The following is a 72,089-nucleotide window of genomic DNA, read 5'->3' as shown; positions in this document are numbered from 1 at the left end:
ATTCCGGCCTGCTCAACCGTACAGCCGACGAGCTGTCTCGAGCAATGCTCCCAGGAGAATGGCAACTCCATCCCCTGATGGTCCAGCTGATTTGGAGACGGTTCGGAGCCACTCAGGTAGACCTGTTTGCTTCTCCAGAGACCGCTCACTGCCAGTTGTATTCTACTCCCTGACCAAGGGAACTCCTCGGCATGGACGCACTGGCACAGAGCTGGCCCGCAGGTCCTATGCAAATATGCGTTTCCTCCAGTAAGTCTTCTCGCACAGACACTGTGCAAAGTCCGGGAGGACGAGGAGCGAGTCTTTGCTAGTGGTGCCGTATTGGCCCACTCAGACCTGGTTTCCCGAACTAGTGCTCCTCCTCCTTTGGCCGATTCCTCTGAGGAAGGATCTACTGACTCGGAGACGGGGCCAAACCATTTGGCACCCATGTCCAGACCTTTGGAAACTCCATGTCTGGTCCCTGGACGGGCCGTGGAGGTTCTAGGTGACCTACCCCAGGAGGTAGTGAACACCATCACTTCAGCAAGAGCACCGTCTACCGAAAACACGCTTACGCCTTAAAGTGGAAACCTGTTCGTCAAGTGGTGTTCTTCTCGCCGAGAAGAAGTCGGTAGGTAAGCATGACCTCATCATCGGGTCCTTGGAGGTGCCAGGAGGTTAAATCCTTCCCGGCCCCCCTTATACCCTCTTGGGACCTGACTCTAGTGCTACAATCACTACAGCAGGGCCCATTCGACCCTTTGCATTCAGCTGAGCTAAAAGTTTCTTTCATTGAAAACTCTGCTCCTGATTGCACTGGCCTCCATCAAGCGGGTAGGGGAACCTGCACGCATTTTCGGTCGACGATTCGTGCCTAGAGTTTGGGCCGGCTGACTCCCAGGTATCCTGAGGCCCCGGCCCGGCTACGTGCCCAAGGTTCCCACTACACCCTTCAAAGACCAAGTGGTGAACCTGCAAGCGCTGCCCCTGGAGGAGGCAGACCCAGCCCTGGCTTTGCTCTGTACTGTCCGAGCATATAGATGCTATGTAGACCGGACACAAAGCTTCAGGATCTCAGATCAGCTCTTTGTCTGTTACAGAGGCCGGCAGAAGGGGAATGCCGTCTCTAACCAGAGGATGGCCCACTGGATTGTGGATGCCATCACCCTGGCTTATCAGGCACAGGATGTACCCTGCCCGTTCAGGTTGCGAGCTCACTCAAGTAGAAGTGTTGTATGCTCCTGGGCTCTAGACCAGGGTGCCTCGCTGACAGATATTTGTAGAGCTGCAGGCCGGGCGACCCCCAACACGTTTGCTGGGTTCTATATCTTCGTGTAGAGCCGGTATCCTCCTGTGTTCTCACCTCAAACGGGTAGTGGCACCGAGAGGACCCGGTTAGTGTCGGCTTGGTAAAACTGCTCCAGAGTGTCCGTACTGTAGACCCTGTTTGAGATCCTCTTTCACCCTAGAGAGCCGGACGGAGCGGCAGAACATCCGGCGCCTGGCCTTCATGATGAATCAGTGAGAACCATGGAAGGCTGGGTTCCATATTGAGTCCTAAGCGGTACTCTCGTATGCGTATAGTCCACGGTATAGCCCTTTGAGCCTGTGTTTACCCCGGCAGACTTCTGCCTTTCCAAGAGGGTTTGAATCACCTCAAATTTCTCCCATATACACCTAAAACGGATGCTATATGTGTTATTTGCTCCCGAGACCTCCTTCGGGAAGGATGGGGCTTCCGCAGCGAAAACCTGGCATGCATTGCACCTGCTGCCTTATTATACTCACGCTGTGGATCAGCGGCAGCTGGATGCAATAATTGCATGCCAATGTGCACTGGCTCGTTTAGTTTCACACTCAAAGAGATTGGTCTATCGAAGTGATATCCCATTTTCGTCGGTCACCGACGTGGCATCTCCGTTCCCTCCTTTTAGGGACGAGGGTTACCATACGTAACCGAGATGTTAGTTAGAATTAGTAACTTTTGTTAGAGCACAGCACATACAATTAATAATGCTGTCTACACTGGAGGCTGAGCCATTGTGACACTAAGCAAAATGACAAATCATTGACCCAGTCAATTTACTAACTCATTCCATTTCTGATGTTTTCCAAGCACTTACGCTACTTCCTGCAAATTGAAATGTTTATGTTTTGACAGCAGAGAGAAAGAGAGATGAATTTCAGTATTGTTTATGAAATTACAGTCGTCTGACAGAAAGATTTCAAATGATTGACCTGTGATGATTCATTTCACATATCGAAATGTGACTTCAAAACGAGGTAGGCCTACACATCTGAACAGTCATTTATTTGCACCGTTACACCCCTAAGTGTTCAGTGGTTTATTGTTTTATTTTAATTTGTAAATATTTAATAATCTATTTTTAATAACAGCTTTCTTTTTAAATATATTGTTAAAATTTAATTTATTCCTGTGATTTCAAAGCTGATTTTTTTAGCATCATTACTCGAGTTACATGATCCTTCAGAACTCATTCTAATATTCTGTTTTTCCACTCAAAAAAACATGTATTATTAGTATTATTATTATTATTATTATTATTGTTTGATTATTATTATTATTATTTTATCAAATAAATTACTTATGTGAGCAGAAGATAATTCATAAAAAAAAAAACATTACAATCTTACTGCTTTTCACAACCTTTTGACTGGTACACAACAGTGTAGATATTAGATAATGCAACATCTAAATGTAAGTCACAAAATACCTTTTAGTAGATGATGGCGATTTTGTCCCTGAAGTTCAGCATTTCACCTTGGTGACTCTTCACAGACTCAGAGCTGGACACATGAGAGCCTGATCTTACACTAATGACACAAAGAACAGAGAGAAAACCCCCCACTGATTATAATATTCATATATGCTGAACTTCATTTTCTTTCATGACTTTTCTTTTATTAAATGGTCAACTGCACTCAAATTGACATCAAAATGTGTGAAAATTTACTTGTTAAATGTTCCATGTTGATTATTAGTTAAGTGAATGAAAACTGTTTTAAGAAAATCAGATATGTATTGATGCGATCTGTCAGACTAATATACCTGCTGCTGCTCATGTTGACAATGTTAATCAAAACAACAACTTTAATAAGATCAATGTACTTTTAATTCAATACAATGAAGAGAGTACAGCATACTTGTTTTTATATTTAATTTTTTCAAATTTTCGTAGAGCTTGAAAGCTAGTTTCAGTGATCTACAGTAAAAGAAAAAGTTAATCTTCTGCTTTTTTTTTTAGCCACCAGGGAATTTAACACCAATCTTATCTCTTGTCACTTTTTACAATGTAAAATGCCATCTTGTCATCTGCGCAAGCAAATCGGGATAAAAGGCACACTAACCATTTCCTGCTTTCCTCTAATGGACTCTAGACAAGTGATTTTTCCCTCCTAACTAATTACTAACTTCACCTGCAATATCATCTCCAATATGGACTCAATTAAGTCTCTAGAGTTGTGATTTCCCCCCCTCTTAGCCCACATCATTGCACCAACTGTCTCTTTTTTGCTGATTCATGTGACGCTTTATGTTTATGGTGCAATGGTTTTTGTACAAGACTTCCATTCCACTGATCAGGCCACCTACATATTTACTACACTCCTCAAATCCTCTGTAAACCTCTAAACTTGTTACATGTACTGTAAATAAATAAACAAATATTTATGTAATTCTGAATCTATGCTTGCACAGCATTTGATTTGAGAAAAAAAGCGACAAAAATATTACTTGTTGATAAGATTGTTGTTCTTCACGGGTTGGGGGGGGGGGGGGACCTATTTAACACAGTTAAATAGGTTTTTTTAATCAATAAACGCTTATTTAATTTATAGCCTTATGCAACAATTACATATGTAAATTTGCAAAACTTTATAATTAGTGACATTACATATTTAAAATTTTCATGTGTGAGCGGAGGCAATTGCCACATAAGATATATAGAATATTTTGTAAATGCTCCCAACTACAGGGTTTCCAAATAAATGGAAAACAAGCAGAGATGTGTACAATCTTTATTTGACACTCAACGAGATGTAAAAATATAATTATACAAAAATTATTCTAGAAAAAAAACACACGTTACAAAAACAATAAATTTCATAAGCTACTGATGTCATACAGTGGCCACCTATAAACTGGATCTTAAACGGTCAATACCAATATCTCATGGGATAAATCAACACTTGGGAAAGAGAAGTAAACAAAAAAAAAATTCCAAATAAATTAATTCCCACAACCTCACTTCACACCTTCATTGCAAATGCAATATATAACCAAAAAAAAAAAGAATCACAATCCACACAATAAAACAAAACAACAACATAAATAAACAAAGTAAACCCTCCCAATCCCAACAGCTAATTCGCCCTGGTGGTTCTATAGGAATTGACAGTAGAAGAGCCCACCGTAATCAAAAAGACAATTAACAAGCCACAAAAAAAAGAAATATCAAATTAAAGAAAATACAATTGAATCAACTAATATAACAAAGAGAAATAATTCAATACCCAATCATCTCAACCCACACGCACCACACTTCCTACCACACACAAACGCGCGTTAACAATCACGAGCTCACTCAAACACACGCCCGCCTCAACACACACTCACATAAAAACTTGTTCACACAAAACGTGCTCACACAACCGTGCGCTTTTAAATCACGATAGTCCGTGGAACTTGAGCGCGCACCCTCTCCAGTCTCCACAGCACAGCACCACAGGTCGCAGTAACGAGCCGCCGCACAGCAGCAAAACAACAGCGGGCAGATTTCTATGAAATAATTAATCAATTTAATCATTAACCACACAAACACTATATCTAAAATTACATCTCTGGTTAGCAAACAACTTAAATACCACATAAAAGCGTACCTGAAGCACAATTAACTGACCTCACAGTAAGAACGGTGAACAAACCACCAACACTGCCTTGATTACACTCAAAATATGTTAATGCAGTTGAACATCTACAGGCCCACGGCAGAAGTTAAAGAAAAAGGGAATTCCAACTTATGCAGGTCTACGACACTTAATAAGCGATCAATGCTTAATGCATAATAGATTGCTCTTGCGACACAAAAGAATGCAGCCTGCATACCATGCCGGAGGAAAAACCGGAAGTAAAAGGAAATCTCTGCGTTTTTAAAGGGGCCATAAGCTTAACCCAGCTCCATCCACCCACACAGAAAGAAAACCCTAAGGGTCACCCCATTACACATGTAACAGCCGGGGGGTCTTTTTACGTCCCCCGTCCGCCGACGCGCAGAAAAAATGAAGCGCACAGGAAAAACTGCTGCGCAAGCTCAAACTAGACTTTGACGCGCAAAATAAAATCAGTGTGTGCAAATAATTGTATGATTATGACCCATGGAAAATTATGTATTGCAAAAACCTTGCTTTCGCGCGGTATCATTTAGTGTTTTGCAATTCTTTATTTTTGTTTGCAAAAAGCAAAATTATTTTCCTCCTAATACTTAATTTTTTTTGTTTGCAAAACTTTATTTTTTTGCGTATATATGTGATATTAACTATTGACTCCATAAATGCAAACTTTAAAAAATAATTTATTTATCATGAGCCCACATCAAGCACGGCAGAAAAACATTTACTCTACTTGAGGAAAGACGTCTTTCATTGTTTAGTTAATGCTGTTAAACAGAGAGGGGAAAAATGCCATTACAAAAATAAATAAATAAAATAATAAAATAAAATCCTTCTAGCGTACACTGTTAAAATCTAATAAGTTGGCCTTACTTAAAAAAAAGCATGCAAACCGATTGCCTTGAAAAAACAAAGTAAAGTGAAATAGGAATAGTTATGTTGTACTGACAAATGCTTAGTTGGTATAGTTTAACTTACCAAAAGAGTTCTAGTAACTAAAAAAGAACTGTAGGGGGTACTTGATCCTTTCATTTAGGTTTACTCATGACTTAGTATAGCTACTCACTGACTCCCCAGAATGCATTGCGCAGAATAAATTATGTAGTTGCTTTGTTTTACAGTTGTTGTTTTTATTTGCCAATTTTATTTGCTGTCTTCTGTCAGTAGTAGCACAACAAAAAGAGCAAATAAAATGGCTATTGTTACAATTAATGAAAATAAATTAAATTGTTACCATTGTTGTGATTCACGTGATGAATGTCTAAAGTCTGTGTGTGACTTCAGCATATTACCACACACTATTTAAAGATTATATAAAAAGCATATCAAGGTATTTATGAAAATAAAATCTCAAAAATGTAATATTAAACGCACACAAAAAATGCTTTAATTAAAAAAAATAGGTCACTTTTATAAAAGCAACCTATTTATTTACTTCTCTTGGAAATCTAATAACTCTGATTTCGTGATGCATTGCTCCATTAACAGAGAGAAAACTTTATAGTAACAAAGTTTCAAGTGCCCAACCAGAGGGAATGCTAATCACTAAATGGTGAGCTAAAAAAAAAAAAAAAAAAAAAGGCAATTTAGCAACATATTAGTGCACTGCTGCCTCTCACTGGTTTATTAATGTCATTTGGTTCCTTTGTGGCTAATTGAATATTTTAAGTAAGTGTCACTCAAAACAGTAAGTAAATTGTTTTATATTTGCCTTGATAGTAGCTGAAACTTAATAAAACCTAGTAAGTAACAACTAAGTAAAGATAACTAATTAAATCTAAGTAAGGTACACTATTGGATTTTACAGGCTATTCTTAAACTTGGACGTCATTATTTGAAGTACAAATCCAAGCAAGCGGTCCCACATCTCTAAGTTTCCTTTAATTGACAAAAAAAGTGCATTTTTCATTCATCCAAAGGCTAAAGTTGCAATAATATTTTAGTTCAAAAACTTTAGAAAAAAAAAAATGCATGATTGAATGACGTTTCATAACCTTGTTATGCTTTCAAATGGTAATGCCAGTTGTAATTTCACAGTATTTTTCACCACCTAAATTACACCTGTTAAGTCACAATTCTATTATGGTAACAATTTACTCAGGCTGATGACAATTTTTTGTATGACATGACAATTCTTTTTAGAATAATGTACATTAAATCGGTTAAGCAAAACAATTATGTTTCTATTTCGGATAACTTTGTAACTGCAGGCAGACTTAAGCCTACATTATTGTACAGTACAAATATTTGGAACGTGCCTTATTCTGTCCTTATTTTTTGAGCAGTACGGTCCCACATATGGGATTCTTATTTCTGTGCCCTGAGAGTATGGTCCCACATATGCGCTATACACTACCTGGAAGTCAGTTTATTTTATTTGTAGCTTTACTCTATTGTATTAATTGTGCTGTTGCTTGTAGTTAGAATATTCTTAATAATAGATGATAAATTATATATTTTTTGAAAGTATCGTTTTTCCATAAAACATACACATACACACGGTAGCGAAACAGTGACTCTAAAACTGTGAAAACAAACCTAACCGTGAAAAAGTTGAACTGTTCCACCCAACTATATTTACGTAATCATTTGGCAGACGGACGCTTTCATCCAAACAGAGAATTACAATAGATACAAACTATTCTAAATAAAAAATTACAAATATATATAATGATAGAAGTTTTAAAAGAGCATCTTTATGGACAAAAACTAGCACACTGTTTTACATATGGGGACACAGTATTTTTTAGTGCCAAATTTTGACCAGAAATTTAGATTTTCCCGATTTCTAGCCTACAATATGTAGTCTAGTCTACAATGTTTATTTATTTATTTTGAAGGGGGCGAAGGAAGACAACAGTAGCACTAGTGCTCCAAGTCCTCTCTGCTGTTAAACAAAAGTGGGTGGACAGTTCAGCTTTTGAGTCAGAGCAGGAACCTTCCGGTAAAGTTTAAGCTATAAGCAAAACTTAAACATGCTGGCTATACTCTTAGAACAATATGTGCTTTTATGATTTATAAGATCATCAGTAGTAGGACTGTGATCATGGGGACATACAATTGATGGCTGCACAATTAATATAGATTATTGAAAGTGCTTATTTCATATAGCAGCGAAACTAGATGGGAGAGAGTGAGAGAGAGAGAGAGGGATTCAGGGAAAGATGATATAAGATGGTGTATTCCTAGTATTCCGAGTTTTTGAGGGTTTATTTATTTATCCATTCATATTATGTATGGTAGTCTACCTGTTACATCAACTAACAGGGTTTAGCCTACAAGTTTAGCAGTCTGGTGGAACATATGAATTGGGTTGGTGGTGACTGCAGCAACAGAGGTGGCCCGGGGTGGAGTCAAATTCCCGCCCTGATTACTGTCCCAGTCCGCCACTGACTGCTCTTGTCATATTATCACAACAATGCAGTGTTCTTAACCCACATAATTCATATCTTAGGTTTCAGACATTTAAATACACATAAGTACTAGTAAAACAAATACATTTAGAGTTTGAAAAATACACGCATGTGTCTATGGAAGCAAACAATAACAATTCATTCAAATGTAATTTGCAGATCTGCTTTATTCATATCAGATACACATCGAAATAAGTAACTGTAAAGTTCACTCTATTATATCACCCAGTTCACCCGCCACTTATTACTTGTATTTCGGGAGAGATTGAATGAATTCACATGCTGTAAATCCGACTGACAGGATTCTCTGAACTGCAGCGCAAACAAACATGGCGGCGCCCATCTCACATTACAGATCCCGATCAAGATCATTTAGAAAGCTTTTTAAACGACAAAACACACTTATTTACACATATTTGTGAATCGGAATATCAGATTGTTTCATGACATGGTATGCAAGTTTGTGAATATTTTAAATAAAAAACGGAAAAACTAAATAAAAGCGATCCATCTGTCACAAAAAAAAAAAGACAGTACAAAAAAAAATCTAAATAACAAAGTGGGCCGGTCTATGAAACTCCAGGGCTGAAAATGAGTCCCACTCCGGCCCTGGCCACCACACACAGATGTGTCAAGGAATTTGGCAGTACAATACAGTTGTCATATTCCTCTTATTAAGCCACTCCTGAACCACAGACAACCTCAGAGGCGTCTTACCTGGGCTAAGGAGAAGAAGAACTGGACTGTTGCCCAGTGGTCCAAAGTCCTCTTTTCAGATAAGAGCAATGTTTTGTATTTCATTTGGAAACCAAGGTCCTAGAGTCTGGAGGAAGGGTGGAGAAGCTCATAGCCCAAGTTGCTTGAAGTCCAGTGTTAGTTTTCCAGAGTCTATGATGATTTGGGGTGCAATGTCAATCTGCTGGTGTTGGGTCCATTGTGTTTTTTTGAAAACCAAAAGTCACTGCACCCGTTTACCAAGAAATTTTTGGAGCACTGCATGCTTCCTTCTGCTGACCAGCTTTTTTGAAGATACTGATATCCTTTTCCAGCCAAAAACACCAAAGGTTGGTTAAATGACCATGGTGTTGATGTGCTTGACTGGCCAGCAATGAGGCAGTAATTACAGCAATAGGAGCCCCTACCAAGTATTGAGTACATGTGAGGCAGTAATTACAGCAAAAGGAGCCCCTACCAAGTATTGAGTACATGTACAGTAAATGAACATACTTTCCAGAAGGCCAACAATTCACTAAAAATGTTCAAGTATTCTAATTTGTTGAGAGTGAATTGGTGGGTTTTTGTTAAATGTGAGCCAAAATCATCACAAGTAGATTCTACAGCGTCTAATACTTCAGCTTCATTCATCCGCACCCAAAGATAAACTGCAGTGCTTTACAACTATAGGACAGGAAGAGCTAAATAAACTAATCACTGCATCTAAACCAACAACATGTTTATTAGATCCTGTACCCACTAAATTACTGAAAGAGTTGTTACCTGTAGCCGAAGAACCACTTCTCAATATTATTAACTCGTCGTTATTTTTAGGTCACGTCCCAAAACCATTCAAGCTGGCGGTTATTTGGCTTCTTAAGAAACCACAACTAGATCCTAGCGAACTGGCAAATTATAGGCCCATTTCAAATCTTCCATTTATGTCTAAAAATTTTAGAAAAAGTTGTGTCTGCTCAACTGTGCTCCTTCCTCAAAAAAATGATCTGTATGAATAATTTCATTCAGGTTTAAAGGCCCCACCATAACACAGAAGAAACTGCACTTGTTTAAAATTACAAATTACTTGCTTCTTGCGTCAGATCAAGGCTAGTTTTACTTGATCTTAGTGCTGCGTTCGACACCATAGATCAGGATCAGGTCAAGAAAATATGATCATATTACCCCAATTGTACAGTCTCTGCACTGGCTACCTATTAAGTTCAGTATCAGTTACAAGTTATTATTACCTACTGTACCTATAAGGCCCTTAATGGCTTATCTCCTGCGTACCTAACTAGCCTTATACCATGCTACAAGGTCACAAAACGCTGGACTTTTGATAGTACCTAGGATAGCAAAGTCCACCAAAGGAGGTAGAGCTTTTTCGTATTTGGCTCCCAAACTCTGGAAAAGCCTTCCTGATAATGTTCGGGGTTCAGAAACACTCTCTCTGTTTTAAATCTGGATTAAAAAACATCTCTTTGGCCAAGCATTCAAATAATGCGTCTCATAATTTGTTACTGCGCAGTTGAATCTGATCAAATGCACATTATTATTCTTTAGCTTGGATTAAACTAATTATTTTACTTTGTTGGAACAGCAGCTACTCTAATTATGTCTATTTGTTTTTTCTGTTTTGCACTAGGACTTACACAAGCTCCAGTCTGGATCCAGAACACCTGAGAAGAGATGATGCCAACTCCTCAGAGGACCTCAGATGATGCTGACCCTGAAAAAAAACATACAGAACTAACAAATATTGCTACAAGTGTGATTGCATCATATTATAATAGTCTGGTTGACTACGCGTTGTGTTAATTTTTTCTGAAAATTCCTGTCATATAGTAAAAGAGCTACACAAATAAACTTGAATTGAATTTTATGTTGTGAATATTGTGAAAATTCATCTGCATTGTTAATACTTTTGATCTTTTAATTACAAAAAATGTATCCTTTCATTGGATAATAAGAATTTAAAATGGGAGGAAATGTCATTATGAAATAAAGGTTTTTCTCAAATACTAATTGGACACAATTATTGACACCCCCAGAAATTCTTATGAGTAAAATATCTCTGAAGTGTTATTCCCATTCATATTCACAATTTTGAGCTCCAGCGTGATTATAAACATGAAATTATCAAGCCATGGCTTCCTGTTTCACAGAAATATAAAGAGGAGGGAAAACAAAGCCCAAATTCCCTTAATCATCCATCAAAATTTAGAAAAACCAAAAATATTTTTCTGATGTGCAGCAAAAGATATTGAGCACTGCTAGAGCAGTGAAAATTCCCATTTCCCACCATCAGGGCAATAATTAAGAATTTCCAATCAACATAAAATGTTACGGAACCTCCTGGAAGAGGATGTGACGGTGGAATGGAATTACAGGTCCTTCTCAAATAATTAGCATATTGTGAAAAAGTTCATTATTTTTCCATAATGTAATGATAAAAATTAAACTTTCATATATTTTTAGATTCATTGCACACCAACTGAAATATTTCAGGTCTTTTATTGTTTTAATACTGATGATTTTGACATACAGCTCATGAAAATCCAAAATTCCTATCTCAAAAAATTAGCATATTTCATCCGACCAATAAAAGAAAAGTGTTTTTTAATACAAAAAAAGTCAACCTTCAAATAATTATGTTCAGTTATGGCACTCAATACTTGGTCGGGAATCCTTTTGCAGAAATGACTGGCTTCAATGCGGCGTGGCATGGAGGCAATCAGCCTGTGGCACTGCTGAGGTGTTATGGAGGCCCAGGATGCTTCGATAGCGGCCTTAAGCTCATCCAGAGTGTTGGGTCTTTGCGTCTCTCAACTTTCTCTTCACAATATCCCACAGATTCTCTATGGGTTCAGGTCAGTAGAGTGGGCAGGCCAATTGAGCACAGTAATACCATGGTCAGTAAAAAAAAAAAAAAAAAAAAAACCTATGACCATTTGTATAACTACTTTCTTTAAAATGTACCTTTGTAAATTACCTTTGTATAAATTGAATTTTATAGTTAATGTTATGTATGCACTGCTGTACATTGCACATACTCTTTGAATAAAGACTACTGAATTATTTGCATGTTATATGTACTTTAACTCACCAGTGCTTTTAAGCCATCTGTAATAAAAGAATAATACTTTCATGCACAGTGAATTATTTACTGAATAACATTTATTTAGGGCTCCCAATTTACAAACAACAGTTATAAAATACTATTCTTAGGTAACCAATTATCAAAAAAATTAATCGGAAGAACATGTAACATGTAATTTAATAATAGATTAGTATTAATACAACAAGAAACATAGTAATACAATTAGAAAAAATATAAAAACTTGAATCAATATATATGTACAAATATTTTGAAATGGATTGAACTAATAAGAGTTACTGCCAGTAAGAAAAAGGGAGAAAAGGAAATTAACAGCACTCTATAAAGAAGTGTGACAGGCAATCAGAATCTAATTATTTAGGGAAGCAAAGAGGTAACAATAAAAATAAAAAAACATTTTTTAACTTTCATTGTTTTGGTGATTTCATTGTCTCTGGGAATCCTCTGAATAAACATGTCCTCCTGTGTGTAGACAACAAAGTCACACCAGGTCTAAACCAGAAATCAACATCTGGCCCTGGATTTGCCAAAAGTAGGAATGAGATTTCCTTAATGTGTGTGTGGCCCTCACTGATCTTAATATATGGACAGTCAACATAGCTTGCAACATTGGGGCATTTAATTTCAACAAGGCCAAACACTGTCTGCCCCTTTGGATCGTACACAATGCCATCAGGTGATGACCCCATCCAGGGTGCATCAGGGTGGATAAGAAAGCCGCAGGGATAGTGGTTAACCCTCCCTTACTCTGCAGTACTCCTCTACTGCTGCAGGTTCCATGTCAAGCCCCCTCCTCATGTCGGCAGTCTGATGGCTAGGTCTCAGAAGTCTTTTGGCAAGATTTTCAGCAGAGCTCTGTGCCCTGGTGTGACATTCCTCTCTGAACTTGGAGGAGGTGATGCGGGGCCCACCTCAGTTGGTGCCACTCGATGCAGGAACTCTGCTCTTTTGTGCTGTTGGCAATTTTGTGTGCGTTCTCTAATGTTGTTTCCAGGGACATCATGTAGTGCTGCTGATGTTCAGTGCAGACAAAGAGCAGGTAGAGGGGTCCCAGCCTGTAACCCTGAAGTGGCAGCTATGGGGGAGAAGGAGCATCTGTGTGGGGACAGGTTTTTGGAACTCTTTTTTGCTGGCATATGATAGGATAACACACTTCCTTCTTGCACTTTTCCAAATGCAGAGTCAACCAGAGGAACATTAATGTCCATAGCCATAGTTGTTATCAGTGGAGCCACATCACTTGGAACATCATGGTAGACTTCATCCACCCTGAGTGTGGAAAGTTCAGGCAGAGCTGAACTGGACACCCTTATACAAGTTGCCGATACAAAATATTTGTGTTTTTATGTGCGCAATAACCGATATGCAGAATCAATAACCATAAATTAAGTTACATATAAGTTGAACGAACAAAATAACAAAAAAAAAAAGCTTTATTTATTTAAACATACAATGTATCATATGATGAGAGATTACTACTTTATCTGAGGTCTCACTGATTACTACAGAAAATGCATTACTACTATATTTGCACTTGAGAGCACTTTGACTCGGCGCAGTAATATCCACAGAAATATCCTTTTAGGAGTGATGATATTACTGCGCCAAGTCAAAGTGCTCCCAAGTGCAAATATAGTAGTGTTTCCCAAGTGCTATTCTGCCATACATTATAGTTATCCATTATAGTTATCCAGAGCAATTAAAGTGCACGCACTGAGACGAGAGTCGTATGCATCAACTCATCTTAGTTAAGGGAATAACATAGTTTAATATGAAAAAACAGTGGAGTGTTCCTTTAATGATAATAAAAATAATACTAACCTAATGCCTTCCATCAGTTTTCGTTCCTTGGGTCTGGCTGAAAGAATCACCATGTCATTTACAAGACCAGGTTTAACACCCTGCATTTGAACAAAAAAGGTTTTCAATAAACACAAACATCCATAATAGAAAAGTAAGTAGAAAAAGTACCCTGTTAAAAAACATTAGTTACCATGGATCTTGGCTTATGCCACTTCTGTTCAGTCTCTGTGCAGCTGTGTGTTGGGGGAACAGAGGTGATGCTAAGCTGGCAATAATGTGCAGTCTGGTACAAACAGTGCTGCCCACATGATTACACACAGCTGTACCTGCCACACAGGTACACTGGCAGCTTTGTAGCTGCACAGGACGGGCATCCCCAAGCACAATCTGAAAATACACAAATCTGTTATAACAGAATAAAAAGTGCAGTTTTTTTAAAAAAGAGAATACAGGAGTACAGTGAGAATGTTTAACAAAACAAACAAATTTGAACCATCGACATATAAAGATGACGTGAAAAAAAAATTAATAACTACTAAACAATTTGTATGGAGCTAAAACTGTAGCCACAATATTATTTATATTATCATTTATCTCACTTTACTCATCATCACCAAACAGTGGACACAGAACGTGTGTCAATGCAGTGACAAAACAGAACTCAGTATCTGTGGAATCCCAGTGATTAGCGTACATATTTTAAATATCGATAAATATTCCAACACACAGTATTATTTATGGTATGGTAAATGAAATTTGTCTTTAAAATAACCTTTAGCATTATTAGATGCAATGAATTCACAGAAACTTTGATCTGCCAAACGTAACCTGTCTCATGAACCATGAACCAATCTGCGTTGAACCTGCAGTATAACTTTCTCTTACGCTTAAGCTGTGAGGCTTTTGGCTTTTCCTCATAGATCTGTAGCACTCATCCCTAATCGTTACCTCTCCTGCGCTTGAAATCCTTGTTTGAAACTGACATTGACAAAGGCGTTAGGAAAATTGGCTGTGATTGACACATAATAGTAAACATAGCCTACGCTGCACCTGCTGCGCTAGCACTAGATAGCATGCATGCTATGGGCATGTAAACACAGAACACGTCCAGATCTTACCTTCAAAATTGTGGATGTAGCTTGACACATACAATTTGAAGCCCTTCTCTTTCTTGGTTGTCGAAGTGTGACATAACTTTTGTATGATTCGACTCACGTCGTTGACCGTTACCTTTGGGACAGCTTGAAGGGACCGAGTGAAAAATGCCATAGTTTTATTGACGCTACGTGCGCCGTTGATGCCGGATGTACCTGGGTGGCCGACTTGGAATGCGGAAGTGAGTGTGCATATAGCCTATTTCGATGATCCGGACACTCTTTCACAGTGCAGCCAGCAGATACTTAGAGACACAGCAATCTCCCCGTCGAGCTTTGTCTTTTTCAGCAGCGTTATAATATAGAATCCATACAGTGTCGGTCTAACTCACGCACAGCCCAAATGCAACCGGGTAACCAGTAAACAAGCACCTCTTAGGAGTAGCCAGAGCAAATAGAAAATCCCAACAGGCCCCCACAACGCCGTTAGCAAAAATGGCTAGACAGCAACTCAGGCGTCTTCTCTTTTGCCCTCTCCCGCAGCTGTTCGAACTCATCCACTCAATGTTCACCCAATGATTCCTTCTTCTTCTTCTTCTTTCGTTTTTATTGGCAACCGCACTTAACAGTGCATTATTGCCATCATCCGGTAGCTTGGATCAGAAACATTCCTATCTCTTAACATTTCTAAGCAAACCCCCCCCCCCCCCCCCCCCCCCCACACCCCCTCAAACAAAAAAAAAAAAAAAAAATAATAAATAAATAAAAACCCCACTGGCACTGCGTGTTCAGCTCCTCCAGCTTCCACCCCACTTCCCTTTAACTCCCACTTCCCATCCGCAACCTTATTTACCTCCAGATTTACTTACACTGTCTCACACTATACTTCATCCGCATCTTCTACCTCTCTCTATAAGCCTATATACATATTAATCCCACATTCTCTTCATTAAACCAGTATTATTCAAAAACTGAAACAACACATTAACCATACTATTTCCTATATCTGAGTCTAATATATTCTTTAATGTTAACTCTTTTCCTTATTCTTCCATTCTTCCTATCTTAGTACTTCTCTTTCTTCATCATTTCTTCTCTTTCTTAACCCTTGCAATTAATAATTACATATTCTACAGTTTTACTCTGTCCACATTTCTCACACAATCCTGTTGGATGTTTAGATATTAAATGTAATGTTTTATTCAAACCTATATGTCCCATTCTTAGTCTCATTTTCCTCCCTCCTATTTCTCCCACTTTTTCTACCTTTTTCCACTTTTTGTATTGCATATAAATGTCTCCCTTTAGTCTCATTATCTCATTACTGTTGCCACTTTTTAATCACTTTCTCTTTTATTACTGATTTTATTTCACTATGTGGTAACTCAATTTCTACCCTCTCTTCATCTACTGCTTGTTTAGCTAATTTATCTGCTTCCTCATTGCCTTTAATTCCCACATGAGCTAGGACCCACATAAACTGTACTTCTATTTTAATTTGTTTCAACTCAAAGAGATTTTGAAGAATTTCCATGATTAAATCTGGCCTTGATTCTGATTTTTGATTATAGATACTAACTATTGCTGAATAAGAATCTGAACATATGACTGCATTTTTTATTTTTCCTTCCCTTAATTATTTGTACTCCTAGCAGAATAGCCATCAACTCACCTGTATATATTGACAACTGGTCACTAATTCTAGCTTTTTTCTTCACCATTAACTTTGGCACATTGACTGCCACTCCTATTCTCCTTCCTTTTTTGGAAGCATCTGTGTAAATCTGTATACTATCTCCATACGTTATTCTTAATACTCATTTGCTCTCATTGCTTTTATCTCATTATTTCCTTCACTCTGTCTTATCTCCAGTAATGTTAAATCTACTACTGGCTGAGGAATAATCCATATAGGAGTATGCGGATATATTACTCTTGGTACATATCTATAATTGTTTATCCCCATCTCCTTAATATCTCTTCTACCACCCACCCAAAACTCTTATGTTTCTTCATTCCTTGTTCCCAACATATTCCTAATATTTTCCTTGTTGGATGTACCTCATTCTGACTATTAAGATGTGTCCAATACACAGTCATTAACTGTTGTCTTCTAATATTAAGCGGCATTTCATTTATCTCTACTTGCATTGCTGCTATAGGTGTTGTTGGATATGCTCCACAGCAAATTCTCATCGCCTGAATTCTATCCAATTTCTCTAACTGTGATTTTGCCGCCAACCCATATGCTATACTTCCATAATCTAGTACAGATCTTATCATTGCTATATATACTGTTTGAAGTGCCCCTCTATCTACTCCCCACTCTTGTCCTGCCATACATTTCATTATATTAAACACTCTTTTACACCTATTCACTATCTTATCAATATGTTCATTCCATGTAAGTCTAGTATCTAGCCACATTCCCAAGAATCTAACTGATGTTAACTCGAGCCATTTCCCTGTCCTTAACTTCCATTCATTATCTACTTTCTTGTTGGAAAATATAATAACTTGTGACTTCTCCACAGATAACTTAAATCCCCACTTATATGACCATTTAACTACCTCATCCACACAGCCTTCTGCATTTTCCCCATAATGAACTTATTGTTTTCTCACTCTAAACCACACAGCTCCATCATCTGCAAACAGTGATCTACCAACACTCCTATCCACCTTACTAAATATATCATTTATCATTACTATAAAAAGTACTGGACTTATTACACTTCCCTGAGGAGTACCATTTTCTATTACTCCTTGAGATGATATAGCATCTCCTACTCTCACCCTTATTAATCTTTGCTTAAGAAAGTCATTTATCCAATTAAACATTCTTCCCCCTACCCCCATCTCTTCCAACTTAATCATCAGACCCTCCCTCCATAACATATCATATGCTTTTTCAATATCAAGAAACACAGCAACTACTGATTCTTTATTTGACAGAGCTTTCTTTATTTCTGCTTCCCAAACACATAACCGGATCCATAGTTCCTCTTCCTACCCTAAATCCAATTTGAAAAGGTGTTAATTTTCCTTCTTTTTCCAAAAAATATACTTATCTATCCGTTATCATTCTCTCCATCACTTTCCCTACATGAGATGTAAGGGCTATTGGCCTATAGCTAGCCGGCTTATTTGGATCCTTCCCTGGTTTCTTTATTGGCAATATCAATGCTTCTTTCCAACTATGCGGTAGCACCCCCATTTCCCACACTTTATTACAGAACTCTAACATTACTCTCAATTATTCCTCACTTAACTGCTTGATCATATAATAGCTGATTTCATCTTGCCCCGGAGTAGTTTCTCTCATTCTCCTCAGCGCGATCGTTTTAGTTCCGTCATTCCAAACGGGACATCCATTATATTATCTCTATCCTGTCTCTTTCCCAATAGATGAGGATGCTCTCGTAGTACTTCCTCCCCCTTTCCCTCTTAAACTCTTCAGTCAGATTTTCCATACTGTTTACTTTTATAAATGTATTACAAAACAGTTCTGCTTTATCACAGTTTTCTATTGCTATAACTTCCCCTTCATTTAAAAACAGGATATTCCATATCCTTCCTTATTCCATTCATCCTTCTGATCATACTCCATACTTCTCCTATTGATGTACTTCTCCCTATTCTATCACAGAAATCTCTCCAATGTTGTCTTTTTGCCCTTCTTACCACCTACTTTTGCTTGTTCTCTCTCTTATATTCAATTAAATCTGTATAATTATGCATTCTTCTTACCTTCTTGTATGCTGTCCTTTTCCTTCTAATAGCTTCATAACACTCTTATTCCACCATGGTATCATTTTTGCCTTTCTTCTTCCTTTACTCTTAGGAATATTACTTACTGCTGCATTTTTCATAACTCCTATAATTTTCTCATTTATAGCTTCTATGTCATCTACACTTCTTACTTCATTTATGTCAATACCCTCCTCCACCCTTTTCACATATTCAGTCCAGTTAGCTTTTTCATAATTCCATCTCCCTTCTCTTCTCTCACTTCTTTTTAACACAATTATTCACATTGACACACATTTCAATCAAAACAGGAAAGTGGTCACTACCTATAGTACATTTCCTTAATACCTTCCAGTTAATTTTACCCCCTAACCTACTTTTTACAAGGGTTAAATCCAACACCGCTTCTTGACCTATTCTCATGTCTACTCGTGTACCTCCCCTTATCATTCATACAGATCAAATTCATCTCATCCATCAATTCTTCAACCACCTTCCCATTTCTGTCAGTTACACTTCCTCCCCACATACTACTATGGGGATTGAAATCCCCACACCATATTCCCCTCTCTCTACTTTTGCCCTTCTATCTTCGACATATCTTCCAATGTCATTTGTCTACATGGATTATAAAAATTTATTATAACAACACTCTTATCATCCTTCCATACCTCCACCACTACATATTCCATTTCTCTTCCCTTCCCCCCCCATTCTATACTGCATTTCAGACTTAATGAAAGTAACACACCCACCACCCATTTCCCTCTTCCCGATCTCTTTTCACAGAAACATACCCTTTAATTACAAAATCTAATTTAGGTTTCAGCCAAGACTCTTGTACACATATCACATCTGGCTTTTCCTCCATCTTATTTAGATAACCCTTAAACTCCAATCCATTAGCCACCAAACTCCTAGCATTCCATTGTAAAATTACTAACATCAAGATTGTTGTCCATCCCATGATTCTTGACTAGGCTGTATTTCTAAAGTTAGACCATCTCTAACCATTTCCCATGTTAGCCCTTTGATATCCAGGAACCTATCTGCTGCTCTCACTATTATCTGTATCTTTTCTGTTCTTCTTTCAGTCTGCGCTGAACAATTTATTACCTCTGCCATGAATAACACAAAACTCTTTTTACTAACTATCATTGTGTCATCCGATTTTTTCTTTCCTTTTCTTCATTTCTGGTTCGATCTTTCCACAACTCCTTCTCCTCACTTTCTTTCTTTTTCCTTGAGTCCACCTTTTTAACTGCTTCCGCATATGACAGCTTATTTCCATCTCTTTCCTTCTGAATTTCTACTGCTCTCTTTCTCACTTCACACCCTCCATCTGCCACATTATGGGCTCCTCCACAATTACAACATTTTGCTTCCACACCTCTTCCACATTTTCCGTACTCATGTTCTTCCCCACAGTGTGCACATCTCTTTTTTGGCTCTGCATACACTCGCAATATGACCATATCTCTGGCAGTTATAGCATCTCATCGGAGCACGCACATTTTCTCTCACCCGAAAAAGCCAACATATCCAATCATCACTTTACTTGGTAGCACTCCACCACTTTCAAAACGCAACATTACAGAAAGACTTTCTTCCTTATTCCCTTCCCTATTCCTTTGCAGTCATTTTGCTTAAATTACATTTCCTCCTTTAATATTTCTCATCAACTCTATCATAGTGACCTCCAATGCTACCCCTGTAATTACTCCACATAACCATGATTTTCCACCTGTTTGATTACAACTTGAAATCACTTGTTTACACACAACCTTCATTTTCATCACCTTATCCCTCTGCTCCTCATTATCACAAATCACCAACAATGCTCCATCCTGAAGTACTCTTGCACCTCTAATCTCTCCTGATTGTTTCCTCAACTCATTTGTTAACTCAATTGGGTTTTGTCCTTTTACTCCGTGTCCCTCTTTAAATCTTACAATCATTTTTATTCATTCTCTCCTTTCACTTGTTACTTCCCTTTCGCTATCCTCATCTGTACCTACTGAATCCCCTTCATTATCTTTCTTCCTCTTATTATTTGCTTTTTCAACACTTTCTATTCTCCCTCCTTCCACTTGTGTCCAACCAATCTCATCATTTTCGTCTTCAATCTCTGATTCATCAATTCTAGATCTTGTTTCTGATCCAACCTCCTCTTTTTTCTTTTTCCTCGATTTCCCCATCGTATTCTTCTTATTTCAACAACTTTTATACTTAATAAAATACAGTATACGTTATTTCAAAAAACTCACGACGGTTTCCAGCACACGTTTTCGGCCCCCAGCTTCACCCTCTGATTGCTAAACTTCCCCCGCTTTAAGTAATTCGCTACATCCTTCCATCTCAAGTGCATTTTGGTCAATGTAGTTCCTTATTTTCGCCACACTCTCCTCCCCTTGACAAAACATCTCATAGTTCTCTATGAAGATTTACGAATATTAAAATTCGACACTCTAAAAAACGCTGGGTTGTTTTTTTCAACCCAAATGCTGGGTTGAGACCGCTGCGTAGGACATTGGGTTGTTTTTACCAAAGTTTAGGTTGAAAATTGGTCTTGATCATAACCCAGCGGCGCTGGGTTGGGAATGCAGACGTGAAGGAGAGCACGCACGTCACGTTAAAATCGTACGTCTCCAGTGCGAGAAGCTGCCATTTTCTCAGCGTGAAAGAAGCGAGTGAAAGACATTATGGTAAGTAAAGATTCAAAATGTAAAATTATCGTTTATTGTTTACCCGGTTTTAATGAAAGGTGGAAGGTTTTATGAAAGGCGGAAATAAAAGAGCTTAACATTATATAGAAAAATACGTGGTTTTCGCCTCAGAAACGGAGGTCTCCTTTAACGTTACTGAACGGAAGAGGTACTTTTAATATAACGTCCGTGAGTGTCTTATGTCATATTTACATAATATTTTACAATATCTTCACTTTTGTTATAAAGAGTAGCATAATTATTTTGAGGCTGTTGGTTACACTCATGTTAATTTGTTATCTTATTTTTCTCAGTTAAACTGAATGTACGTTAGTTTCCTAAAGGAAACGGCGTTATGTAATAAAGAGTAGCATAATTATTTTGAGGCTGTTGATGTGGTAATTGTTAAAAGTATGTTTTACACGTAATATTTCAGACTTGTTGAGCTTGTGTCTTCATTGTCCCCACGCCAGGAGTTAAGGACACAGAAGTCTGCTTATGTGAGGAGGAGGCGGTATTCTCAGCTTCTTCAGACAGAGAGGGACAGACAGTTTAAGGCAAGTGAACTTCATAATTTAATGTTATCAGTTATCAGCTGTTGTTTTTTTACTAAGAGTAAAAATAATGTTTGTTTTTTGTTTTTTTAAAGATGTTGAAAGCCAGAGACATAGGAGAACATCATTCTTTTGAGATGTAAGTTATTTTTAGCAAAATAAATGTTTCTGTTGTCTCCTGCCTGTTTACTTCACATTTTGGTGCAACAACAGTGTGATTACATGCTCATTTCATTAAAACCATTGATGTCTGTGTTTTTCATTGCAGAACTCAAACCAACTTTGGAGTTGTCTGATTTGGAGAGTCATCATTCTTGGTCTTCCCTCTTAAAGGAATAGTTCACACAAAAAATCATTTACTTGCCCCTATGTCATTCCAAAAGACATTTGTCTGTCTTTACAACAGAAATGAATATATTTTTAATTTTCTCAAATTTTTGTCAATCCATTTATAGTCTAGATCAGTGGTTTTCAAACCAGTCCTGCAAGCACCCCTAGCACCTCACATTTTGTATGTCTCCCTGTATCTGACACACCCACTTCAGGTCTTGTAGTCTCTATTAATGAGCTGATGAGTTGAATCAGGTGTAATAGGTAAGGGAGACACAAAAAAATGTGCAGTGCTGACCATTTTCATTTTTTTGGTAAACTAACCCTTTGAAGAGCAGCCCCCTCCATGTACATGAACATTTGTGATGTATGTGAATGTCATGTCTGTTTGAATGTTTCAGTAAAAGTAGCTTTCTGAAAGCAATATATTTATTCAAACAATATTACATGCCCTCACACTAGTGCTGCCATTATAGCATTCTAGAGCGCTTTGGTACACAGAGACATTAAACAACCACACAAATTGTTGAAACTTTAAAACAGATTATTTACCTCTCCTTACTGTGAATACACCTCTATCTGAAAATGGATAGTTTAAGTAAATATTTTCTTTTTTCAAATATTTTTCTCTTTTTAGGCCCACTGATGAAGAGCAGGCGGGTGACTGGGATGAATGGTGGTCAAAGAAGAGAATGTCCTTTCCCCTAAACTGATGCAGCAGTGGGTTTTAAAGGAGGACGCTGCCCTGGATGATGTAGATGTCACATGTGCTGATGGGGCCTCTGGCGCTAAATTCTTTCCATAAGTGCTCATGAATTAGGGTAAAACTCGCCCCCGTATCTACAATAGCTTTGCCTACCCAATTACCAATACCAATAGGTACAATTAACTGTTGTGGTACAACAGCTTCCTATGAATGTGTGGTCCTGTTCCATTGTAAAGCATTTGCAGTTATCATTGAGTTATTGGTGGGTTTACCTCTGGATCTAGGAGGATAGGAACGTGGAAGACTAGCAGACGGTTGCTCTGGTGATGGAAAAGATGGAGAAGGCATGAAAAAATGTGGGCAAACATTTGGAGCATGTTGCCCTTTACACCTCCAACACTGTACCTGTGGCTTATCACCTGGCCGGTTAGCGGTGGCTACGGGTCCTTTTGATCCAGACTGACCTGGTTTTGAGCTCAAACGGTAGTATACTGTAACTGCTGTAAATGATCCTTCCCAAGTTGTTTGTCCCCAACCGTACCACATCCTCTACAGTTGTTACACGACCACATAGCTGGCTAGCTAAGTAAGGCTTTATGTTCTTTAAAATCATTTTAACCAATTCCGACTCAGTTAAGGTAGGCTTCCACCATTTGCAAAGTGCTCTATAAGTAAAAGCAAAATCTCTTATGGACTCCCTCTCTCCTTGAGTTCTGATTCTGACACGCTCTGCAAGTTCATCCTCATAATCTTCAGAGAGAAAGGCAGTAAGGAATGAAGATTCAAACTCATGCCAGGCAGTTACTGTAGTTCTAGCTACTTCCCACCAATCACGTGCTGTACCATGCAAGACTGTTCGGAAAGTAGCCAGGATTTCAGAATCAGTTAAAGGATGTAATGCAAGAAAATCCTGACATTTAGCTAAATACAACAAGGCATCAGAATCGTCTGATGGGCTACCGAAAGTAGGGAAGGTTAATTTGAGATGGTCTCTCTTAACAGCACCTACCTTTAAAGAGGAGGATCATATTCATGGAATGACTTGAGGATTCAGGGTTTTTGGTGGATCCTCTGTTTTATATTCGGTACTCTCTTTGCAGTTCGTTGATTTTCACACTCAAGTGGTCAAGCTGGGCGGTCAACTGAGTGAAGTCCTGGTTTAATTCATCGTGGCTTTTTTGGAAGTTTTTGCTGGACAGTTTTAATATCTTTCTGTATCTCTAGTTGAAGGTTCTCTACCATGGAACAAATATTTGAAACTAAGGACTTTTCAATTTTTTTTAAAATTCATCCAACAAGAGCAACCTCATGGTTTTAACCATTTGATCAGTCTCTGTTTCAACTTGTTGTTTAGTTGTTACTAAAATTGTTGAAATTTGCTGGGTGTGATGGTCCACTTTCTCAGAAAGACTTTTCAATTGTTTTTCATGTTGGGCAGAAGTAATTTTTAATTCACTGGTAAGTGCAGTTACAGCGGTTTCCTGTCTTCCCATGAGATCATATAATTTCCCTGGACTTGAGAAGTAAGGTGTCCAATTCCCCTTGCAGGTGTGGGAATTGTACCAGGCAAATCATATTCGACATGTGAAGATACTGGTGAAACATTAGTTGCTGTCTCTGTTGAAGTTGGAGAGCATAACTGCATCGGTTCCTCGCCCCATAAAATGCTATGCACAGGTGTGCTACGACCTACGTTTGATGAAGCAAACTGCACATGAGTTCTTGATGGTATAGGGCTAGGGGAAACATAAGGGAAAGAAGGATGGTTTAGGCTGCAGGGGTTGAGGGCCAGCTGTCCAATCAGGAGTTGCATCATCTGGGACCTCAATGTCAACAAGGGTTGATGATGGGTGTAAGGAATCTGCCATGACTGGCCATGTAAAAAGATATGTTTGTATATTATCAGTAGTATCAGTATTATGGGAAGAGGAAAAAGAAAAAAAGGAAACAGTAGCAAATACAATTACTCACTTAATGAAATTTGAACATTACCTCTCTTTTCTAACTACTGGTGGCAATTGACAGCTGAAGTCTAGTAAACTCAATTTCCTTCCTCACTGACTACAATCCTAACACACAGTTTGAAAGACAAGAGTCAGTTAGGCTACCTCAGTTTTACATTAAATGAAGTGACTTACATCAGTCAAATCAATCACTTCCATATCCCACAATTAACACTTTCATTTTCATCATCACATCAATCTGAGGTCAGTACACACTTACAAAATTATATTGCACATTATATTACACAATTAAGTTCAAGTCCCTGTTCGGGCGCCATTTTCTGTCACGGTGGGAATGGAATTACTCTATCATCCATTACTGAACGGTACACAATTACTCAACCAATTCAAAGAAAAAAACACATTTATTTTAATCTTGGGGCTTTTTAGACCTTCTTTAGTCTTTCCTTTTTATTTTCTCTCTAACGAAAGGATATCAAAAGTAAATTAGGCAGTGGTTTCACAAAATCACAATGAATCACAATGCATCAAAGCATCTCATCAACCATTTTGATCACGATTTCATCAGTTTAAATACTTCATATATTGAGGACCACAGAGAAGGGAAAAAAAAGTACAACAAAAAAAAAACATAATAAAGTCTTTGGTTAACTCGCATCACGTAAAAGCAATAGCTCAATGTTAATAAGCTTTCCTAACCTTGCGTAACCAAACTACCTCAGAAGTGTTAGCAGTCATTAGTGAGTAGTTGAGTATAGGTGTGTGTGTGTGTGTGCGTGTAGATAATCACAGTTTGTAGCGTCTTTTTTCGTGGGATGGTGGCGAGCAAGTGAATAGTTTGTACGAAGAAGGGTGTATTGTTCCAGTCCTACCTGGAGTTAGTCGAACTGTATCTTGATATCTCACAGTCCACCATGTAAAAGATAACTCACTCGCAGTGCTGTATCAATTGGCTCGTGCTCAGCCCAGGCACCTCCGATAAAAGTTCGTGTCTGTCGGAAAAGCAATTGCGATGATCCGGACACTCTTTCACAGTGCAGCCAGCAGATACACACAGCCAGGCGCGCTGGAAGCTGTTTGATGCGGGGGGGGCTGAGGGCTGGGCTTGGAAAATATGTGACGTCATTATGTTGTGACTGACGACATTAAATTTCTCTACTAGTCTTCTCCCCTGGCGTGATTGTTACTGTTTTATACACAAAAATTGTACTTGATGTACTTGTACTTTGATGTTTAATAAAAAAAATAAATAAATAAATAAATAATTAAAAAAAAAAAATCTCTGTACTGTTTAGGGCTATGTGTTGTAGCCATTAAAGAAAACATATTTGGTTTCATATTTGTTTAAATATTATAGGCTAATGTAATTTTTTTATTTATTTAATCAATGTTTATTATGAAAGTGAGCATGCAGCATGAGAAAGATATGATACATCATGCGCAATAGCCTATGAAACATGGAGTGGGTAAGACATGATTTTGACCACTTTATTGAGTTTTGTTTTGTAGAAAGACTCTGTTTAAAAGATTTTCGTTTTGTATAAATTGTATCTTAATTTTGATCAATATTTTATCAACCCATTTCCCTGTATTTAATAAACAAGCAAATATATTAGCAGACAATGTAATAAGGTTCCGGCACATCACTTGTATTGCACGTGAACTGGAGGGCGCAGAAACTCAGCTTGTGCCTCACAGACAGTTTTGAGAAATATAGGCTATCTATTATAAAAAGCTTAAAAATGTCTACTTTTAAACGAAAATATTAAAAACGAAAATAAATAGGCTACTCTCTGAATATGTAGGCCTAATCCATATGAAATGTGCATTTCTCTCTGGCGTTCATGGCGAGTCCGCATCCGTCTTTGCAGCGACACAGAAAACACCATTTTATTAATAAACAATTGTTAAATGTCTCCTTGCTATTTTTGACAAATTCATAATCATTTCTTCAGCCGGTTCTTTGTGGCAAAATTATGCATGCGGTCGTGCGCTTGAGAGCGGCTAGTAAACGCCCATTATTCTGACGGAAGCCAATTATTCTGACGGTGACGGAAGCATTCCTGAGGAGGCTAGGTTAGTCTTTTATCAACGAAATATTAAAATAATTAATCATTAGTTTATATCTTATACACTATATCTTAATCCCACATTAAACACATTGTTATGTCTGTTTTTTATTTTTTTATTTTTATTTTTTTCACGTTTTTAAGTACAAACGATATAGGTTAGTCCACAGCCCCCCCACCAGGGGGGCTGATGCTATGACGGGGGGGCTGCAGCCCCCGCAGCACCCCCGCTTCCCGCGCCATTGCACACAGCAATCTCCCGTCGAGCTTTGTCTTTTTCAGCAGCGTTATAATATAGAATCCATATACAGTGTCGGTCTAACTCACGCACAGCCCAAATGCAAACCGGTAACCGGTAAACGAGCACCTCTTAGGAGTAGCCAGAGCAAAAAAGAAAATCCCAACAGGCTCCCACAATAAAAATGGCTAGACAGCAGGTAACTCAGGCGTCTTCTTTTTTTTGCCTCTCCCGCAGCTGTTCAAAACTCATCCACTCACCCTCTGTTTGCTAAACTTCCCCCGCCTTAAGTAATTCGATACATCCTTCCATCTCAAGTGCATTTTGGTCAATGTAGTTCCTTATTTTTGCCACAAGGACGTGTGTTTATATCGTCCTAATGCACAGTGAGAAGGAGAGTTTGAGTGGCTAAAGCCTCTCCAAGGATCACAGCTGGAGAATTGCAGAAAATAGTTGAGTCTCGGGTTCAGAAAATCTTAAAAAAAAATTCAAAACAGAACCTACATCAACACATGTTGTTTGGGAGGGTTTCAAGAAAAATTCTCCTAGCTCATCCAAAAACAAACTAAAGCATATTCAGTTATCAGACATGACTGGAACTTCAAATGAGACTGGCTTCTATGGTGAGATGAAACTAAAAAATGAAACTTAAAAAAAAAAAAAAAAAAAATCACTCAAGATGGGTTTGGTGAACACAGAGATAAAAAGTACCTCATGTGTACAATAAAATATACTGTATTTTTGATGTTGTGGGCCTATATTTTCTGCTTGAGGTCCATGGATTCTTTCAAATTTCAACAGATAAAAAATCAGTAAGTGACTGACTCTGTCAGAAATCTTATAATGGGCCATATTTGGATCTTCCAACCATACAATAATCCAAACACAAATGTCAAAAACAACACAGAAATGGGTCACTGAGCTCAAAACCAAGCTTTCTGCTATGGCCTTTCCAGTCTTCTGACCTGAACCCTATAGAAAATGAGAGGAGTGAACTGAAGAAAAGAAGCACCAACATGGAGCTTTGGAATCTAAATGGGTCTGGAGTGATTCTGGATGAAGGAATTGTCTCTGTATCTTGTCAGGTGTTCTCTAACCTCATCAGGCATTATAGGAGAAAATTTAGACCTGTTAAACTGGCAAATGGGAGGTTTCAAAAAGTATTGAATAAAAGGGTGCCATTAATTGTGGCCAATGTGTAATAGAGAAAAACATTTATTTCATACTGATACCCCCCCCCCATTTTAAATTATTATTGTCCAATGAAAGGATACTTTAAAAAAAAAAAAATATTTACCAGGGGTGCCGATATTTTTCGCCATGACATATATATATATATATTATATATATATATATATATATATATATAGTATGTAGAACAGAATAGGTAAAGTGCTAGTATTAGTTTGAAAGGTGCTGGGGAAAAAAGAGGTCTTTAGACATTTTTTATTTATTTTTTAAGCCTATATGTCTTACTAAAAAAAAAAAAAAAAAATGCTTCTAACCACAGATCGAGAGTTGCAAACACATAAGTGTTACAGAAGGGTGTGGTAAACTATGCGCACAACAAAGGAGTATCATCCAAGAGACCTTTAATAATCCCACACTACCAAACATAAATCCAATTGATAGTGGAAAAAACACAGAGAACAGAAACAGAAACAGGTGTGGAGCTAATTTATCAAAAACCTTGACAACAAACTAGGCAGGAGAAGGAAACACAGAAAAATAAACCAAAACAGATCATACATGTGACAGTAAGTTTGTGACACTGTTAAGGCGGCATCTTGCGGGGGCGGCATGGTATTTTTTAAATAAATGTAACCACTCACTTTACTAAATCTTACTCAGTCCACATGTAATTATTTAAAAAAAACAAACAAATAAAATAAAGTAGCATGTGTTTTTTTTTTTTAGACAATTTTAAAGATTGCTGGTACAGTTTTGTTTCACACCTTTATTTAAAGAGACTATTTTCTTTATATGCTTCAATTAATTAAAACAGGCAAGTGAACTTTTCAAACAAAATAATTGTTTTTAACTGTATATGTAGCATCTTATTTACATGCAAATTACAATGTGGTGAAAAAAGATGACAAAATGCATTCGTCTAAATAAAAAAAAAAAAAAAAGTTTGTGTCTGGACTAATGAAGGAGGGACTCCAAACACAGAACAAAGACAATATTGTCAGGGTTCTGCCCTGGCAGCTTTGTCTGTTTAGTCTTTGTTTAATGTTTCTTTGTTTGTCCTGTGTATTAGCTGGCTGGCCAGGTAAGTTTCAGGTTAGTTTTGCACCAATTCTGGTTTTTAGGTAGACACATGTCTGGCTTGGCTTTTAGTGGCATTCATTGCCATAGTAATTTACACTCCACGGCTAACCTGCTCCATGGCAGGTTATGTTCTGGATTAAAGATCTCAAACTGAAGTTGAACCAATCAGATGTGAGAAAAGTGACACATGTCTGACACAAAGTCACTCCAGTTTATCTTGCTCCAAATTAAAGGTCACTTATGCAAAAAAAAAAAAAAAAAAAAAAAAAAAAAAAAAAAGAAAGAATGTGGCTCTAATGATAATGATAATGAGTCATTTTTATGATTTATATAATTATTATGATTCATATTATTATTATTATTTATCTATTACACAAAAGCAATTTTAGTTTAACAGTTATTATAAATCGTTTATTTTAAATAAATATTAATGTATACAGATCATGTAATATAAATACTATATTTTTCAAATATATAAAAAAAAATACAAATCTGACCTTTCATGTTCGAGTCTCTATCACTATATTTTTCAAATATATAAAACTAACTTAAGTTTTACTTGTCACTGCACTGATAGAGCAAGATAATTTATTTAATTTGTACTCATTTTTTCATATTTTTCATATGACGTTTACATTTGTCATATTCTTCAATCTCTTAACCTTAAGCAAAAAACTTTAACCTTTAGTTTTCAATCTCACTGGGTCTCTCGCGAGAAGTAAATCAAATTTGCTTTGTGTTGCAATGCTCGTGATTGGCTGTTCGCCAGTGATGTCAAACATTCATGTGCACGAGCTCCACAAATTCAGGATCAAAGCCTGAGTTGACAAAGTTGATGATCAGCATCATGGTACCAACAAAGCCGGATTGGAGAGGTTTGGTTTGTCAACTCAAAACTAATACTGTATCTCTGAATTTGTTCAGCTACCATCATGGTACAGGTCCCAGATAGCTTTGTCTTTGTTTATGTTGGCCGTGTGCTCCTTTCTTCCTTCCTCCTTGTTTCATATTACCACATCCCCTCATTTAGTCCTTGTTTGGTGCTCGTTACTTGATTGTTTGCACCTTGTGTTTGTGTGCTTTCCTTCCTATTTATAGTGCTCATTTTCCTCATCTGTTTTTTGGTTTTGTTTTGTGTGAGAGTTCGGGTTTGCTTAGCTGTCTTAGCTGATCTTTTTTAAATAGAGGTTTTTTTTTTTCTTGTCTGTTCTGTATTTATTAGTTTAAGTTTATTTTGTCACTGTTTTTACTCTAGTCTAGTTTGTTTTTCCCTTGTTGTTATTTCCTTGATTAGTTTTTACAGTTATTTCTAGAACTTTATTTTCTTTTATTTGTTTCTTTACTTTCTAGTTTATTTTGGTTTGTCAGTGTTGGTTATTTTTCTACCTCCCCTTTTACATATTTGCTTCTAGGTCATAGTATCCTTGTCTGCCTTGTTTTGTTTTGTATTATTATTATTATTATTATTATTATTATTCATCCTGTTTTTTATGTAATGCACACATCTTGTCATTGTCTTGAAACTTGTCTGGTATTTTGTGAGTTCTCTGTCTGTTCCTGTCTTGCCTCCTGCTTTCTCCCCTGGCCACTGGGTCTTGCTGCCTGGAGGTCTGACGTGTGCAGCTTCACCTCCATAGCCAAATGCCCTTGGTTCCTGGTGCTGTGGTCTGGTCTCTAGTGCTGCCTCCTCTACGGTCCCCCACCTGCCTGCTCCACAGTTGTGTGCCCTACCCTACTGTCTGGACCGTTCAAGCCACTCCCTCCTATTGTGCCTTGCTTTATTTGTTAATAAACTTATCTTGCTCATTCTGCATTTGGGTCCTCTCCCTCAGTAACCCTGACAAATATACTGGATATCTACAGATACGCATAAATAAGTTAATATATAATAACACAGAATATCAATGTGTATTACATATAAGAGGGGTCATGTAAATCTTTTAAGTGAGATTGAAATTTCACATTGTAGACTTGCTTTATTTTCTTTTGATACATTTAAGTGCTGTGCTTGACAATCACATTTATGAGTAGAAACATTTTAATCATTATGGATGAGTTTAATACAAATATTATATTTGTTGGCCTTAAACTGAAGAGCCAGAGATGCATCTGAGCTTCTTCCTCCTCTATTTCACCTTTAAATAAAACAAAATGATCATTTGCATGAATACTAAAGCAACATGTTTCTAACACATGCTGTATTATTTCATTGTGAGTCTTGTATGGATCACATTTATCAGATGTATTTCTGCTCAGAGACACCGTAGTGAAACTCTTCTGTGGATCCTCACCTGATGTTTACTGTTACTCTCATGATGATTTCAAATTATGACATAAAACATCCTTCTTTTGGCGAATGAACTCTATCAGGGGTATCTGGGATTGAACTCCATCAGGGATTTTTGTCGATTGAACTCTATCAGGGGCTCTTGGCAATGGATCTTCATCTACACTGTAAGGTGGAACAGAAGAGAAAAACATTCAGTGTTCAGTGGAACAAACTGCAAATTAGTTACCATTTCAGTTATTTTTAACATTTTTAGTGAAAAGAAGTTACATTTACATGATCTTGTATACATATTTACAAACACAGTATTTATCTTTTAAATATAATAGGCTTTTTTTAAAACGTGAATTCAATTTCACGTTTAAAATCACGTCTGTTTGTGTTAATCTGACCTCTATTGAGGCACTATAAAGAGAAAAATATGCTACTGAGTGTACACTAAATATAATAAGAACAAATACAAATGTGATTTTGCCTTAAAACAATATCCTTTTAGTTAAATGTTACACTTGTTAAAAGCCACTTACTGTGGTTTTGAATAACATACCACTCATCTGTGTATCACAGACACACACCACACAAAAAATTTTAACAATTCTTAAAAAAAAACAACACATCTACCAAACAAACACTCACATCCCGATAACAATCATTGTCATTAGCAATGCAGAATAACACACAGTCATTCACAGTGTTGGTGGTAATGCATTACAAGTAAAGCAAGTTACGTAATCATATTAAAGTAACTAGCAAAGTAATGGAATACTTTTTTTTTAATTAACAAGAAAATGTCTGAGTTACTTTTTTCAAAAAAGTAAAACCAGTTACTTTGTTTTCCATTTATTGACTGACAAGTCTCCTGTCCCCATGTTGAGAGAAATCAGAAGTGCAGAGGTGTTGTGTGCATTGTGTAAACTTGAGATAACTGTAGCTCTAGACTAAAATTTGTAACGCATTAATTTATCTCACAGATTCATTATTCCTCAAAATTACACAAAAACAGTAAAATGCAAACTCAATGCAAACCTGCTCTAATTGAATATGTTGAATAACACAAATACCCATTATGTATTTAATCCCATTATATTAACTAATGTCTTTGCTGCTAACCTTTGATGATCTAATTAAACCATACTAACAAGCAAAAAAAAAATTTCCTTCAGCCTGAGGCTTATTTCACTTTTGGTGTAAAAGGGCTTTTACGTTTGCCAAAAATATAACTTTTTAAATTAAAAATAAACAAGCAAGCCCTGTGCAGATTTAAAAAGTAAAGCAAAAGTAACACATTGCATTGCTTTTCATAGAAACGGTTAAAAAAAAAAGTGAATCAATCCAATTTGTGTGTGGAAACTGACAAATAAATATTGACTCAACAATTTGCTTTCCAATAATAATAATAATAAAAAAAAACATTGTAGTAATTTTAGCTGAAGGTCTTAAGCTAAAATTAAAAATATACATTCACTGAACATATTAAACTGGCTCAGCCAATCTATCAAGCAAAAGTAAAAATTCTGTGTTTGCCCAACAAGCTTTGCAGCAAAAAACGAGTGTACGCATGCGCCTGAGATAAACCACTGGTTTAGTGAATTCAAATTCGGCGGGAGAGCAGAGCCAATGCTGAAGAGCAACAAAACATACTTTCCAGATGGATTTTACGGTATATCATGGTGAGTACTGACCCTTTGTATTTATTAAGTCATATTTAAATTTAAACTAAGTGCAGGTCTCAGTAATTTCGACATAAAACCTAAAAATATGGGTATTACATTAACGCCTCTGATATTCACTAAACGGATTAGGCTGTCTCTCTGAATGCTTACTTGTTAATTGTTGTTTTAACAATGTGGGATTTGACACTATTGAGTATATCGCAAAAGCCACTAAAACACAAATTTTATTGAACTCGGGGAAAATACCCCATCTTCTTGTCTCATGTGCATTATTTGCGCCACACAATTTTCCTATCTGGGCTGTTTAACATTTAAACTCGGTGTAGCTCTCTTCTAACGAGCTGGTTATCTGAATCCGGTGTGTACGAGGACTGGGATTGGGAAACACAGGTTTAAATGATTCGTTTTAATCACAATGACCTATTAACTTGGCAGTGACTTGCTGCCACCTACTGGTGGTTTTAATTTCACATATTAAAGTATCTTTTCATTTTTAAATAATTCCAAATATCAGTATTCAACGTTTTATTGTTTTAAAATATCAAAACAGTATGTATGCATTTGTAACTGCAGTTAAAATGCATTAATGTCCTGCAATAAACAGTGTGTAAATTAGGGAATGTTATATTGGGTCTCATTCATGAAACACGAGCAGAACACATTTTTGTGTAAATCGTGTGTAGAGTGGTTCTGGCGTAAATTTTCGGATTCATTAAAATGTTCGTTTTTTCCAAATTTTAGTTGGTACGAAATAAATCTACACCTGCTCCCAGCCATGCGTAAATTGTGTGTTTAACATCCGAACGTTTTGCTCATTAATAGGGCTGGATTTTAATTAACACCAATCCAGAAAACACAAACAAAGATTAAATTACAAAAACATTCAATCATTATTCTATTCCCAAAAGAAATACAAAAACTTTTTTGTTCATTCAATATTCTATTTCGGAATGAAAGATGAAATTTAAAAAAGGGTGCAGCTTGGTTTTTTTGTTTAAAAGAAAAAAAGCTGAAAAAACTTCATTTTACTTACCAAAATCATTGTATCCACCAAACAATAAAAATACAATTTCAATTAAAAAAACACGAAAAAAAGGTCTGTAGGGTCAAAATTATCAAAGACTTCTGTTTTTCCTGTCCCAAACTATATTGAGTAACAAAGGGCCCATTTGGCATTCCTGAAGGCACAGAATTGCTGATATCGATCAAGGCCTGTAGGCCAACATGTTTATACATCGGGGGTCTGCTAATTGTCACACCTTTTGCACAGTGGGTGAAGCTGTAGTCTGCTGATTGGTCAGTTTGAATGTCTCACATCTGGGTTTTCAGTCACATGGTCAAGGAAGGGATGAAAGAAGACTGTAAATGTTGCTCTGTCTCTTTCTCTCTGCTGGCTTTTCTTTGCTGCCACTTATACCAACGACGGAAATAAGCGCAGTTACAATAGCTAAATATGTGGGAGAGCGTTGCTATTAAGTGACTATATTGTATTGCAATAGGTAGCACTTCAAAGTTAATATTGAATCAAGATTAGTTAGCACATAATTAATATTGAAATGGTCGCACCACAGGCCTCTCTCCGGGCTACCAAGCAGGCCAGCTCTGCCATTCGCAGGACTATGGTGGCCATGGTGGTGGCGGAGAGACTTCTGTGAATGAACCTGGCAGACATCGGGAAGAAAGAAAAGGCTTTCTTCTCGATGCTCAGGTTTCGCCTTCTGAACTTTTCGGTATTTCCATTGAGATGGTGATCGAGAAGTTCGGGGAGACAAAGGCGCACTCCGCTGCTTTCAGATCCTTCGTTCCACGAAGGTCCAGGTCTGAGCCCGAACAACATAGGGGTCCTGGCCTTTCTCGATCTGAGGATCAAAGACGGGCACAGAAGGCTAGTGTCGCGACTCGCGCTCCTCCCCCACCTGCGGGCAGGGGTAAGAGGGAATTCTGGGTCACAAGGAGGTAAGCAGAACCTAAGGGATGTGATCCAGACGAGGCAGCGTTCTCGTCTGAGTCAGAGTGATACTGAGGTATCTACTCGTTCCCTTTAGGGATTTTTAACTTTTATCCTCCCCTTGCTAATTCCCCTGTAACCACCAGCTCTCCACCTGATCGAGGTTAGGTGGAACACACTAGTCAAGTCAAGTCAAGTCATCTTTATTTATATATCGCTTTAAACAAAAAAGATTGTGTCAAAGCAACTGAACAACAATAATTAGGAAAACGTGCAAAATGACAGTTAAAGGCAGTTCATCATTGAATTCAGTAATGCCACCATGCAGCTCAGTTCAGTTTAAACAGTATCTGTGCAATAATTTGCAATCAAGTCAACGATATCGCTGTAAATGAAGTGTCCCCAACTAAGCAAGCCAGAGGCGACAGCGGCAAGGAACCAAACTTGATCATCAGGCCTGGCACAGCACTGCAGGCTTTCTGCGGGAGCCTCCTTGATCATCAGGCCTGGCACAGCACTGCAGGGAATTTCATGGATGTCCAGCCAGGTCACCCTGAGGGGTCTCCTGGCCGCTTAGGTGCTGTCGCATCCTGCGGGAAGTGAAGGTGGCAGTTACAGAAGTCTTCTTATATATGCTGCCTCAGGGGATGCTCCCCTCGCTAGAGGTTTGTAAATTTTTGAGCTTGCCTCTCCCGTGCGGTTCAGCGCCTCTGCGATGCTTAGGAACCTTTAGGTACACACGCTAAGCTCTGTGTACTTTCTGAAAACCACATGGTGGTCAGTGTGCACGTGAACACTTTGTGCACTTTCTAAAAATCCACATATTGGTAAGTGTGCACGCAAGACTATGCACACTTTCTGAAATCCTGTATGGTAAGGGATACGCGCTCCACCTCGTTCCCTTTCTTGAGATGATTAGACCTTGGTTCCTTGGGCTCAATTCAGCCAGTGTGTATTCGTTTATACACTTCAAGCATCGCTTCCCTCAACATGAGGGGCTATTCGGGCGATTCTCGTGGTAGTTTAGCAGCGCTCCCCTTTCCAAGAAGGGTCGCCTATGAGCACGCTACTCTGGATTCAGGAGTTCTCCTCTCATATGAGACTGATTTCACTGTTTTTCCCCAGAGTGCTCCAGCATTATTTCCACAGATCGAGTTGATGACTCTCAAACATACTGTTTTGAGATGCACCATTCCATCTATGAGCTGCTCTATCAGAGTGCCACGAGAGCCCTTCCTTAGAACAGTATTTGAAAATCCATGCTATGGTAAGTGTGCACGTGAAGTCTTTGCACACTTTCTGAAATCCACACTAGTTCGCATGCTAGTATTCTGCGTTCTTTCTAAAATCCTATATGGTGAGGGCTTCGAGTGGTTGCTTCGTGCCCTTTCTTAAGTTGGTAAAAGCCCCGTTCATCTTGGGTGCCACTCCACCTATGTATCCTCGGATACCTATCTAAACAGGGTGTTGCTACTGGAGATCTGGTGAGACAGCTCCTTCAGCAAGATTTTGCGGAAGCAAGCGGTAGCCCCCTGTGTGACAGGTAGGACTTAGTATAAAATGCTAGGTTCCTAGCCGTATCTCGTCCCTTTAAAGGAATCTTTCCTGATTACAAGCCTTCAGCTCTACCCGGGGCCGAGGCCCTAAAATTTAAGTTGGGTATGTAGCTTAGGCCTTTGGCCGTAAGGGGTACTGTCACAGACAGCCGTCTAAACGTCGAAGGGGGAAACTCCCATGGAAATGGTTAGAGTTGGTACTTAGTGTTCGCCATGATTCTGGCCTGCACTCCCCTCAGCATGGCGGCGTGGGTATACTGTTCCCTATAGCGACCCCTAGAGGACGCAGTTCGAAGTTCCCTTGAAAGGGAACGTCTCAGGTTACGAATGTAACCATGGTTCCCTGACTAGGGAACGAGACACTGTGTCCTCTAGCTCCCTGCCATGCTTCGGACGCAAGCTTCAGACGAAGAAGCGAATGACGTGTTATCCCGGTGCCTTATGGTCGCGCCGTTTATGGTCGCGCCGGTAGTGACGTCAGAGGCTGTCGCCGGCCAACTCGTTGGTGTTTTTTTTCAATGTATGCTTCAGACACGGGTCACGACGAGGTGTTCCCCATACCGACCCCTAGAGGACGCAGTGTCTCGTTCCCTACTCAGGGAACCATGGTTACATTCGTAACCGGAGACGTTCTTCAATGATAGCAGGGGGGGGAATATACCTTAGCTCAATGATAGCTGTATAATATAAAACAACATTAACTACTGCATCTTGTGCCAAATAAAAATTATTATGTTTTGGAAAACAGCAAGTCAAATGTAGAATAGAGGGCCACACACTTGCACTGAATGTAGCATTGAATAGACTGAACATGAGCAATACCCATGTTACTGTTTAAGCACCATATTTGTTCTTTCTAGTTTACTGTGTTTTGGTTAGTATATTTTAAAGATGCAGTTTTTTTTACCTCTGCCTCCAACAGATCCTTGATTTGCGATTTGAGGTTATGAAAAAACAGAGGGATCAGCCATCACTGTGACAATATATATATATATATATATATATATATATATAGATATATATATATATATATATATACAATATATATATTACCACATAAATAATTTTCACTTATCCCTCCTTACTTCAAAAAGTCTATTGGATGCCCTTCATGGCTTGACATTTTTCCGCTTGCACTTACTGACGTACACCCCTGCATGCAGACACCCAACTGAAGAAACTCATTTATAGATTTAAAACCCAGTCCTGAACCGGTAGAAACCATGTTCTGCAGAGTTCAGTTCCAACACACTTGCTTAGACATTGCTACTGATTCTGAAGACATTGCTTAGCTTAGGTGTGTTTATTCGGGGTAGCGAAACGGGGTAGGACACTGGCCCTCCAGGAGCAGGACTGAGAGTCCTGACATTAGCTCTTTACATTCAGTGCATGTGATTTATCAACACTTAGTACATCTTAAAATATAGAGCTCATGAAAAATAAAAGTTCCAGATGGACAAACATTAAATGCATAAACCAGTGTGAATAAACAATATCTTAAAAGTAAATTTGGAGGTAGGTTGAAAAAGCCACAATGGGAATTTTAAGTAGTTATATACTCATATATTTACGAATGTTTCATGAATGAGACCCAATGTCTGTTTAACCGTTAACCTAAAGTAAGAATTTTAAACTGATTAATACAATCATCAATATCAGTTAAACGATTTTAAAAAAAAAAATTCTCCCACAAATATTTTTAAGTTTGTGCATGTAAAAAAATAAAATAAAAAAATAGTATTTGTTTACCCCGCGGGCATGTGTACGTTACGTGTACAGACATTCGCTGAGCAAGCCCCTTTATTCGGGCTGCTGTGTGTTATGTTCAGCAAATTCACTTTAATGTCATTGAATAGTTTCTTCTCATTGCCATTAAAGTGAAATAACTTAACATAAACACAGGAGCTTGATAAAAATGCTAATTTCAGAAGAAAATTTCAGATGGCTTTTAGAGGGGTTTTGCATCTGAACTCTTCATATTTTTATGTCTGATGGGGAAAAAGACTTAGAAGGATAGATGGATTCAGTCTGTGTTTTTTAGTTTTGTCATCTTAATTTGTTAATTATTTGATATAGTATATTTAGTTTAGGCCTATTATTTTTATTCTTTTTTTATTAATAAAATTTTATTCTGTTTTTCTCTGTTCTCCGAATCGCTGCTGGTGCATGACAATTTGAGGATGTGTGAATCTGTAGTTGATTTGATCAGTTAATGGTTAATGGTTGGATAACGAGCAGCGGTTGTCAGAAAAATTGACCAAAATGAGCATCCCTAGTGTAAATACTTCTAAATGCCACTTCAGATGCAGCTTCTGTGTTTCCTCTGAATTGCAGAGATGAATTTTGTTGATACCGATTTCATTTGCTTGGTAACAGCTCAACTGGCTTATTATTCTGATTGACTACTTAAATGTAAGAATTTGACTCAAAAAATGATCACACTTTTTAAAAAAATGGCTTTATAAAGATAAAAAAGCCCATAAAAGGTAAAAACTCAATTTAACCCTTTCAGTGGTGAGTTTAAATATTCTAGTGGTCCCCCCGAGTGAGTTTTTTTAAGGCGACTGTTATTTTAGAATGTTTCCCCCTTACTGTTTCCATCGCAACATATCATGCTTGTTATGTGACACACCGCGGCCTCAATAACACTGAATGACAGATGGATCGCTTTTATTAAAATGTTTTCTTTTTTATTTAAAATATTCACAAACTTGCATACCATGTCATGAACAATATGATATTCCGATTCACAGATATGTGTATCGTAATTCAGGATGCATGAGTTATTGAAGTTATATGTAAATTTAAAGAGCCACACAGATGGGAAATCAAAAATTACCTGTATTACAGTGTATGATGTAGCTGTCCATCAGTGTAAACAATGTGCAAAGTAAATAAACCAAAAAGTACACGATTTATAAAGTTATTGGCTTCTAAAGTAAGGAGTCGACTCTGAATCGCTGAAACGAGTCGTTATAGATTTCAAATCTTTTGCCCATCTCTTTGTACGTAACGAGAACACTTTGCATAATAATCTCCGCCTACCGTCTTGGGAGAAACAAAACTCTTAACAGCACCATGTCGAGGAGACAGTAGGTGATTCTCAATGTCAAGGAAGGATCCTCAGAAGCCGTGTTTTTAATTGTAAAGGCAAGTTTGTTTTATTTTCACACTGCCAAAGAATGAATATCAGAAGAACCAATGGCTAAAATTCATTTTTACCACAATACCAGAGCAGTACAACAAATCCCTTTTGTTGTGTTCACAACATTTCACTGATGACTGCTTTTCTAATCTCGGTGAGTACAAGGCGGGATTTTCAAAGCGTTTGGCCATAAAAGAGGGTTCATTACCAACTTTATTTAGACCAACAAGCATCTCCGAATCACAAAGCAAAGTATGATTATGAAGTTATGTGTTTGTTTTCTCCCCCGAGAGTCTTATCAGTATGTCGTGCTAGCACTATATGTTAATGCTAACTCATTGTTTACCGTGAAGTTGTGTGCTCAGTTTGGTTATGTACGTGCTTACATGAGTATGAAAATGTTAGTGTGTGTCATCGTTTTTATTACTTGGATGAATGATAAAAGACGTGTAGATATGATGTTTTTCCCTTACGAAAACGAGTGCAAGAAAGCGACATTGCTTTATCACATAATTTACCATACAAAGTTTAAACTTACCACTGAGAAACGTCCTGGTCAATTCGTTGATTTAATTGTGTGGCCGGTTGAACGACTTCGTCTGTTTCCTCTTCAGATTCTGGCTCATATTGATAAGGCAAAAATAGATGCCATGGTATTTATGTACTGTAATATCTATAAACCCTATCTAAATTTATGTACTGTAATATCTATAACCCTATCTAACCCTATCTATAACCCTATCTAAAAACATCCGAAGGTGAGCTATGGGCGTTTCGTTTTACAACACGTACATGCGGAACAACCAATCAAAACTATGTCAGTTGACCAATCAGAACACAGTATGCTACCGAAAGGTGGGGTTTAAGGAAACTGAATCTTTTGAACAGCTTCGCGCGAACCGTTTGGGGATCTCTGAGAATTGAGGTAATTTTAAAATGATAGGAAGCTTAGAATTTTCATCTTAAGCCGAGTTTCAGACTGCACGATTTTCAAAGTAGTCAGGTCACTGTTGTTTTCACACTGCATGACTATCTTGGCCAGCATTCAGTCGCTGCTGTGTTCACACTGCACGATGGATCGGCGACAGAAGGTTTCACACTGCATGACTTTACAATAGGAAGAATCGCCGACAACTCTGTCTGGCATGCAAACTACGTTTCACAACCAAACCCACGTGAGATGTGACAAGGGAAACAACGCGATATCACGCGTGCAAGACCGGAGTCTCTCACGTGAGACTGGGATAGCTCAGATGAAACGTCAAACAGACACGGGTGCTCCTGCCAAATTTCGATTAATTTTTCTTCCATTTCTTGGGTCCAAATAAACCGAGAAGAAGCCCTTTTCTGAAACAAAGCCATGCTTGCTGATATTGTGGTCTATAACTCCTCCCCGCTGCTCTGTATCTTGCTCTCTCATTGGCTGTCAGTCATCGCCGACGTAGTTTTCAGTCAGAACACTTTTCACAAAGCATGATTTTGAATCGCCGACAGGTCCAGATATTTAGCATGCCAAATATCTCACGGGCATCGGCGACTCGTCGGCGATTCTCTCAGATCGCATCTTTGCTCATTCACACTGCGTGATTGTCACTCGCGTGAACGAGCACCGATTTGCCTGTGATTTCGGGCATTTGTCGGCGATTACTCAAAACCTGTCGGCGAGCCAAAAACTGGCCTAAAATCGTGCAGTCTGAACGCGGCTTTTACTGGCTCTTTAATATTGACAGTGCTATTTCATACTTCTTTTTTTTTTTTTAATAGTTTGGTCTCGTACTCTATCACATACGTTGTCAGTGTCGTGCGCTTGCTTAGACCTTTGTTGTGATAAACAGTAAAGTGTGTTTAAGCGCTAGCAAAAGACAGCGTAAAGAAATACCCTTTGAGAGAAGCAGTTAAATCAGTGGAAGTTAAAAAAGCAGATCATAAGTGTATTTATTTCTTGTCTCATTAGTGTTTAGCGCAGTTGTCATTGCTAGGAAACGCTTGTTTGTTTACTGTGTTGAGACGTGCTGCGTTTGGTCTCGTACTCTATCGCATACGTTGTCAGTGTCGTGCGCTTGCTTAGACCTTTGTTGTGATAAACAGTAAAGTGTGTTCAGCTGAATTCAATTTCCGTTTTGTCTGACGGGTTTAAAAAAAAGGTTAGTAAACCGGAGCAGAGGTCGTGGCAGGCCTCCTGTTAAGCCCTCCTCGTGTGAAGACCGAAGAGTGTAAAGACCATCAACTCTACCGTGCGACTCCACTGGGCAGGGTACAACCGGCAAGGGATATAAGTATTGTTTTGATTAATCCTTTTTGTCCTTCTACTTGTTTCACTTCTGTTTCAGTTTTTATAACCAATTATTACTATGTGTTTCCAGATCCCTACTATCACTACCACTCGCAAACCACGCAGCACACAATGTAGGCAGCGCAATCCTAACAACCTGCACACTCTGCCTATGTCTGCTAATTACACTATCTTTTTCTATTGGTCTCTGGAATTGCCAGTCTGCTGTAAACAAAGCCGATTTCATTACTTCCTATTATTAGTCATTCAAAGCTTAATATCTCATGGCCCTGACAGAGACCTGGATCAAACCAGAAGACACTGCAACACCTGCAGCACTCTCCAATAATTTCTTATTTCCCACTCCCCCCGTTTGACTGGAAGAGGTGGAGGTACTGGTCTACTCATCTCTAATGATTGGAAATTTAATCCTTTATCCCATCTTTGGGTATCAACAGCTCCTTTGAATCTCATTCACTTACTGTTACCTACCCTCTTAAAATACATTTTGTAGTTGTCTATCGACCCCCAGGACCACTAGGTAACTTTTTGGATGAATTAGATGTGCTGCTTTCTTTCAACCTTTCCTGAGGATGGTCCTCCCCTAGTTAAGCTTGGAGACTTTCAAACATCCACCTAGGATAAACCTCTATCTGCTGACTTCCACACTCTGCTTACCTCTTTTGATCTCAACCGAGTGTCAACTACTGCTACTCACAAATCAGGCAACCAACCAGACCTTATTTACACATGACACTGCTCCACTGATCATGTACTGGTTACTCCACTGCACACTCAGATCACTTCCTTCTCACTCTTAACCTCAACATGGTTCCTGACATGTCACTTACCCCTTCACATGTCATCTTTCGACGTAACCTACGCTCACTCTCACCCTCCCGGCTATCTGCAATGGTTTCATCTTCGCTTCCTCCCCGGTAAACTATTAGCATCTTTTGATGCTAACAGTGATACTGATACTTTCTGCTCCACTCTTACATCTTGTTTAGACACTGTTTGCCCCTTGTCTTCCAGGCCAGCCAGTACACAACCCTTCAGCCCCTTGGTTTTATCTGATGTTCTACGCGAACATCGTTCTAAGCTTAGACCTGCTGAAAGGGTGTGGCGCAAATCCAAAAATACTACTGACCTTAATGTGTATCAGTCACTCCTCTCTTCCTTTTCTGTTAATGTCTCCACTGCTAAAAGGACATACCACCATAACAAAATTAACAATTCGTCTAACTCTCGCATGCTTTTTAAAACATTCCCTCGCTCCTTTGTCCTCCTCCTCCCCCTCCTGCTTAATCTCTAATAGCTGACGACTTTGCCACGTTTTTTATTAATAAAAATTAAAAACATCAGTGCACAATTTTCCACACCACAATCCACTCAAGCACATCTAACCAGCAAAAACATACACTCATTCACATCCTTCTCTTCACTTCACTGAGGCAGAAGTCTCCAACACTCATCCTTTCTAATCATCCTACTACTTGTCCGCTTGATCCTATTCCATCTCATCCTCCTTCAAGCCATTTCTCCTGCAGTTGTACCCTGCACTCACTCACATCATTAACATATCCCTCCACACTGGTGTTTTCCCCCTCATCATTTAGACAGGCTCGTATAACTCCACAACTTAAGAAACCCACCCTCAACCCAATCTCTTTTAGAGAACTACAGACACTTGAACGAGCTGTATTCAATCCAACCAGTCTCTACCTTTTCTCACACAGAACAACCTCCTTGACAGCAACCAATCTGGCTTCAGAAGTGGACATTCAACTGAGACTGCCTTGCTCTCAGTTGTTGAAGCCCTAAGACGGGGCAAGAGCGGAAAAGGGCATCTCAGAACTGCACTCCAGTGGTTTGCGTCTTACCTATCAGATAGGTCCTTCAAAGTATCTTGGAGAGGTGAGGTGTCCAAGTCACAACATCTAACTACTGGGGTGCCTCAGGGGCTCAGTTCTTGGACCACTTCTCTTCTCTGTCTACATGGCATCATTAGGTGTCTGTCATTTCAGAAAACATGGCTTTTAATACGCATTGCCTATGCTGATGACACTCAGCTCTACCTCCCATTCCATCCTGATGATCCATCGGGTAGCTGCTCGCATCTCAGCTTGTCTAACACGACAGTTCTTTCTTGCTGGATGAAGGCACCATCACCTTCAACTTAACCTTGCCAAGACAGAACTGCTTGTGGTTCCATCAAATTTCACACATCAATGTTAGGAGCACATCAACCATAAACTCCTTCAAAAACAGCCAGAAACCTGGAGTTTATGATTGATTGATCAGCTACCCCCACTTTCTCAGACCACATTGCTAAAACTGTCCCGGTCCTGCAGATTTGCCTATATTCAACATTAAGAAGATCAGGCCCTTTCTTTCGCAACATGCTGAACAACTCCTTGTTCAAGCTCTTGTTCCTGTCAAGGCTAGACTATTGCAATGCTCTCTTGGCAGGTTCTTCCAGGCAGTTCTATCAAACCTTTTACAATTAAGTCCAGAACGCGGCAGCAAGATTAATTTTTAATGAGCTGAAAAGAATACACGTCACACCTTCAATTTGCACTGGCTACCAATAGCTGCTTCGCATAAAATTCAAGGCTTTGATGTTTGCATACAAAACCACCCACTGGCTCTGCACCCCTTTACCTAAATTCATTACTTCAGACTTATGTGCCCCTCTAGAAGCTTGCGTTCTGCAAGTGAACGTTCGCTATAATTGTGCCATCCCAAAGAAGCACAAAGTCACTTTTAACGGAATTTAAAATTAAATGTTCCCTCCGTGGTGGAATGACCTGCCCAACTCAATCCAGAGCAGCTGAGTCCTTTATCCATTCTGCAAGAATCGGCTTAAAACACATCTCTTCCATCTTTATTTGACCCTCTAACCCTTTGCACTCACTATTCTAATTCTATTTAAAAAAAAAAAAAAAAACTTTCTATCGGACCTTTCTATCTTTTTGTCATTTATAAACTATTGTCTTAATTTAATTATACAATTATAAAAAAATTGACCTCTAACATAGCTTGCTCTGTTTCTTTTTCTATTCTATCTGGTTTTCTTTTTATTTATTATATTATTTAAAAGCCCTTGCTACGTGTACTGCGTTTTAAGGCTAAACTGAGAGACTTGGTATAGCAACTTACATAAATCATTGCTCTTTGTGTGTGGTTTGAATTGCTTCCATTGTCCTCATTTGTAAGTCGCGCTTGGATAAAAGCGTCATGCTTAAATGACTAAATGTAAATGTAAGTTGCTCCTCTAGCTCAATTGGTAGAGGCATTGCGTTAACAAGCGCCAAGGTTGTGGTGTTCGATTTCCCCGGGACCCAAATGATAGATAAAAAATTTGATTAGCCTGGACTGCCACTGTAAGTTGCTTTGTGATAACGAGCGTCTGACTAAATGCATTATAATTTAATTTAATTTAAATGTAATGTGTAATACGAGAACCATGGAAGGAACCAACACAACTGCCAATGAAAATGAGTATAGTAAGCAGCAGGAGTTTCAACTTCAAGAGCCCTGTCAAGTGTGAGTGAGCTGTCTCCATTGTCTCTGGAAAGAGGAGGTAGTTCTTGTCAAACTTAGGAGTCTTTTTAAATACAGTTTATTGTACTGCTTTGGATTATTGTATTGGCACGACAAGGACCTTAAAGAGATAGTGTCACCCAAAAATGAAAATTCTGGCTCCATTAAATTACTCACCCTTGTGTCGTTCCCAAAACCGTAAACCTTCAATCATCTATACAGAGAACACAAATTAATATAGTTTTGATGAAATCCGAGAGCTCTCTGACCCTTTCTTATAAGGAGCTATGCAACTTACACCATTCAGGGTCCAGAAACAGTATTGAAAGACATCTTTAAAGTTAATCATTGTGTAAGAACCATGGTTGTTGAACCTACATTTTTATGAAGCAATACCAAGAGTTTTGGGTTTGCAGTTTACAGTTTACTACTTTTATATATGAAATAATATCCAAAGAGTTGGTGGTGCTTGGCCCTATTGGGTTTGCCTGATCAATGTTTTAATACTTAAGGTGGTAATTTTATTTATTGTGTTTTTGCGCAAACAAAGCACTCACGGGCTTCCCTAGGTTTAAAGCCTACTGGGAGTCAGTGTTGATTACTCTAATAATGTCTGTCCTACTGTTCTTTGACCTTGAATGTTTAAGCTGCTTTCAATTTTTTTTTGGTGAAACTATACCCTTTTTTTTATCTTATTTACTTTTTTTTTACATTTGAATTTTACGATGCAGTAGTTTCATGAGCTCAAAAGTGACGTCTTGTGAGAAAGGCAGAATTCATGTTAAAATTACTTATAAACACTGGGTGAAAGTAACTTCCTCCGCTACTTATTTTTGAATGGGTTTTTGACATTTTAATAATTATGTTTTAAACAGTTGAGATGCAGTTTCATGAGTTTAGAGTACCTTTTGTGCGAATGGCAATATTCAGGTGACTAAAAAACACTGAAGACTGGTGTCAAGAGAACCGTCAGATAAATTTACTAAATTTTTATGAAAGTTGATGTGACATACAGCCACAAGTTATCGGTGGACGCCATGCCCTCAGTAGTCGTGCTCTGCAATGTACCCATCCAAAAGTGCACACACACAACAATGAACACCACACCCGGAGGCAGTGGGCAAGCCATTTATGTTGTGGACCTGGGGAGCAGTTGGGGGTATCGGTTGCCTTGACTCAATGGCACCGTATCATGAAATGGTATTGAAGGTGGGGAGAGTAGAGAGAGCTGACATTCAGTCCCCCATCTTCAGCTTCCTGCCAGCCGAGAGACCTAAAACTCACAAACTTTGGATTACAAGTCTGACTCGCCTAACCATTAGGCCCACGACATTCTCCAACACGACTACCTCTTTTTATGTTGTTTTTTGAACATTTTTTGCATGTGTCTTTTGTGAATTGTATTAATGTTTCATGTGCATTTCCATCAGCGTTTGTGTATCGTATGAGAATTAAAATGCTGATTTTTTAACGGTTTGTTGTGTAGAAAATTTCAATAATGTATTCATCATTTTAAAGGTATTTTCACAATATTGTTTTAAATTTGATGTTTACAAATGTATGTGCAGTCGTTTGTGTAGCATCATTTAATATATTATTATAATTTTATTTTGGACATCACTTGAGGGAAATAAAACAATCAGTAAGGTTGATTTGCAATAATAATTTAGCCAATCGTAACATTTTTTAGATTAGTAAAACAAATAATTTATGGCAACTACTACTTAAACATATTTAATTGGGACAATATATAACATGGTTTGGTATATTATTTTTTTTTTCCCCCAATTGGCTAAACATATTATTTTTTTCTCATTGAGGGGGCCATGTTAACAGACGTGTTGCCACCCCAATTGATTAAAATTCAATTTTGGAAGAAAAAATTTTTTTTTTCAATTGGGGCCAATGCCAAATATTAGGCTGTGACAAGTTCACTAGATTTTCAATATTGCTGTGTTGACCCCAATTGGTAGTCCTGAAATTTTTTTTGTTACAGTGTAAGTACCTAAATTTAGTTTACTTTTTTTGAGGGAGTAAAATAAATGCATTACTTTTAAAAAAGGGTTCATTTATCATGCGAATTCAAGTTTTTTAGCTTTCTCATTTTGGAGTGTTTGTCTACAAGCTGTTTTTGTGCATTAGATAAAAGATCCCTAGAAAAGTTTAGCCAAAGGACTTTGATTCTCGCGGTAGTAAGTTGTTGCTGTCGCTATTGGTTGTGGAAGACGCTGTGTGTGTTTCGTTTGTGAAAGCAAACTACTTTGTTTGGCCTTCCAAAAAAAGAGGACACAACTAGAAATTTCAGTAAGTTAAGTTGGAATCTACAACACTGTTTTCTGGAACAGGTTCAACCCAAAAAGATTTTGTGTATGGTGTGCAACACAACATGCCTGAGAGGGACTGTTTCCTGAAAACCTACAATGCCCAGCTGTTTTCTGACTACACAACCTGTAAGTTATTGTTTTTCATATTTAAAAAAGAATTTGCCACAATGATGATTTTTTAAAAAAAATGTGTAGGAGAGTAGTCTTGTTTGTTTGTGTCGTTTTTTTCCATATAATCACACACAAAAAAAAAAACAGAAAACATGGTGTTATATGTTTACGCGGTGCAATACGCAAAATGCGTTTAAAAAGACAGTAAAAAAAGTCATTATACAATCAGTAATTATGTGCCCCACTTGCAAAAAAAAAAACAAATGCCTTGTGTAATGGGTTTTATTGGTTTTGTCTTAGTCGTTGCCAGGATGGGGACGCATCACAGTGATGGTCCAGGGGGCATAAAACATTTTGTTTTTCCACATGCTTGAGGTATTTCCAGCACATCACAATTGCCCCCACAGGGATAGCTGACCAATCAGCATTTTTTTACACCTCGCTTTTCAGAACAATTAAACTTTTTTGTTAAAAAAATTCCGAAACGCGTTTCTGAAAGGGGCAGGGGCCATAGAGGAGCAACGCGCGCATAATGTACATTATGTGGAAAATATACAGTGTGTTTTTTTAAACCCACATGAACCAACATTTCAATTTTTCAACACCAAATACACGAAAGGGCGCCAGAAAAAAAAAAAAAATAATGATCTTTTTGCAGCAAAGACATCTATGACCCCATTAAAAATAACCTTTCCACCCCAACCCATGGGGTTCATAAAAACAGGGTATTTGAGGGCCGGTGCTTCGCTTCTTTTCACAAACTTGTAGCACAGCTCTCAATCACACCTCTTTGCACTCTCACTCATTTCACTTAAAAGCCACAACTGTTATACGCAGTAGGGGCAACTTTCACTGTTTAAAAAAAAAAGTAGGTTTTTTTTGAGTAGATTTGTAAAAGTGTTTTGTTTTCTTCTTGTTTACTAAAACGAATAAGTGGTTGCGGTGCGAATTGACAAAACTTTGGTCTTCGGTTTGTTTGCTAGAACAAAAAACAATTGTTTTTTCCCACTGTAATTGACTTATGATTAAAATTTAAAAGAGTCTACGCAATTTTACGGCAATGAAACACTTTCTTTTTTTTCCCACAAAGTGAACTTTAATTAATGAGACATACGGGTGGGGGGGGGGACTGTGCAGGTATGCCTCAAAACAAAAGTCAGTCTTCTGGAAAAACTTCCAGTCACTTACAGCCGTTCGTTAGAAACTGTTTTTTCTTTATGGAAGCTTTGCATTTAAAGAGCTGATGAAATATTTCAAAACTCAGCTTATTTTACGTATGTGTCAAAAAAAAAAAAAAAAAAAAGTTGTTTGTCGAATACCCAAACAGGATTTTAATATACAGTATTGTGCTACATCTCAGGCTATTAGTATTTTCACCAACACACAAAAAAAAAAATATTTTAAAAGCCAGTTATTTCTACCTTTGCAATAGGGAAGCCAGTAGAAAATATCAGTATAATTTCCAGGGTAGACTCTGTTTCCAAACAATGCAATGTGAGGATGTGAGAATTGGTATTGCACAAGGAGTCTGACAGCAAGCCAAGTGCTCCACACAGAGATCTGATTGTAATCTTCATCCAGTAACATGAAGAAATAGAACCCAAAACTGAGACTAAATCCAGAAAGAAGACTGTGGCAACGTGTTCTTTCAAGGGGGGGACACTTTAAGAAAACCAACCTCCAAAGCTAGTACTGTGAAAAGTTTTGTGGGCACACTGTTGTAAAAAAAAAAGCAAAAAAAAAAAAACCTGGATACAGTGAAGATGCTTTCAAAAATATGTCATGAAGAGATTTTATCAATGTAACTTCGATTAACTAAATTAAATCAACATTTGGTGCAAGCACCTTTTTGCGTTTAAAGCAGCTTTGTCCAGGTAATACACTTGTGCATTGTTTTTTCAGGTTGATTTGTCAAGCTTTTTGGAGATGTTACCACAAGTTCTTCTGGATTGAAATCTGTCTCAGTTGGTTGTGTTTCTTCATATTCAATTCCAGACAGACTTGACTCATGATTGAGATCAGATCTCTGTGTGGAGCAATGGCTGCTGTCAGACACCTTGTGGAAACAAAAATCTCATTGGATAAGGTGCATGATTATTAGTACCTGGAAATGTAAAAATCATATTACCTACTGACTGGTTAGCACAGGATAAACTCCTTCAGGATGATACAAATCCTGATCAACATGTCAGCGTTTATTCTGTGATAACAAACTGACCGTGGGTGATGTACAGTATCACTTATATAAAATAAATATAATGTAGTAGTGGCATGACGTGTTGCTTGTCAAAGTAAAAACACACAAGAGACAGAGACATTGATCATGTGATGCTGGATGACTGTGAGCTGAAGCTAGAATCTGCACTGATTTTACCAGCATTTTCTACCAGCATTTTCCAACAATCTGACCAAATCTATTTTCAATCTGTAATGATTCACTTTTACTGATGTAATTAAAAAAAGGTATTGTTTTATAAAAGCGCACTGTGACAGTGATGCTTTGGTTCTCTTTACTCCTTTGTGTTAAACATTTTATTTAACTTTTCATTATGTCCCCAAACCCTTTTGTGACAATAAAGCTTGAACAATTTCATAATCTCCTTTAACAAATATGATTGAAAGTATATATTTTTTTCTACTTATCCAAGTTAATTGAAGATCTCTTTAATATCACAGTGGGTTACTCACCTCAGTTCACAGTTTGAGTCTCGGTAGCACATCAGTGAGCTGCTGCTTTGAGTCTCCAATCGTATTGTTAATATCTCTCAGATCAAGCTCTTTTAGAAAACTGCAGTGCTTTTGTGTTTGTCAAGACTGAGTTAAAGAACGAAAACATCTGTAATGCCACAGTAGATTAGACTAGAAAGAGACAAACAGAGGAAGAGAGATCATCTAACAAATACAAACAAAAAATTAAGGTGAAGAATTTTCAGAACTCACATTCATCATGAGATATTGACTATACAGTGTTTTGATTTAAACGTGTTGAAGTTATTTTAATCATTTTGATTCTTGTATGTGAAATGATACACTGACCCTAATCTCCTCAGTTTACAGCGGTGAATCCTTCAGTACATCACATAAGTGACTCACTCCTGTGTTTTTTATTTCATTAACAGCCTGAGGTCCAGTTCTCTATCAGGTGTGATGGGTTTGATTTCAGAGCTGAATCAGGATGACGAGGAACTGTTTCTCTGTAATCTTGCAATCACGCAGACTTAAGACAGAAAGAGGACACAGAACAAATGACTCAGATAGCATCATGAGCCCATAATGCTATACAGCCACTAATAAACCAGCAAAATCATGGAAACTTAATGATATGAAAATAAACCAAGACACGAGTATTTGAAGATACTAGTTACAACTCCAAGTCTGGATTTGTCCTAATTTTTTAACAAGTTCATTTTTATTAATGTAGATAATAGACGGATTAATGTACACGCAATAGAAAAAATGAACACTAAAGAATGTCTAAATATCATATATTTAATGCAAAAAATCCTTACTATATTAAATAATTATTTATGTTATTTTAGAGTGTATAATCTCTAAATACAGATTTTTGAATGAAGAAGATTCTGGTCATTAGGTCCCAGTATAAATGTGGATGCTGCTAGAGTAATGGACTGTCATTTGTGGACACTGTGATTTTTATTCTGTTTTCACTTCTGTCTTGTTCACACGCAAAGATTTGTCAGCCAACAAAAGATTTAAACAAGTTTAATGATCTCCTCTTTCAATACATCATACAACGCATTTTAGATAATAGTATTGCGGATTGCTTCTTTCAAATAGAAGGAAAAACAGAAGAGCAGTTGTTCAGTTGAGCAACTAGAAACTGCACACGTGACTTGAGTCCGGTGTTGTCTTAAAATAAACTACCTGGACAGTAAACATTAATCACACTGTAACTGCTGTACAAGTAAATGGTACTAACTCTAGTTTTTAGCCAGTTTGCATGAGTGGGTTCATTAGTAGATCACTGAGGTTTTCAAATCCAGAGTCTCCTAGTTTATTCAGACTCAGGTCCAGCTCTTCTCACAGATGTGATGGGGTTTGATTTCAGAGCTGAAGTGCACGAGCAGAACGATAAACCTTTATCTGTCATATACCACATCCTCTTAACCTTCGAGTGGCAGATAGAGGGAGAGCAGGAAAGAAGAAAAAGAAGAAAAAAAAAGTAACATAATTTTCATAGACAAATAAATCAGAGGGAAAAATATCATCATGTTTATTTTCACCAGATGAGGGATCGTTAATTTCAGTTATTTTTCCCTAACCAACAAGCAAAGCTTGTTTAATTTACTCAGTTAACCCATCAAAACAACAAGCATAATCACATCAAACAAACAAGGATAAATCATCATCACAGCACACCACCTGCAGCGCTTCTGTGAACAGAGAGCAAATAGAATAAAATCATATATGACAAAAAGGAATAACATATTGCATACTCAACATATTTTACTTAAGGGTAGTTTCCACAGCAAAACGTTAAAATGTTGGGTAACACTTTATTTGGATAGTCCACATTAGACATTCTACTAACAGTAAGTAACTTTGCCAAGCTACAATGTCAACTAGCATTGACTGTCTAGGAAAGTATGAAAATCGTCAGAGATAGTCCATCGGCCCATCAGTGATTCACAACTGTAAAGCCTTATGAAGCTGACGAGAATACTTTTACACACGGGAAAGAAGACAAAACGAATATCCACTAAAAAACAAAGATAATGAACGTTAGGCAACAATTCCTCTCCTCTGTGTCTCTCCAAATCAGTTTAGTGCCATTTTGATGGCAAATTTCTGTAGCAGTATGCAGGCGGTGGTGATGCTGACTTCTGTCTGTGTGCAGCCGTGCGAACTGTGCTGATGTCGCAGACACAGTTGTCTTTCAAAACCTAAGCGTAAATACACGTGTAAAAAACCCTCTATCCGTTCCGCTGATTGAACTGGTCAGAAACTGCCAAAATGGTGAAACGTGATTTGGAAAGAAGTATTATCATCGCTTCATGACGTTACGCTTTGAATCACTGAAGGTAAACTTAAGTTGGTAACTACCATTTTTTGGCAGTCTCAGCCTAAACCGTTTCTCATGCCCCCAAAATATCTGAAATCTGTGGTTCCACGAAGACGAATCAAAGTTGACGCTTTTACATGGTTTTGGAGAGACGACATGGGGGTAGGTTATGACGTTAACTGACAAAACATTACCATTTTGGCGATGGAGTATCCCTTTAATTAACAATGGAGGCCCTTAATAAAAAATAAAAAAACAAATCTGTAATCACAAAATTAATATATAAGTTTTGGCTAATTTTTTGAGTACTGACCTCACGCAACCACAAACAAGTTTGAACATGGAAAACTGAGATGACAGGAAGCACATCCCATTCTGTCGTCTTTATTTTTATAAAAGCACAATGTCCTAATTTTTGTGTTGTTCTGTTGTGATTTGGACACCAATAAAAGTAACCCCTTTATAGTTTAAAAATGATGACCTTGCCTCTTTATCTGTAGGACGTATAAAACTGCCGGATATTTAAGTTGTTTTTGCTGTTATATAAAAAAAAAAAAAGTGATCGTGCTGTGTGAGCTCATGTACACACACAAGCATATCAGCTTTCGGACCTGTTCCTATGACAGCAACTCTGGGATGAGCTTTGAAGGACCAACCAATCCAAGATCAAGTGAAATTGTCAACAATCAAATCCCCAGCTAACTGAGTTAGCGAAGAACGGGCCCCTAGTGTTCTAATTTAAAACTGTTGAAGTGATTTTAATCATTTTGATTCTTTTATGTTAATGTTTTCTGACCTCAATCTCTCCAGTTTACAGTGTGGTGGAATCCTTCAGTATGTCACATAAGTGATTCACTCCAGCGTTTTTTATTTCATTCCCACTGAGGTTCAGCTCTCTCAGGTGTGATGGGTTTGGATTTCAGAGCTGAAGTCAGGATGAGACACTGTTTCTCTGTAATACTGCATCTCCACAGACTGAAGACAGAAAGAAAAAAAGACAATGACTCAAATCCCAATGCATCATAAGTAAATGCTACACTGTAAAAAATCAAACTGAACTGAATTTTCTCAACTTATTGTTGTATAAACTGAATACAATAAGAAAACTCAAAAAATGTCCAAAAAGCCGGTTCAGGACATGGTTCAGGATTCCCATTGTTGCCCCCAGTCAACAAATAAGTGAATTTTTACCAATGTAAATGAATATATAAACTCAATATAGAAAAGAAAATGAAAAAAAAAAAAAATTTAAATGGTTTATATTTACATTTTTTAATGCAAGAAAATCATCAAATTAATCAAATCAAATCATTTTTAAGCCATTTTAGAGTGTCGTTTTTATGAAACTCTAAATATAGTCTACAAATATAATAAATATACTTTTTGCTTAATTAAAAAAATAGTGGAAAGTACTATTAGTCCAGTATAAATCTACAATAACTGTCAGAATAATCTACTGTCATTTGTTAGACTTTTTTTTTTTTTTTACTGTTGTCACTTTTGTTTAGTTTTCACAGCAATGATGTCAGACTTCATTAAGTTTTAGCTGTTTTCTACAGATACACATACAAACATAGTATTTTCTGAATATTTCTTCAATGGAGAAGAAATGGCCAGGAAATGCAGCGCAAGAAATGATGTTACATGAGTCCCAAAGTCTTAAACTAAAAAGTTTAATCACACTGTAACTGCTGGACAGTATAATGATACTAACTTTAGGTTTTCCAGATTGCATTGTGGGTACTTCAGTAGATCACTGAGGTTTTTTCACTCCAGAGTCTCCTAGTTCATTCTGGTTCAGGTCCAGTTCTCTCAGATGTGATGGGTTTGATTTCAGAGCTGAAGTCAGGATGAAACACTGTTTCTCAGTAATCTTGCAATAAACAGACTGAAGACAGAAATAGAAAGAACAATGACCATTAAAAAATAAATTAATAAATAAATAAACCTTTGATTTCACTTTTGCTCAATCCTCCCTTTTTCTACCTTGTACTAACCTGAATGATGTAATATTGTAAAACGAGCGCTTCCTGTGTTTATTTGCCTCTTTATGATGAATAGCTTCTTGTATTCCTAAATTGTAAGTTGCTTTGGATAAAAGCATTGCTGTATGAATAAATTTAAATGAAATATAGATCTGACATTTATCTTATTGACAGAGCTACAGTAGGTTTAAATCATTGTGATAATGATCCGTACAGAAATGCAATATGATTTGTTCATTCTAACGTCTTGACTCTCTCATTGTGTTTAATGTGGACACTCAGAAGCATATGTTGACATAATGAGTGGTGTTTACGACATGAGCTCTGTTAATAAAAATTATCATTAGTTTCACATGTGGCGGTTTAATGTCATATATTATGATACACAAACAACCTTAGGCATACAGGTGCATCTCTATAAATTAGAATGTCATGGAAAAGTTCATTTCAGTAATTTCAACTCAAATTGTGAAACGCTTGTATTAAATAAATTCCAATGCACTTAGACTGAAGTAGTTTAAGTCTTTTGTTCTTTTAATTTTGATGATTTTGGCTCACATTTAACAAAACCCCCCCAATTCACTATCTCAAACAAATTAGAATACTTCATAAGACCAATAAAAAGAAAGAAAAAAAAAAAAAAAAAAAAAAAAAAAACAATTTTAGTGAATTGTTGGCCTTCTGGAAAGTATGTTCATTTACTGTACATGTACTCAATACTTGGTAGAGGCCCCTTTTGCTTTTAAGTACTGCCTCAATTCGGCATGGCATGGAGGTGATCAGTTTTGTGGCACTGCTGAGGTGGTATGGAAGCCCAGGTTTCTTTGGCAGTGGCCTTTTTAGCTCATCTGCATTTTTTTGGTCTCTTGTTTCTCATTTTCCTCTTGACAATACCCCATAGATTCTCTATGGGGGTTCAGGTCTGGTGAGTTTGCTGGCCAGTCAAGCACACCAATACCATGGTCATTTAACCAACTTTGGGTACTTTGGCAGTGTGGGCAGGTGCCAAATCCTGCTGGAAAATGAAATCAGCATCTTCAAAAAGCTGGTCATCAGAAAGAAGCATGAAGTGCTCCAAAATTCTTGGTAAAGTGGGTGCAGTGACTTTGGTTTTCAAAAAACACAATGGCCAACACCAGCAGATGACATTGCACCCCAAAATCATCACAGACTGTCGAAACTTAACACTGGACTTCAAGCAACTTTGGCTATGAGCTTCTCCACCCTTCCTACCAGACTCTAGGACCTTGGTTTCCAAATGAAATACAAAACTTGCTCTCATCTGAAAAGAGGACTTTGGACCACTGGCGAATAGTTCAGTTCTTCTTCTCCTTAGCCAAGGTAAGATGCCTCTGACGTTGTCTGTGGTTCAGGAGTGACTTAACAAGAGGAACACGACAACTGAAGCCAAATTCCTTGACACGTCTGTGTGTGGTGGCTCTTGATGCCTTGACCCCCAGCCGCCTCAGTCCGTTCCTTGTGAAGTTCACTCAAATCTCTGGAATCAATTTTGCTTGACAATCCATCATAATGCTGCGGTTCTCTCGGTTGTGTGTTGTGCATCTTTTTCTTCCACACTTTTTTAAATCCACTCAACTTTCTGTAAACATGCTTGGATACAGCACTCTGTGAAACAGCCAGCTTATTTGGCAATGAATGTTTTGTGGCTTACCCTCCTTATGAAGGGTGTCAATGATTGTCTTCTGGACAACTGTCAGATCACCGGTCTTCCCCATGATTGTGTAGCCTAATGAACCAAACAGAGAGACCATTTTGAAGGCTCAGGAAACCTTTGCAGGTGTTTTTGGGTTGATTAGCTGATTGGCATGTCACCATATTCTAATTTGTTGAGATGTTGTGGACGTTTTTGTTAAATGTTCAAAATATCATTACAATTAAAAGGAACCAAAGACTTAAACTACTTCAGTATGTGTGCAACTGAATTTATTTAATACATGAGTTTCACAATTTGAGTTGAATTACTGAAATAACATGCATGAACTTTTCCACGACGTTCTAATTTATTGAGATGCAACTGTATAGTCAGTCATATAGTCTGTAGTTCCCATAATCTGTCTGTAATTTTTGTTTACTAGTTTTGTGGGCTGGAAACTGTTGTTTATTGTCTTTCTTTCTTTCTTGCTTTCTTTCTTTCTTTCTTCTTCTTGGATCTTTTCTTTCACTATACCTATTTTGGTAACACTTTAGTATAGGGACAAATTCTCACTGTTAACTAGTTGCTTGTACATATTGGCTGTTTATTAGTAATTCTTATAAAGCCACATTGTCTGCATGATCACATTCTTCACCCCTAATCCTCGCAATACCTAAACTGTACAACCTTACTAACTATTAAAAAGTGACAAAATTAGGAATTTATTGATGCAAAGGTCATAGTTAATGTTTTGTTAAATAGTAAGAATTGAACCTTAAAAAAAAGTGTAACCCTATATTTTATGACATTTGCATTTACATGTAGTCATTTAGCAGACACTTTTATCCAAAGTGACATACAAATGAGGACAATGGAAGCAATCAAAAAGTAAACTAAAGAGCAAGTAACAAGGATCTCAGTTAGCTAATGCAGTACACGTAGCAAGTTTTTTTTTATAATATAATGAAAAAAAAGATAGAAAAAGAATAACAGCAAGCTAGTGTTAGAGGTCCTTTTTGCTTTTGTTAATTGTATAATAAATAAAAAGAAAACAAAGAATACAAAAAGATTAGAAAAGCTAGTGTAAGGTTTTTTTTTTTTTTTTTAAGGAAAACAGTAAGCAGTAAATGAATAGAGTCCAAGTCTAAAAGGGACGTAGAAGAAGAAGAAGAAGAAGAAAGAAGAAGAAGAAACACCACCACAGAAGTCAAGGGTCAAGAGCCTAACTAAAGCAACACAATGATTTCTAACATGGTTACTTCAAATGAAACAATAAATCAAGATCTAAACCTTAGTTATTTCTCAATAAGATCTTCTGTAGATGTCTGACAGAAATAAAGTCAGTCTGGTTATGAATAAGTGGAGCTGGGGATGTTTCTGATGTTTCTCTTTTCTTCAGTGATTCTGTTTGTTAACAGCAGGTGTGCCATCACTAATGCACAATCATCACTCAATTAATCACTTAATTACTTAACAGCAATGTATATCTTCTTTTAGTGAAACTCAACTGAAATAAGTTCAGTGTACTCATAACTATAGTTTTGAAACTTAAATGGTTTAAGGGAATCTGTTTCCTCAAAACGGTTTAAGTTACCCTAACTTGTTGGTTTTTACAGAGCAGAGGTAGAGGGTCAAATAAAGCTAGAAGAGATGTGTTTTTTTTAGCAGCGATTCTTGAAGATGGCTAAGGACTCAGCTCAGATTGGAGTTGGACAGGTCATTCCACCAGGATGGAACATTTAAATTAAAAGTCTGTGAAAGTGATTTTGTGCCTCTTGTGATGGCACGATCAAGCGACATTCACTTGCAGAACGCAAGCTTTAGAGGCACATAAAGTCTGGATTAATGAATTTAGGTAAAGGAGTGCAGAGGCAAACATGTAGTCAATCATTACATTGTTTCAAATGCTCCCACTTGTGGGACGCTTGGTGCTCTTTTTTGTTGTTGTCCCTTGTTCTCTATCAATTTTTTATTAATCATCATAAATTATATACAATTTTGAAAAAGCTTAGAAGCCCAGGGATTCATCCTGTGTCGGACATTGTGTTACCATGGAAAAGTACTTTAAAAACGTATGATGGTCTCCTCCCCCTTATTGGGCGGTGTCAAGTGTCACATTAAAAAATATATTACGGTCTTATATTTTAGGTCTTTAGAGAATTCAAAACTGTTTTTATAATCTTGGCACAAAAAAAAAAAACATCATTGGAAACAGGGGGGGGAAGATCTGAGTCTCAGGATTCCATGTTAGGTGGTTTAATATTGACAGAGAAATCTAGACATTAGTGACAGAAAATTTAATTTAATAAAATCAAGAATAAAAAAAACAAAATACAGTTTGGGATGGCACCCATTGGTTATTTGTAGTTATGATGCCCCTAAATAAAACCTCACCAGGAACCTCCTTTTTTTTTTATAACAACTTCAAATTTGGAACATACTTATTTACACATAAGGCTGTGATTTTATACCAGTTTTAAGAGTAAAACCTATGTAAAATAATTTATAATAATAAAATTAAATTAAATTAATATAGCAAATTTTATTTAGAGTACATTTAAACTTCTATAACCATTTTTTAAAACTTAAATTTTTTTAAAAGAAAAAAAAAAAACGTTTGGCAATAATCTTGCAGATTTTCTTCTTTAAAAAGTTGATCAACCAGACCCCCCAAGTCTATTTTCCAAATTGTTCATAAAATACAAACAACACTTTAAAGTTTGGAAAGTGCACTTTTTCATGGGCCTATTTTAAAAAAAACAAGGGGGTGACAGTTTAAAAGGGTTACAATGCAATTATTTACTAGTTTAGATAAATTATGACCAATGACAAAGGCAAGAAGATGCACTGCTACTAATGTAACTTGGGTCCAGTTGTCTTTAAAAAAACAGTATAAACTTTAATCTCTCTGTAACTGTTTGTACAGTATAATGTTACTAACTGTAGCTTCTCCAGCTTGACATTGTGGGTTCATCAGTAGATCACTGAGGTTTTTCAAATTCCAAGAGTCTCCTAGTTGATTTCCACTCAGGTTTGTCAGTTCTCTCAGGTGTGATGGGTTTGATTTTCAGAGCTTGAAGTCAGGATGTGGAGACACTGTTTCTCTGTAATACTGCAATCCCACAGGGGGACCTGAAGACAGAAAGGAAAAATACAACAACTCAGATTCTATGATGACCGCCTTATTAAAGAACGAAAAAAACAGCAGGCATTTTTGTTTCCAATAGCCGGTTTTGATCCACAAACATAGTTCTGTATGCTGGTAGGTAGTTCCTTTATTTTTTTCCTCGCACTTTTAAACTATTTATGTAATGCCTCTATTTCGTTATTATTTGATAAATGGCTGATTTGTGCAGATGTAAACAATCAGTACATTGCATCAAATTCTTGGAAATGAAAAAAAAAAGAACAATTACTTGCAAGATTTAAAAAAAAAAAACAGTGCACACATCAGTGCACTGCTATAAACAATGTAACATAATTTAAAATAAATAAACATTAATTGTACTTCAGTTTTTCCAGCTTGCATTGTGGCGTTCATCAGTAGATCACTGAGGTTTTTTCACTCCGGAGTCTCCTAGTTTATTTACAGGTCAGATCCAGTTCTCCCAGGTGTGATGGGTTTGATTTCAGAGCTGAAGTCAGGATTTAACCCTGTTTCTTCTGTATACTGCATTCACGCAGACTAAAGACAGAAAAAGAGAAAAGACAATGGCTCAGATCTAACAATTAACTAATGTATCTTGCATCATTCAGACTATTTGCAGTCTTTTTGGCTGACAAATGGGTGCTGGTAACATGGAGAAAAAGACTACTACCACAATGTTCATTTAAATATACTACCAACTACACAAGGGTTACAAAAGGTATGCAAAATGTTGAAAAATCCAGCAAAACTTGCCAATTAAGATCTTTTTATCCAAAATAGTACCAAATTTGTTCACAGTGGGTAAATGTGTTTATGTATGTTTGTTCTCGACACACCACACTGTCAAAATCATAAAACCGTTATGAGGTTTCATTTGTTAACATTAAACATTAGTTAAAAAAGAACTAACTATACCATTTAATAATCTTAAAAGTAATGTCTCAACATTTACTAATACATGTTTTTACATTCAAAAGTTTTTAGTTAACATTAGTTAATCCACTGTGAACTGACATGAACACTGGAATAATTGTATAAACTAACATTAGCAGATTAATAAAAATGTCAGAACCTGTATTGTTTTTCATAGCTAATGTGAAATGAAATTGTTACTGGTCTAATTACTATTGTCATAAATCACTTTTAGTCTCACAGATCAAATGTTCAAAACATACTGTAGACTAAATATATATACAATGTCATTGACAAAGAGAGTTTGCTTATTAATAAGGTTCTGCTTTGGGCACGTTTTCATTTTAGGAATAAAAAAAAATATTTTCTTAAAACTGAAGACATTCAAACAAAAACCAAGTTTTGGCAAATGGCATTTCATTTTGCATTAGTGGCTGCAACCGAGTAGGAAATTCAAGCCAGATAATGATCACTGAATTATTAAAATGCCCCGTTTTTCAGTTTTTACAAGTTACAGTACAGGTTGCATCTCAATAAATTAGAATACTGTGGAAAAGTTTCATTTATTTCAGTTAATTCAACCTCAATTGTGAAACTCATGTATAAAATAAATTCAATGCACACAGACTGAAGTTAGTTTAAGTCTTTGGTTCTTTTAATTGTGATGATTTTGGATCACACTTTACAAAAAAAAACCCACAATTCACTATCTCAACATTATTAGGTGGGATATGGGTGACATGGCCAATCAGCTTAATCAACCTTAAAACTTAAAACACCTGCAAAGGTCTCCTGAGCCTTCAAAAAACAAAATGGGTCTCTCCAGTTTGGGGTCACTAGGCCGTACACAATCCACGGGGAAAGACCGGTGATCTGACAGTTGTCCAGAAGACAATCATTGACACCCTTCATAAGGACAGTAAGCCACAAACATTCATTTGCCAAAGAAGCTGGCTGTTCAGAGAGTGCTGTATCCAAGCTGTTAACAGAAAGTTGAGTGGAAGGGAAAAAGTGTGGAAGAAAAAGTTGCACAACCAACCCAGGAGAAACCGCAGCCTTATGAGGATTGTCAAGCAAAAATCGATTCAAGAATTTGAGTTGAACTTCGGAAGGCAATGGACTGAGGCTGGGGTCAAGGCATCAAGAGCCACCACACACAGACATGTCAAGGAATTTGGCTTCAGTTGGTGTTTTTCCTCTTGTTAATGTCACTCCTGAACCACAGACAAACGTCAGAGGCATCTTACCTTGGCTAAGGAGAGAAGAAGAAAAACTGGACTCTTGCCCAGTGGCCCAAAGTCCTCTTTTCAGATGAGAGCAAGTTTTGTATTTCATTATGAAAACCAAGGTCCTAGAGTCTGGGGGGGAAGGTGGAGAAGCTCATAACCCAGTTGCTTGAAGTCCAGTGTTAAGTTTCCACAGTCTGTGATGATTTGGGGTGCAATGGTCATCTGCTGGTGTTGGTCCATTGTGTTTTTTTGAAAACCAAAGTCACTGCTTCCTGTTTAAACCAATAAATCTTTGGAGCACATTCATGCTTCCTTTCTGCTGACCAGCTTTTTGAAGAAGCTGATTTCATTTTCCAGGAGGATTTGGCACCTGCCCCCACACTGCCAAAAGCACCAAAAAGTTGGTTAAATGACCATGGTGTTGGTGTGCTTGACTGGGCCAGCAAACTCACCAGGGACCTGAAACCCCATAGAGGAATCTATGGTGGCGTATTGTCAAGAGGAAAATGAGAAAACGAGAGCAAGAGACCAAAAATGCAGATGAACTGAAGGCCACTGTCAAAGAAACTTGGGCTTCCCATACCACCTCAGTAGTGCCACAAAAACAAAAAAAAAAAAAACTGATCACCTCCATGCCACTGGCCGAATTGAGGGAGTAAATTAAAGCACAAAAGGAGCCCCCTCCAAGTATTGAGTACATGTACCAGTAACAATTTTTTTTTTTAATAATTAATTATTATTATAAAGTACTCAAAAATTATTATATTATTATTTTATTGGTCTTATGAAGTATTCTAATTTGTTGAGATAGTGAATTGGTGGGTTTTTGTGAAATGTGAGCCCCAATTATCACAATTAAAAAGAACGAAAGATTTTAATAAACTACTTACTTCAGTCTGAGTGCACTAAAATTTATTTAATACACCAAGTTTCATAATTTGAGTTGATTTTGAGTTATTACTGAAATAAAATTAACTTTTTCCACGACATTCTAATTTACTGAGATGCCACCTGTATATGATGCAACAAAATTAGACATTTGTGAAACACAAACATTAAATAAAAATCATTCTGTTTTGAATAGTTATTCTGTTTAAAAAAATAAAAAATAAAAAAAAAAACAGTAAAAAAAAATTAAGGTATATTTTGACATTGAGCAGGTCTTATGTTAAAAAAGAAAGATCAATATATGCACACTTATCTTTTAATTTTTTACACATGGAGAATTAACCAGTGAAAGTGTTTTATTTTTATTATTATTATTTTCTTCTTTTAAAATCAGCAATACAATTTCCTATATATCTCGGTGTTTGGAAACAATAAATATACTTCTTTCACAATTCTACTAAAAATACTGACTACTTAATTATAAAGAAAAAATAAAAATAAATAAATAAATATCCTTTATGTATAATTTTTGTTTCCAGTGGTGATGTTGCTGTTCTGAAATGAGAAGGCAAAGTCCTCAAAGTTTTTTTTTTTTTTTTTTATTAAAAATGTAAACTATCATGTCCCAGTCACAATTTCTTGGTTAAATAAACATTTATTTACACTATCAAAAGACAAAGAATATCAACAAAATATCTATATTTTATTTATTAATCCAAGTTATGGATCTCATTAAGTTTTTAAGTGTTTTTAAAAAAGCATTTTAACATGTATTCCAAAATAATAAGCTCCAGTAACAAATTAAAAACAATAGATTTATTTGTGAAATTATGTTCAGCTAGTGTTTTAAAATTAGTGGTTTGTTTTGTTAAGCTCTGAACTATTTTTGAATTTTCGAATCATCAGGTCATCAAAGTTCTGTGTAAATATTGGTCACAGACACTGAGATTTACTTTAAACTTCAAAACTGATTACTGAAAAATAACATATGTTTTCAGGTTGTTACCGTCTTATTTTGAAGTAACAAAGTGGTGATATGCAGGGCAGGGACTTAGGGGGCCGGGGCACCACCGGACTTGAGGTTATATTTGGAGCCCTAATACCTAAGATGACAAGTGCCCTCAAATAGAACATCATTATGGAGTAACAAATACACAAACATATGCTTGAGGTTCATAATTAGTAAAATATAATATGCAGCATGTCTAAGCTATAGTCAAAGTTTAATGTTAATATTAAATATTCAATATAATAAACAGGATTGGTTCTCTCAGTTGAGAGATCAAAACCCTTAAAATCACTGAGAACAAAAAGCCCAGAGATGTTGGCTTATTAGTAATTATGAAAGTTACTGTCATATCTGTGTCCTCTCCATGTCAGGTTCTTAAATTAATTAATTCAGTTGAATAAAAAGACATTCTGGCTATTAACAATCAAATTAAATCACTGTCAAGAAAATTAATAGATGTGCATAAAATGTTAAGTTAAAATATAACATTTTATTTTGAAATATTAAATGGTTGCAAAATGAAATAAGCTACTTTAAATATGAAACTTCAACCGCCAGTAGGTGGCAGCAAGTGACTGTCTTAAAGTGTCACAAACCACGATGGAGGCAGAGGGTTTAGTGGAAGTAAACAGTTTATTTTACAAGTGGTAAAGTGACAATGATATGATGACTGGAAATCCCAGAGCTCTAGAGAGTTGAACAGGGGAAGACATCAATGGGAGATCAGGGGAGATTGTCCATGGGGATCTAAGGGCATAAGAATGAACAGGTTAGTGAAAAAGTGGTCGGACACCAGTTCAGGTTAGTGAACAGTAGACCAGACACCAGAGTACTGGCTTTGAAGGTGTCTTTATCCTGGTGAGTGATTGCTGGGTGCAGGTGCAGGTGATTAGTACTCCGGTGATTGGGATCGTGCTTGATAAGAGTCAGGTGTGAGTGATGATTGGGGTGGCTGTGATGGAGAGTTCCTGACATTACCCCCTCCTCCAGGGGCGGGCTACTGACTTGACGACGAGGGCAACCACAGCCTCTGGGTGCGGTACGATCAGGATGTTGTCGATGGAACTCTTCAAGAAGCATGGGGTCTAGAATGTCATCCTGGGCCACCCAGGAACGTTCCTCTGGGTATTTCAGCAGAGCACCCAGTCGATATTCCAACCGGGGCACCCCCGTCGCCGCAAGTTCAGGATTTTCCTTCACCTGGTAGATGGGATGGTTGTTCTAGGATTTCCGGAGGAGGGGGTTCATGAGGTTCCAGGACATCTGCAGTGGAGGGAGAGAAGGGTTGGAGTAGTGAAACGAGGGGTGAATGCAGTACCTGAGAGGTAAGTGGAGCCTGTAGGTGACCCCATTGATCTGCCTCTTGACCATGAACGGACCAATGTATCACTGAATCACTTACCTACACTCATAACCCATACTCATATCCATACTTTATACCCATGACTTTAAAACCTGAGTGGCGGCACGTCAAACATCTGCAAAGGCCTTGTGTCTCCATATGGATGTGAGCATAATCCCATGCTCTTGCTCTGAACCAGTAGTCCACAGCTGGAACATCTGAAGGTTCACCTGTCCAGGGGAACAAAGAGCTGGTAGCAGAGCATGCACTGGAAGGGGGTGAGGCTGGTGGTACCTTGTCGAAAGGAGTTCTGTGCATACTCGGCCCAGGGAAGGAAATGGTTCCAGCTGTGCTGGCCTTCCTGGCAGTATGCCCGGAGGTACCGTCCGAGTTCTTGTATCTTCCGCTCAGTCTGGCCGTTAGCCTGCGGATGGTACCCAGAGGATAAGTTTACTGTCACCCCTAAGAGATGGAAGACTTTCCATTTCCTGGAGATGAATTGTGGACCCCGGTCTGACACAATATCTTCAGGTAGGCCGAAGTGGCGGAAGACATGGTGGAATAGATGTTCTGCAGTTTCCAGGGCAGTTGGTAATCCTGGCAGGGGAATTAATTTAAAGGCTTTAGAGAATCCATCCACAACTACTAAGATGCATGTGTTACCTTCAGAGTTGGGCAGGTCAGTGACAGTCAATTCCCAGATGGGACCAACGCCTTCGAGGAACAGGTAAGGGTATGAGCTTGCCTGCCGGGAGCTGACGTGGAGTGGAGGACATGGCACAGACTGAGCAACTGCGGAAGTACCTGATGACATCCCGGGACATACAGGGCCACCAGTACCGAGCTTGGAGGAAAGAGAGGGTCTGTTGGCTGTCTGGATGTCCAGAGCCCGGTATAACTGTGAACTGAGCCCAGAAGGGATTACCCACTGGGACCGGGGAACATAAATACTCCCCTCTGGGCCTACCAGCGGAGCAGGTTCGTGTTGGGTAGCGGCTCTGATGTTCTCCGTCCGTGCTCCACATGATGGGGCTGACAATCATAGCTGGAGGGAGTATAGGTTCGGGGTCCGAAAGAGTGTCCAGGGAATGCAAACGAGAAAGAGCATGGTGAAATTGAATCTGGTGAAGAACAGGGCCCAACGGGCTTGCCGGGGATTCAGTCTACGGGCTTAACAGAGATATTGCAGATTTTTATGATCAGTGATTACCGTAAAGGGGTGGTAAGCTCCCTCCAGCTAATGTCTCCATTCTTCTAGAGTGAGCTTGATCGCTAACAGCTCCCTGTTCCCAAATGTCGTAATTCTGCTCCACTGGGGTCATTTTCCTGGAATAGTAAGCGCAAGGCTGGAGGGTGTGGAGGCTCACACGAACTGCTGGGATAGCATGGCTCCGACGCCGGTGGTGGTGTCAACTTCTACCACAAACGGGAACTCAGGATTTGGGTGGCGAAGGATGGGAGCCATGCTAAAGGCGTTCTTCAGGGCTTGAAATGCTTCGTGGGCGGTGGAAGTTCAGGACAGGGACTTGGGCTTACCTCTAAGGAGAGAGGTCAATGGTGCAGCAAGTAGACTGAAGTATTGAATAATGCGTCAATAGAATTTAGCAAATCCTAAGAACCTCTGGTGTTCCTTCACAGATTGTGGAATGGGCCACTCCGTAATAGCAGATACCTTGTAGGTCCGGTCTTCTGTCACAAACCACGATGGAGGCAGAGGGTTTTTCGTGCAAGTGAACAGTTATTTACAACTGGTAAAGGGACAAATGATATGATGACTGGAAATCCCAGAGCTCTGGAGAGTTAAACAGGGGAAGACATCAATGGGAGATTGTCCATGGGGATCTAAGGGCATAAGAATGAAAAAGGCTAGTGAAAAAATGGTCGGGAAACCAGTACAGGGTAGTGAATGGTAGACCGGACACCGGAGTACTGAGGTGTCTTTTATCCTGGTGAGTGACTGCTGGGTGCAGGTGCAGTTGATCAGTACTCCAGTGTGATTGGGATCGTGCTTGATGCAAACAACCTTGTGTGTTTTGCAAACAACATACACTTTTTATTATCTTACATATAAGTGAGTGAAATCAATTGATTAATTTAAAAAGCTGATTCATTTAACTTTGCAAACACTTTCCTTATAGCCTGATTGAATCATTTTGCTGGTCCGTGTAACATTGAGGAACAAAACAAAAAACTGTTGTTCGGAGATGCAGCGGTTCTGCTATTTGTTCTATTTTCTTTCTGATGACAGAGCAAAACAGAATTTTGTGTCTGAAGTAACTCTGTAAGTTGTTGTTTGTTTAAAATGTACATTTTTGCGATCGTGCAGATATTCGAGAAAAAAAAACAGGACTGTTTGTTTGTGTGATAGTCTATATAATAGGCATAGCTAGCTAGCTATAAAAATTAATTATTAGTTAATTAATAATTAAATATTAAATTGCTATTTTTTTTTAAAATCAGTTTTGATGACATTTCTTCCCCACTGTGTGTAATGACATTAAGACAAGAGAGAGCACTCAAAGCATATCAGATGCTTGCATTATGTTAGTGGAACATTAATAATATAGTAATATAGAATCATCCTCTGTAAAGAACTGAGGTGTGAACATTTGAGAATTTATCTTTTTTTTTTTTTAAATGTGCGCTCTTTGGGGCTAAAGGCTTAATGGAGCTGTTTAAAAGTAGCCATGTGATAACAAACCAATCAGTGCAGATGCGATTCAATATGTGTGTCCTCTCTTTCTATGACCAAAGAGAATCATAAATACCAGTTTATTATGCTGTTTGTGGCCTCGAAGGTCGTAGTTGTAAGCTGTATGTCACAATACTGTGCCAGAAGGAAGAACACAGTCAAGAATAATTGAGAGAGTCCTTTTATTAATACAACACAGGGTAAATCCAACATGGAACACACTGGAGGAAGACACAACACGTTTCTGACTTGTAGTCAGTTTCCCTCAAAGACTGAAAGGACATGGGTATTAAAGACAGGCTAACGAGGGACTAAGGAGACACCCCTGGAACCTAATCAACACACCTGGGAACTAATCAACACAAGGAGGGACAGTCCCAGAAACGGGGTCACATAGAACATGGGAATTGGAACACACCACAGGGAAAACACAACATTATTAGTCCAGGGGGTGTGACATTACTCCCCTCTCCCAGAAGGTGCGACATCGCACCGTAGAAACAACAGGAGGGAGGCGTGAGGGAGGCCAGCAGACGAGACCACGGAGGAATGGAGCCAGGGAGGAGACTGGAGGGGCCCTGGAGCAGGAGGAGCCCAGCAGGACCCAGGCCACCAGCCATAACAATGGCCCAAGGTGGAAAAGCCGACAGTGGGAGGAGCCATGGAGGAGGAATAGTCCACCGAACTCCAGGGGGCCAACCAAAGGCTGCGGAGGCAGGTGGAGGAGGTGTTGCCGATGGCAGAGTCCAGGCAATCAGAGGCTGTAGGTGAGGAGGTGAGGGCGACTCTGACCATGGTGACGCTGGAGGAATGGCAGTCCTGCGTGAGATCTCCCACCGCAATGATAGTGGGCTAAGGGCAAGCAGAGGGGCTGAATGCGGGGTGGGGAGGGGCGGGCATTTGGAGGAGCAGAGCACTGGGAGGACACATTCCAGAAGCAGGCACTGAGAGGACACATTCCTAGGAGCAGTGCGTAATGAGCCTATAGGACACATTCTAGAGAGCAGGCACTGGAGGACACATTCTAGTGAGCAGGCAATGGAGGACACATTCTAGTAGCTGGCACTGGATAATTTGGAAGCCCCCTCAGGGCTCTGGACGAGGAAACCACGGATGAAGGAGGGCTGGATGGGGCCAGCGGAGATGACTGAGATAGGAGAGGGGGGCATTTCAACTTCCAGTTCCGATTCCCAGTCTATGAGATCTACTTCCCTCATTTTGTCCCTTTTGGCGAGTCATATCCGGCTCACCCTTAGCCGCGGTGCAGGGGTGGAGCTCCTGTCCCACGCTCACCCTGTTCGTGTCCTTCTCTCTGTGGCAATGGCTCGTCGGTCACGGCGGGCTCTGGCTGTCCGTCAGCAGTGGGCTGCGATCCTCAGCTCTGTCACTCTCTCTGGCGATGGCTCATCGGTCACGGCGGGCTCTGGCTGTCCGTCAGCCGTGGGCTCTGGCTCTCCATCAGGGGTGCGGGGGGCTCGGGGCATGCACTCCGCACATCGGGGAGATGGTGGGCTGGGCTCTGGGTCCGGAGTGGATCTGGCAGGATCCTCCATCAGGCAGACAGTGAGATGTGACCCCTCTCTTGCCAGAGTCCACTCCACGAATGTGGCGAATTCCTTCCTAGGACCATCTTTGGTCTCACAAATAATTGAGAGAGTTCTTTACTTAATCCAACACAGGAGCAAGAACTCACGTACTGACTTGTAGACCCAGCAAACACAGACTGAAAGGACACGGGTTTTAAGACAGCTAACGAGGGACTAAGGAGACACACCTGGAACTAATCAATCAAGGAGGGACAGAAACCGGGTCACACAGAACATGGGGATGGAACAACATGCAGGAAAAACACAACATTATGAGTTCCAGGGGTGTGACAACTGTAGCCCCGGCTGGCCCTTTTAGATCCTTGCGTGCGGAGTGAAAATGCGCTAATAATATTTCTGAACTCTTGACTCTACGAATGTCATCATAGGTCTAACGAACAAATCAAACAAACGTAAATGGGCCAAAGAGGCCGGGGCCCATGGGCTGCTGCCCCCATCAAAGTTCCACCGTTTCGTTACTTTTTTAGAAATACTCTTCCGCATTAAATGGCACTTACATTACAGTATATCAACATATCATCTTACGAGACTAATTTGTGAATGCTTAACAACGCACGAACACAGCTGATATCTGATATAACACAGTCATAAATCCAATCATATTCCGATGGAAAGCCGTTGCTTCCTCTTACGTGACTTTTTTCCCCATTCCATTCCCTCAGTTAACCCTAAACAACTCCCACGAACTCAAGACATTGTAGAAACACAATTAAGATATAATAGGACCTATGCAAGTCAGTATATTATTTTATTTTTGTTAAAAAAAGATATTTTAAAATAACAACCCCCCTAGGCTGTCCGTCATGCATAGCCTGCCTCAAAGAACAAAAATAACAGCAGAAGCAATGTCATGTCTTGTACTGTTTTATTGCTGCTCCGATTATTTCATCTGCAATATGCATAAAATGCAGTACACCTAAAAGATTACATTAAAATAAAATAATAATAATAATAATAATGATACACAATATTACAATGCGCAAACAGTACAAGTATATATATATATAGTACACAGTAACATTGTTTTACATTAACAAATTAAAAGCAAAACAGCTTCAAACGGATAACCACCTATTTTTGTTGGTAGGGCTGTACCTTGGTAATAATGTACATTTATCCTTTATTTAATAACCGGTTATTTAAATTAAGACCGTTTAAGTTTAGTCCATTAGTTGCATTTTTGTAAACAAATGAGACTTACATATAAGCAACAAACAGAACCACAAACAGTGATAATATTAAGTTTGCAGAGACTGTTCAGGAAGAAAATTTAACATTCACACAATATTATACACACAATGAAAAATTTTGGATTTGGGTGCTTGAATGAAGTCACGGTAATAAAAGTTAGAAAAATGCTGTAAACAGCAGATTTTTCAAACTACTAGTAAAAGAAGACAGGAATTGGGAGAGAGGTTTCTTCTTGACATCAATTTTTACTGGCACAAATCAAGAACAGATGAAAGTATAATAATGGGAACACTGAATGATCTTGGAGAGAGTTTTTACCAAGCTGACTGTCCTAACCAAACACAATTAGGTTTAAATTGAAAGAGCAGAATGACTGACAGCCGCAGTGAGAGAAAAAGAGTTCACAGTGAACTTTAATATAAGGACTAAATATTCATCTGTACCTCACATTAAGCTATGCAGATGGCTTTATAAGGACTTGGAATATAGTGCACCAAAGACTGGTATTGTGCTCCTAATACATTTATGCCTTTTTGTGTGCTTAACAGTAACAGAACCGTAAAGCACACCTATTTGGAATTTGGAATCGGCAAACATCTCTAGTTTAAAGCTGATTTCTCTACTTTTTCATTGCCTGATTTATCCTTATACATCGCATTATAGTGTCGTCTTGTGATGATGCTGAGAAAAAAAAAAAATAAAATAAAATGCGCAGACTCAAAGAAAATTAGGGACATTTTAGACTCAAAGAAATGAGCGGAAATTTTCATCCACTACCAGTAACATTACTAATAAAGAAAAGTAATGTAACATAAAAAACTAACACTAATTACTCACATCAGTGTGTTGTGAGTTGGACAGTGTTTATATAATTATATCTATTCCTGCAGCAGAACAGCGATTTGATATTATTCATCACACCGTTTGT

At 38.1% G+C, this 72,089-nt stretch overlaps 2 long non-coding RNA genes across 2 annotated transcripts; both read right to left on the bottom strand.

Moving 5' to 3' along the window:
* Positions 1-31,580: 31,580 nt before the first annotated feature.
* Positions 31,581-51,257, bottom strand: LOC122144918. Its single transcript, XR_006159950.1, has 3 exons — positions 51,170-51,257; positions 31,911-32,071; positions 31,581-31,754 (listed from the first exon to the last, which is right to left on the bottom strand). It is a non-coding gene; the product is annotated as an uncharacterized LOC122144918 (long non-coding RNA).
* Positions 51,258-54,048: 2,791 nt separating this feature from the next.
* On the bottom strand, positions 54,049-60,177 carry LOC122144920. The gene is made up of 3 exons (XR_006159952.1): positions 60,085-60,177; positions 55,219-55,392; positions 54,049-54,479 (listed from the first exon to the last, which is right to left on the bottom strand). It is a non-coding gene; the product is annotated as an uncharacterized LOC122144920 (long non-coding RNA).
* Between the last annotated feature and the right edge of the window lie 11,912 nt (positions 60,178-72,089).

Source organism: Cyprinus carpio, unplaced genomic scaffold (assembly GCF_018340385.1).
Source record: "Cyprinus carpio isolate SPL01 unplaced genomic scaffold, ASM1834038v1 S000006800, whole genome shotgun sequence".
NCBI lineage: Eukaryota > Metazoa > Chordata > Actinopteri > Cypriniformes > Cyprinidae > Cyprinus > Cyprinus carpio.
Note: the sequence above shows the minus strand (reverse complement) of the source record. Positions and strands in the feature narration are given on the sequence as shown.